General features: G+C 46.1%; 2 protein-coding genes and 1 pseudogene across 2 annotated transcripts; 1 reads left to right on the forward strand and 2 right to left on the reverse strand.

Annotated features, from left to right (window-relative positions):
• Positions 1-10,225: 10,225 nt before the first annotated feature.
• LOC142920767 (uncharacterized) lies at positions 10,226-37,241 on the reverse strand (annotated as a pseudogene).
• A 1,398-nt stretch (positions 37,242-38,639) lies between these two features.
• On the reverse strand, positions 38,640-49,920 carry LOC142905349 (protein Wnt-5b-like). Its single transcript, XM_076062840.1, has 7 exons — positions 49,617-49,920; positions 46,060-46,168; positions 44,393-44,631; positions 43,298-43,860; positions 42,246-42,362; positions 40,676-40,985; positions 38,640-39,272 (listed from the first exon to the last, which is right to left on the reverse strand). Exons 2-7 carry the CDS (start codon positions 46,143-46,145, stop codon positions 39,178-39,180), a joined length of 1,410 nt encoding a protein of 469 aa, XP_075918955.1. The 5' UTR covers positions 46,146-46,168; positions 49,617-49,920; the 3' UTR covers positions 38,640-39,177.
• A 4,887-nt stretch (positions 49,921-54,807) lies between these two features.
• Positions 54,808-59,151, forward strand: LOC142920768 (uncharacterized). Its single transcript, XM_076062841.1, has 2 exons — positions 54,808-55,465; positions 56,539-59,151. The coding sequence occupies exon 2, from the start codon at positions 56,549-56,551 to the stop codon at positions 57,842-57,844; it is 1,296 nt and encodes a 431-aa protein (XP_075918956.1). The 5' UTR covers positions 54,808-55,465; positions 56,539-56,548; the 3' UTR covers positions 57,845-59,151.
• Positions 59,152-72,089: the final 12,938 nt, after the last annotated feature.

A 72,089-nucleotide genomic window follows, 5' to 3' on the forward strand; every position in this document is an offset into this window, starting at 1 on the left:
CAAATTCATCACACAGGCTGTTATGGCACACAATGAGAGGGCAAATGGTTATAAACATGTCTGGAAGCCCTCGTATCTTCAAAATGAATGTTCACCCAAAACACCGAGCACACAATTTCGGCTGACTGGCTACAAAAGGAATATTTATGAGAGCTAAATTCAGCTGACATAGCAAAGGGTGTTGAAAACAATACTATTTGTGTTATGCAGAAATTCATAAATTAATGTTCAATCGCAACTTAGAGGTGTGAATCCAGGCTCACATGTCCTTAAATGCTGGGATGAACAGTTCCGACTTCAGCTGAATGTGTGTGCTGTGTTCACCTCCTGTTTCCATTCTTATAAAGAGTTCCAGAGGAAAACAAAAATAAAATATTGTTACGCTATAACCTCCGTGTTCAACAGAGTTAATAGACGTTACTGCAAACACAAACTGTACACTGCCACTGGGTAAACAGGCGGTGGCGTGTCTAGAATCACGCCTGGCCACCTTCATCTGCTTGGCATGAATGCTTCCTCACTCCACCAAGTAATTAATTGAGGATCAACGAACATAGCCGAGGCTAACTGGAGTTTGCGTGTCTCTCTCTGTGGTGAGATGTTAACTACCTCACCTGGTATACAGGAAGTCGTGGGTTCGATCCCGACCCTGACGCCTGCTGTATATGTTTGCGCGTATCTCCGTTTAGCGTCTTTGACCGATAGACATTGACACACGTATTCTTGTTTCTTTCAGTAAAGTTACGTAGATAGAAAATAACAATAACAGATAATACAATTACATTAAATAAATACCACTTGTGTTGCGATCAAAACGCGGGGGGTTTTTTTGCTTTATTTAATATTTTTTGTTTATTATGTTATTGTTATTTTATTTTCTATCTACGTGACTTTACCGAAAGAACCAAGAATATTAATTCCTGCAGTCACCAAAGTTTTAAGTCAAAACATTCACACACGTTGACAAAGCCTCACCTTGTGTTGTTGTGGGCAGGTCGCTTCTGATAACAAGAGCGGTATAGCAGCTCAAGCGGGCTTGGCCTGCTAACAAAAGAAAATAAAAACTGCGTGAATGTTGACAATAAAACAAAGTTACAAAGTGGCGAGCCGGGTGAAGAAAAATTAAACTTAAGCGAGATTATTAAAGTAAACGCAATCAGGCGAGGGCAGGAGGCAAGGCCCCGCGTGGCTAGGCCCAGCGTTGTAAAGTTCCAACCTGGACATCGATTCCCATGCTCGCTGCTACTCAACTGACATCCCTACGAGAGAGAGCGAGGCTCTACCTTGGTAAACAACAACAACAACCACCACCACCACAACAACCACAATTGCAATGAGAATTTCTCACCTCGGATTTCAGTGCAGGAAGCGATAGCTTCCTGTTACCTCGTGACGTCACGCAGCAGCAGGTGACATGACGTCAAATCCGGGGTACGAGACACGCTCCTCCCACAATGAGCGGCTCCGTAGGTAAATAAATTAGAGAGTGAATAAATTATGTTAATGTAACTTGTCTCATATGTCGTGAGTGCTGAACCCGTCGCAATAAACTCGCGACGGCTTTAACGAATAAATTATGTTATCGAGTTGCCGTCACTGGGCGTAGCTTTGCCCAAATAAGGATTGCCACTGGACCGATATCGGCAGTGACCCAAGCGGAGGTGACGTCACGCTCAAGAGCGCGGTGGACGGGGGAGGGGTGAATACCTTGGTGACATGACGTCACTAGCGAGGTACACCTCCCCCTGGCGTTTCATGCCGATGAAGTAATGCTGAGAGTTGACGTCACAGAGCGGGATTGGAGTTTAAGTTGATTTAGATTCATTTTCATTGCTCCCTCCCTTGGGTGTGTGGGCTCAGCTGCAACAACGTGGACATTATTGTGTATACACTGTGTGTGTACACTGTGTGTGTGTATACACTGTGTGTGCACACTGTGTGTGTGTACACTGTGTGTGTATACACTGTGTGTGTGTACACTGTGTGTGTACACTGTGTGTACACTGTGTGTGTACACTGTGTGTGTGTGTACACTGTGTGTGTATACACTGTGTGTGTGTACACTGTGTGTGTGTGTACGCTGTGTCTGTGTGTACACTGTGTGTGTGTGCACTCTGTGTGTGTGTACACAGTGTGTGTAGTGGGGGGCACAGGTGGTGCATTCGCGAGTCATCTCAGTCAGTCGACCCATGGCATCTTTTCATCAATTTATTTTCAATTTATTATTTTAATTTGTTATTATTTTATTATTAAAATGTTTACTTATTATTTTTATCTTTTATTGTTCTATCTACGTGACTTTACCGAAAGAACCAGGAATATGGTAGCGCATTCTCTATTTATTGCAGAGGTTCAAGGTTCAAATCCGACAGGGATATCTGGCTACCCCAGTAACATTCACCACAACATGCGCAGTCTGCTTAACAGCGGATGTCAAACAAGCCACTGTGTCACTCACAACGCACATTGCATGTTGGTGTCACGGTCAAAATTGTGGCAATTCCAGTAACACTATCCAGAAACTCCACAGGGAGATGACGCGTCAATGATCGCCCCCTACCGACACTCATGTCCACGTGCAGGCCAGTGCAGGGCCACCTTGTGCCACACAGGGGCAGCTGCCACTAGGGGGCGACCTTCGATTGTTTGAGATGAGGTTCGATACGAAACACCGAGTTGCTGAGGCAATTAGGCAAGCGACTTATGAGTGCAAATATGTTGTTTATAACGTAGTGAATGCTTGGGAGCTTAATTGTCTCTCGCTCCTGCTCACAGATATACCCAGTCCACAGCTCCACAGATACCAGCCGCTCCTCCTGGGCAGGTTCGGTTACGTACGGTGCGAAATAAGTTCCAGATACACACAGAGACTCACACAGATACACACACAGAGACTCACACAGATACACACACAGAGACTCACAGATACACACACAGAGACTCACACAGATACACACACAGAGACTAACACAGATACACACACACAGAGACTCACACAGAGACCCATAGATTATCACGGTTGGCTACGTACGGCGCGAAATAAATTACAGATAAACACTCCTTTGAGCAAGTTTGAGTCACGGGCCGTGCAAGTTGACCGGGCGCATGTTGCTACTGGCAGTTGTTGAAGACGGTTGGATAGACGCTGATAGAGAGACACACACACAGACAAGACAGGCGGACAGACACAGGTAAGAGGAACACAGAGACGACAGAGAGACACAGGCAGAGAGAAACACAGAGGCAAACAGATGACACAGACGGACAGAGACAGAGAGATGTTGAATCGAACACACTGAACTCGCTCCATTGAAAGAGATTCCTCGATCTTCGCAATGCCCGGAAGTCGTTCTTATTTTATTGATTTAATTGCGTGTGGTGTGTACGTGCAAGCAATGTGGGATATCGATGTACACAGATATGAACAAGATCAGCAGACAAGACGTCTTTAATTTAGTCGGTCTCTCCACTAAACAAAGGAATGTTGAACACGAAATATAAATCCCACGGCCTTCGTGCGAGTCCATAATTACTGCAGCATTGATTCAGTGCAAGCCAACTGTGGACCGGTTTTGGTGGACACTGTGTGTGTACACTATGTGTGTATGTATACACAATGTGTGTGTACACTATGTGTGTGTGTACACTGTGTGTGTGTATACACTGTGTGTGTACACTGTGTGTGTACACTGTGTGTGCAAGCCAACTGTGGACTTGTTTTGGTGGACAATGTATCAACAGCAGTGGGGCTTGCTTCAAGCCATGGTTGTGAACATCCAGACGTTAATCAGCAAGGAGCATTTCTAGTCCAAGTTCGACAAAATCTACGTCAACACGTAAGACAAAATTATAATTCGTGTTGTAGAGAATGTATCTCCTCTACGTGTAACTTTAAGGTGGTATGCCTTGTAACTGATGACTGATCCGAGTGTGCTTCCTATTTCAAAGACAATGAGTTGCTCCAGATGCTTCCTGAAACACAAAAGTACCCTTTGACCTGTATCACAAGAACAACGGGTCTCACCTGAGTTATCTGTACAGGTTACTTCCAAAAACACACGCACTTTGTCCTAACATCACTTATTCAATGTTTGACCATTATAAAAAATAAAGTGATGCATGTACACACAAAATCAGACAAGTGTTCATTCTAAATTTCGATTTAAAGCTTCCGTGACTGCAAGGATTCATCTTAAGTCACGTAGAATGAGAATAAATTAATAAATTAATAAAATAACACAATAAAGCAATTTATATGACCAGTCTATTTATATGACCAGTCACAAGCTAATCACTCAGCTATTTCAATGCTAAATTCTCCTGTTTTATATGTAAACCCCTTTGTCAAGGTGCCTCACTTCTCTAAACCAGCTTAAAAGACGCTACGAATCTTAACAACGTTCATTGTAGCTCTGTCGTCCCGACAGGTTTGTTCCTTTCACCTGAAGGCCACTTGTGTTGTGGCCGAAACGTCGTGAGAATTTGATTGTTATTTTATTTTATTAATTTATTCTTTTATTCTCATTCTACGTGGTGACTTTACCGAAAGAACCAAAGAAGATGTTCATTCTAAATTATTGACAGGAATTTTAACAAAAAATAATTACTGCAGTGAAATCTACTGCAACAGATAACATCTGATTAAAAAGCTATTTTAAAAAATATGCACCGTCTGCTTAACAGTGGATGTAAAACATACTATTGTGTCATTCAAAACGAGTAAGCCATTGCATGCTGGCGAATTCTAAACATTAGCGACAAATTACACAACTGAGATGAAACATCAATCATCGCCCCCTACTGACAGCCTCTTGTTCACATACTCTTTGATTCTTTCAGTAAAGTCACGTAGGTAGAAAAAATAATAATATATCACGACGTTTCGATCGTAACACAAGCGGTCATCCTCAGGCGAAAAACAAAATAAATGAAGGCCGGTGCAGGGCCACCACCCTGTGCCACACAGGGGCAGCTGCTACTTGGGGATGCTCTTCGAGTGTTTCAGACAAGATACAAAACTCCGAGTTGCCGAGGCGATTAAAGTAAATGCACTGAGTAAATGCAATTATAACATAGTGAATGCTTGGAGGCTTCTTGGCTCTCGCTCCTGGTCAGAGATCTGTCCAATCCACAGGTCCACAAAGACTGGCCGCTCGCTCTTACTCTGCAGGTTGAACCTAGGAATTGAGTGTTCAACTTCGCATTCCTGTCATTAAAGGCCTGTGACAAAGGTACATCTATTGTAGCGACATCGTCTCTGGCTTACACATCTACCGGGTCTCCACTTGACTTTGTATTGTCTAGGAGCAAGTCCACCCACACCTCCAGTTCCACAAACTGCTGGGAGTTGCCTCGCTCTGCCTCACAGTCAGAATTCTCCTCCTGCTTCACGTTGTGAAGGTCCCATTTTGGAGTTGAATCTTCATCTTCATATTTTACCTTCACCTCTTCGCATTTCACCATCACTTCTTCATATTTCACCATCACCTCTTCATATTTCACCTCGATACCTTTAAAAGTGTCCAAGCTGGGATTTTCTTCCGGTTCGTGTTTCATGAGGGATGGGCTCATTGCGGCACTTTGACTTTCACAAGCTGATTTCAGACTCCACTCCTTGTGGATTTTCTGATGCTTCTGTGTTCTCTGGTGTACTTGAAGATTTGATGAATCTGCAAACGGCTTCCCACACAGAGTACACTTGAAGGGTTTCTCTCCTGTGTGTGTTCTCTGGTGTTTTACAAGAGCAGATGACTGTGCAAACGCCTTCACGCACACACTGCACTTGAAGGGTTTCTCTCCCGTGTGTGTTCTCTGGTGTTCTACAAGAGTAGATGAATGTGGAAACGCCTTCCCACACACACTGCACTTGAAGGGTTTCTCTCCCGTGTGTGTTCTCTGGTGTATTACAAGAGTAGATGAACGTGCAAACGCCTTCCCACACACAGTGCACTTGAAGGGTTTCTCTCCCGTGTGTGTTCTCTGGTGTGTTTTAAGAGAAAATGACCGTGCAAATGCCTTGTTACACACACTGCACTTGAAGAGTTTCTCTCCTGTGTGTGTTCTCTGGTGCTGTGTCAAATTTCCAGTCCGATACGTGATGTATGCACGCTGGTCGCATTGTTGACTTGTCGTACCGAGCTGCGCTGACTGCCTTTGCTCCATCAGACCAATTCTGCAGAGGAAGCGTCAGAGGAAGCGTCAGCTGCAGACAGAAAAAAATATCCACACCATCTACACGTCAGTATCGATGCACAGAGGAAAGCAAATATACACAGTAACACGTGACTTACACGTCTATACTTATTCATATATTCATGATGTAGTGGAAAAGTTTCCCAAATTCATCACAGGGCTGTTATGGCACACAATGAGAGGGCAAATGGTCATAAACATGCCAGGAAGCCCTCGTATCTTCAAAATGAATGTTCACCCAAAACTCCGAGCACACAATTTCGGCTGTCTGGCTACAAAAGGAATATTTATGAGAGCTAAATTCAGCTGACATAGCAAAGGGTGTTGAAAACAATACTATTTGTGTTAGGCAGAAATGCATAAATTAATGTTCAATCGCAACTTAGAGGTGTGAATCCAGGCTCAGATGTCCTTAAATGCTGGGATGAACAGTTCCGACTTCAGCTGAATGTGTGTGCTGTGTTCACCTCCTGTTTCCATTCTTACAAAGAGTTCCAGAGGAAAACAAAAGTAAACCACTGTTATGATATAACCTCCGTGTTCAACAGAGTTAATAGACTTTACTGCAAACACAAACTGTACACTGTCACTGGGTAAACAGGCGGTGGCGTGTCTAGAATCACGCCTGGCCACCTTCATCTGCTTGGCATGAATGCTTCCTCACTCCACCAAGTAATTGAGGATCAACGAACATAGCCGAGGCTAACTTGAGTTTGCGTGTCTCTCTCCGTGGTGAGATGTTAACTACCTCACCTGGTATACAGGAAGTCGTGGGTTCGATCCCGACGCTGACGCCTGCTGTATATTTGGAGTTTGCGCGTCACTCCGTTTAGCGTCTTTGACCGACAGACATTGACACACGTATTCTTGGTTCTTTCTGTAAAGTAACGTAGACAGAAAATAACATTAACAGATAATACAATTACATTAAATAAAGACCACTTGTGTTGCAATCAAAACGTGGGTTTTTTTGCTTTATTTACTATTTTTATGTTTATTATGTTATTTCTATTTTATTTTCTATCTACGTAACTTTACCGAAAGAACCAAGAATATTAATTCCTGCAGTCACCAAAGTTTTAAGTCAAAACATTCACACACGTTGACAAAGCCTCACCTTGTGTTGTTGTGGGCAGGTCGCTTCTGATAACAAGAGCGGTATAGCAGCTCAAGCGGGCTTGGCCTGCTAACAAAAGAAAATAAAAACTGCGTGAATATTGACAATAAAACAAAGTTACAAAGTGGCGAGCCGGGTGAAGACAAATTAAACTTAAGCGAGATAATTAAAGTAAACGCAATCAGGTGAGGGCAGGAGGCAAGGCCCCGCGTGGCTAGGCCCCGCGTTGTAAAGTTCCAACCTGGACATCGATTCCCATGCTCGCTGCTACTCAACTGACATCCCTACGAGAGAGAGAGCGAGGCTCTACCTTGGCAAACAACAACAACCACCACCACAACCACCACCACAACAACCACAATCGCAATGAGAATTTCTCACCTCGGATTTCAGTGCAGGAAGCGATAGCTTCCTGTTACCTCGTGACGTCACGCAGCAGCAGGTGACATGACATCACTTCCGGAGTACGAGACACGCTCCTCCCACAATGAGCGGCTCCGTAACTAAATAAATTAGAGAATAAATAAATTATGTTAATGTAACTCGTCCCATATGTCGTGGGCAATGAACTCGTCGCAATAAACTCGCGGCTTTAACGATACATTATGTTAATGAGCCGCCAGTCACTGGGCGTAGCTTTGCCCAAATAAGGATTGGCACTGGAACGCAATCGGCAGTGACCCAAGCGGAGGTGACGTCACGCTCAAGAGCGCGGTGGAATACCTTGGTGACATGACGTCACTAGCGAGGTACACCTCCCCCTGGCGTTTCACGCCGATGAAGTAATGCTGAGTGGTGACGTCACAGAGCGGGATTGGAGTTTAAGTTGATTTAGATTCATTTTCCATTGCTCCCTCCCTTGGGTGCGTGGGCTCAGCTACAACAACGTGGACATTATTGTGTATACACTGTGTGTGTGTGTACACTGTGTGTGTGTGTACACGGTGTGTGTGTACACTGTGTGTGTACACTATGTGTATACACTGTGTGTGTGTACACTGTGTGTACACAATGTGTGTGTGTACACTGTGTCTGTGTGTGTACGCTGTGTGTGTGTGTACAATGTGTGTGCACACTATGTGTATACACTGTGCATGTGTGTACACTGTGTGAGTGTGTACACTGTGTGTGTGTGCACTGTGTGTGTGTACACAATGTGTGTGTGTACACTGTGTGTGTACACTATGTGTATACACTGTGTCACTGTCACTGTGTGTCGCTGTGTCACTGTGTGTGTGTGCACTGTGTGTATACACCTTGTGTGTGTGTACACTGTGTGTATACACATAGTGTATACACACTGTGTCACTGTGTGTCACTGTGTGTGTGTGTACACTGTGTGTGTGTATATATACACTGTGTATACCCCGTGTCCACTGTTTGTACACTGTACACTATGTGTACACTGTGTGTGTACACTGTGTGTGTACATTGTGTGTGTACACTGTGTCTACACTGTATGTGTGTACACTGTGTGTGTGTACACTGTGTGTGTACAGTGTGTATGTACACTGTGTGTGTACATTGTGTGTGTGCACACTGTGTGTACACTGTGTGTACACTGTGTGTGTGTACACTGTGTGTGTGTACACTATGTGTATACACTGTGTGTGTACACTGTGTGTGTACACTGTGTATAAACTGCGTGTATACAGTGTGTGTGTACATTGTGTGTACACTGTGTCGCTGTGTGTCACTGTGTGTGTCACTGTGTGCACACTGTGTGTTACTGTGTGTCACTGTGTGTGTGTACACTGTGTGTATACACTGTATGTACACTTGTGTGTGTGTACACTATGTGTACACTGTGTGTGTGTCACTGTGTGTCGCTGTGTGTCACTGTGTCACTGTGTGTCACTGTGCCTGGCACAAGCGTCGTGGTGACGTCACCGCCACTTAGTGGCGAATGACGGTTGTTGTTGTCACTGTGTATACTATGTGTGTCACTGTGTGTGTGTCAGTGTGTGTACACTGTGTGTGTACACTATGTGTATACACTGTGTCACTGTGTGTCGCTGTGTCACTGTGTGTGTGTACACTGTGTGTGTATATATAGTGTGTGTACACCGTGTGTGTACACTGTGTGTATATATACACTGTGTGTGTACCCTGTGTGTGTGTACACTGTGTATATACTGTATGTACACTGTGTGTACACTGTGTACTGTTTGTGTACACTGTGTATACACTGTGTACAGTGTGTATAAACCGTGTGTGTACACTGTATGTGTGTACACTATGTGTGTACAATGTGTGTGTACACTGTGTATATACACTGTGTGTGTACACTGTGTGTATACTGTGTGTGTACACTGTGAGTGTGTACACTGTGTGTACACAATGTGTGTACACTGTGTGTACACTGTGTAGTGTGTACACTGTGTGTACAGTGTGTGTACATTGTGTGTACACTGTGTGTGTACACTGTTTGTGTCTGCATTGAACCGAACCCCCGGCAAGGCCATCTACTTAACGACGAGAAAAAAATCACACGAAATGTCCTTTTCAATGAAGTCTTCCAGATGTAAATTGATACAAGCTTTTAATGAGGAAATAAAATCATCTCATTCAAAACACAACACAATTCAAAGATGTTTCCTTTTAAAACTTCAAAACGGAGCATGGGGTACTTGCGTGAATGCGTCCTTCGTGTGCAAATGTTGTGACTTTCCTGGCCTGAAGGCCGTCACTGTGTTGGACCCTTATTGGTGCACAGCATCTCAACAACAGCAGTGGGGTTTGCTTCAACCGATGGTTACGAACATCCAGACGTGAATCAGCAAGGAGCATTTCTAGTCCCAGTTAGACAAAATCTACGTCAACACGTAAGACAAAACTACAATTCGTGTTGTAGAGAATGTACCTCCTCCTATACGTGTAACTTTCAAGTGGTATGCCTTGTAACTGATGAATGATCTAAGCGTGCTCCCTATGTCAAAGACAATGAGTTGCTCCAGATGCTTCGTGAAACACAAAAGTACCCTTTCACCTGTATCACAAGAACAACGGGTCTCACCTGAGTTCTCTGTACAGGTTACTTTCAAACAGACACACTTTGTCCTAACATCACTTATTCAATGTTTGACCCTTATAGATCAAATGTTACAAGTATGCACAAAACCAGACAAGTATACATTCTAAATTATTGACAGGCATATTAACAAAATTGGATTACTGCAGTGAAATATACTGCATCACGTTACATCGTATTAACAAGCTTTTTAAAAAAGTTGCAGTCTGCTTCACCGTGTATGTAAAACATACTATTGTGTCATTCAAAACGAGTAGGCCATTGCATGCTGGCATCTGAGTGAAAATGTAGCAAATTCTAAACATTACCTACAAACTACACAACTGAGATGACACATCAATCATCGCCTCCTACTGACAGGCTCTTGTCCACATGCAGGCTGGTGCAGGGCCACCATCTTGTGCCACACAGGGGCAGCTGCTACTTGGGGATGCTCTTTGAGTGTTTCAGGCGAGTTACGACACAAAACTCCAAGTTGCTGAGGCGATTAAGCAAGCACCGTGTAAAAGCAATTATTATAACATAGTGAATGCTTGGGAGCTTATTGGCTCTTGCTCCTGGTTAGAGATCTACCCAACCCACGGGCCCACAAAGTGTTCAACTTCACATTCTTGTGATTAAAGGCCTGTGACAAAGGTGCATCTATTGTAGTGACACCGTCTCTGGCTTACACATCTACCGGGTCTCCACCTGACTTTGGATTGTCTCGGAGGAAGTCCACTCAAATCTACACTTCCACAAACTGCTGGGAGTTGCCTCGCTCTGCATCACAGTCAGAATTCTCCTCCTGCTTCACGTTGCCTCCATCGATGTGAAGGTCCCATTTTGGAGTTGAATCTTCATCTTCACATTTCACCTTCACTTCTTCCCTCTTCACCATCACTTCTTCCCTCTTCACCATCACCTCTTCATATTTCACCTCGATACCTTTAAAAGTGTCCAAGCTGGGATTTTCGTCCGGTTCTTGTTTCATAAGGGATGGGCTTATTGTGGCACTTTGACTTTCACAAGCTGATTTCAGATTCCACTCCTTGCAGATCTTCTGATGCTTCCGTGTTCTCTGGTGTACTTGAAGATTTTATGAATGTGCAAATGCCTTCCCGCAGAGTGCACCTGAAGGGTTTCTCTCCCGTGTGTGTTCTCTGGTGTACTTTAAGATGTGATGACTGTGCAAACATCATCCCACACAGAGTGTACCTCAAGGGTTTATCTCCTGTGTCTTTTCTGGTGTACTTGAAGATTTGATTAATGTGCAAATGCCTTCCCGCACACACTGCACTTGAAGGGTTTCTCTCCCGTGTGTTCTCTGGTGTTTTTTAAGAGCAGATGACCGTGAAAATGTCTTCCCACAAACACTGCACTTGAAGGGTTTCTCTACCGTGTGTGTTCTCTGGTGATTTTTAAGAATAGATGAATCTGAAAATGTCTTCCCACACACACTGCACCTGAAGGGTTTCTCTCCCGTGTGTGTTCTCTGGTGTTTTTTAAGAGCAGATGAATCAGAAAATGTCTTCCCACACACACTGCACAAGAAGGGGTTCTCTCCCGTGTGTGTTCTCTGGTGTGTTTTAAGAGCAGATGACCGTGAAAATGTCTTCCCACAAACACTGCACTTGAAGGGTTTCTCTCCCGTGTGTGTTCTCTGGTGTTTTTTAAGAGTAGATGAATCTGAAAATGTCTTCCCACACACACTGCACCTGGAGGGTTTCTCTCCCGTGTGTGTTCTCTGGTGTTTTTTAAGAGCAGATGAATCAGAAAATGTTTTCCCACACACACTGCACTTGAAGGGGTTCTCTCCCGTGTGTGTTCTCTGGTGTCTTTTAAGAGTAGATGAATCAGAAAATGTCTTCACACACACTGCACTTGAAGGGTTTCTCTCCCGTGTGTGTTCTCTGGTGTGTTTTAAGAGCAGATGACCATGAAAATGTCTTCCCACACACACTGCACCTGAAGGGTTTCTCTCCCGTGTGTGTTCTCTGGTGTTTTTTAAGATTAGATGAATATGAAAATGTCCTCCCACACACACTGCACTTGAAGGGTTTCTCTCCCGTGTGTGTTCTCTGGTGTTTTTTAAGAGTAGATGAATCTGAAAATGCCGTCCCACACACACTGCACTTGAAGGGTTTCTCTCCCGTGTGTGTTCTCTGGTGTGTTTTAAGAGCAAACGAATCTGAAAATGCCTTCCCACACACACTGCACTTGAAGGGTTTCTCTCCCGTGTGTGTTCTCTGGTGTTTTTTAAGAGTAGATGAATCTGAAAATGCCATCCCACAAACACTGCACTTGAAGGGTTTCTCTCCCGTGTGTGTTCTCTGGTGATTTTTAAGAATAGATGAATCTGAAAATGTCTTCCCACACACACTGCACCTGAAGGGTTTCTCTCCCGTGTGTGTTCTCTGGTGTTTTTTAAGAGCAGATGAATCAGAAAATGTCTTCCCACACACACTGCACAAGAAGGGTTTCTCTCCCGTGTGTGTTCTCTGGTGTGTTTTAAGAGCAGATGACCGTGAAAATGTCTTCCCACAAACACTGCACTTGAAGGGTTTCTCTCCCGTGTGTGTTCTCTGGTGTTTTTTAAGAGTAGATGAATCTGAAAATGTCTTCCCACACACACTGCACCTGGAGGGTTTCTCTCCCGTGTGTGTTCTCTGGTGTTTTTTAAGAGCAGATGAATCAGAAAATGTTTTCCCACACACACTGCACTTGAAGGGGTTCTCTCCCGTGTGTGTTCTCTGGTGTCTTTTAAGAGTAGATGAATCAGAAAATGTCTTCACACACACTGCACTTGAAGGGTTTCTCTCCCGTGTGTGTTCTCTGGTGTGTTTTAAGAGCAGATGACCATGAAAATGTCTTCCCACACACACTGCACCTGAAGGGTTTCTCTCCCGTGTGTGTTCTCTGGTGTTTTTTAAGATTAGATGAATATGAAAATGTCCTCCCACACACACTGCACTTGAAGGGTTTCTCTCCCGTGTGTGTTCTCTGGTGTTTTTTAAGAGTAGATGAATCTGAAAATGCCGTCCCACACACACTGCACTTGAAGGGTTTCTCTCCCGTGTGTGTTCTCTGGTGTGTTTTAAGAGCAAACGAATCTGAAAATGCCTTCCCACACACACTGCACTTGAAGGGTTTCTCTCCCGTGTGTGTTCTCTGGTGTTTTTTAAGAGTAGATGAATCTGAAAATGCCGTCCCACAAACACTGCACTTAAAGGGTTTCTCTCCCGTGTGTGTTCTCTGGTGTTTTAAATTTTAAGAGTAGATGAATCTGAAAATGTCTTCCCACACACACTGCACCTGGAGGGTTTCTCTCCCGTGTGTGTTCTCAGGTGTTTTTTAAGAGCAGATGAATCAGAAAATGTTTTCCCACACACACTGCACTTGAAGGGGTTCTCTCCCGTGTGTGTTCTCTGGTGTCTTTTAAGAGTAGATGAATCAGAAAATGTCTTCACACACACTGCACTTGAAGGGTTTCTCTCCCGTGTGTGTTCTCTGGTGTGTTTTAAGAGCAGATGACCATGAAAATGTCTTCCCACACACACTGCACCTGAAGGGTTTCTCTCCCGTGTGTGTTCTCTGGTGTTTTTTAAGATTAGATGAATATGAAAATGTCCTCCCACACACACTGCACTTGAAGGGTTTCTCTCCCGTGTGTGTTCTCTGGTGTTTTTTAAGAGTAGATGAATCTGAAAATGCCGTCCCACACACACTGCACTTGAAGGGTTTCTCTCCCGTGTGTGTTCTCTGGTGTGTTTTAAGAGCAAACGAATCTGAAAATGCCTTCCCACACACACTGCACTTGAAGGGTTTCTCTCCCGTGTGTGTTCTCTGGTGTTTTTTAAGAGTAGATGAATCTGAAAATGCCGTCCCACAAACACTGCACTTAAAGGGTTTCTCTCCCGTGTGTGTTCTCTGGTGTTTTAAATTTTAAGAGTAGATGAATCTGAAAATGTCTTCCCACACACACTGCACCTGGAGGGTTTCTCTCCCGTGTGTGTTCTCAGGTGTTTTTTAAGAGCAGATGAATCAGAAAATGTTTTCCCACACACACTGCACAAGAAGGGTTTCTCTCCCGTGTGTGTTCTCTGGTGTGTTTTAAGAGCAGATGACCGTGAAAATGCCTTCACACACACACTGCACTTGAAGGGTTTCTCTCCCGTGTGTGTTCTCTGGTGTGCTTTAAGAGCAAATGAATCTGAAAATGTCTTCACACACACACTGCACTTGAAGGGTTTCTCTTCCGTGTGTGTTCTCTGGTGTGTTTTAAGAGCAGATGACCATGAAAATGTCTTCCCACACACACTGCACCTGAAGGGTTTCTCTCCCGTGTGTGTTCTCTGGTGTTTTTTAAGAGTAGATGAATCTGAAAATGTCCTCCCACACACACTGCACTTGAAAGGTTTCTCTCCCGTGTGTGTTCTCTGGTGTTTTTTAAGAGTAGATGAATCTGAAAATGTCTTCCCACACACACTGCACTTGAAGGGTTTCTCTCTCGTGTGTGTTCTCTGGTGTGTTTTAAGAGCAAACGAATCTGAAAATGCCTTCCCACACACTGCACTTGAAGGGTTTCTCTCCCGTGTGTGTTCTCTGGTGTTTTTTAAGAGTAGATGAATCTGAAAATGCCGTCCCACACACACTGCACTTGAAGGGTTTCTCTCCCGTGTGTGTTCTCTGGTGTTTTTTAAGAGCAGATGAATCAGAAAATGTCTTCCCACACACACTGCACTTGAAGGGTTTCTCTCCCGTGTGTGTTCTCTGGTGTTTTTTAAGAGCAGATGAATCAGAAAATGTCTTCCCACACACACTGCACTTGAAGGGTTTCTCTCCCGTGTGTGTTCTCTGGTGAATTTTAAGAGCAGATGACTGTGAAAATGCCTTCCCACACACAGTGCACTTGAAGGGTTTCTCTCCCGTGCGTGTTCTCTGGTGTTTTTTAAGAGTCGATGAATCTGAAAATGCCTTCCCACACACAGTGCACTTGAAGGGTTTCTCTTCCGTGTGTGTTCTCTGGTGTGTTTTAAGAGCAGATGACCATGAAAATGTCTTCCCACACACACTGCACTTGAAGGGTTTCTCTCCCGTGTGTGTTCTCTGGTGTTTTTTAAGAGTAGATGAATCTGAAAATGCTGTCCCACACACACTGCACTTGAAGGGTTTCTCTCCCGTGTGTGTTCTCTGGTGTTTTTTAAGAGCAGATGAATCAGAAAATGTCTTCCCACACACACTGCACTTGAAGGGTTTCTCTCCCGTGTGTGTTCTCTGGTGTTTTTTAAGAGCAGATGAATCAGAAAATGTCTTCCCACACACACTGCACTTGAAGGGTTTCTCTCCCGTGTGTGTTCTCTGGTGAATTTTAAGAGCAGATGACTGTGAAAATGCCTTCCCACACACAGTGCACTTGAAGGGTTTCTCTCCCGTGTGTGTTCTCTGGTGTTTTTTAAGAGTCGATGAATCTGAAAATGCCTTCCCACACACAGTGCACTTGAAGGGTTTCTCTTCCGTGTGTGTTCTCTGGTGTGTTTTAAGAGCAGATGACCATGAAAATGTCTTCCCACACACACTGCACCTGAAGGGTTTCTCTCCCGTGTGTGTTCTCTGGTGTTTTTTAAGATTAGATGAATATGAAAATGTCCTCCCACACACACTGCACTTGAAGGGTTTCTCTCCCGTGTGTGTTCTCTGGTGTTTTTTAAGAGTAGATGAATCTGAAAATGTCTTCCCACACACACTGCACTTGAAGGGTTTCTCTCCCGTGTGTGTTCTCTGGTGTTTTTTAAGAGTAGATGAATCTGAAAATGCCGTCCCACACGCAGTGCACTTGAAGGGTTTCTCTCCCGTGTGTGTTCTCTGGTGTGTTTTAAGAGCAAACGAATCTGAAAATGCCTTCCCACACACACTGCACTTGAAGGGTTTCTCTCCCGTGTGTGTTCTCTGGTGTTTTTTAAGAGTAGATGAATCTGAAAATGCCGTCCCACACACACTGCACTTGAAGGGTTTCTCTCCCGTGTGTGTTCTCTGGTGTGTTTTAAGAGCAAATGAATCTGAAAATGCCTTCCCACACACACTGCACTTGAAGGGTTTCTCTCCTGTGTGTGTTCTCTGGTGTATTTTAAGAGCAGATGAATCAGAAAATGTCTTCCCACACACACTGCACAAGAAGGGTTTCTCTTCCGTGTGTGTTCTCTGGTGTGTTTTAAGAGCAGATGACCGTGAAAATGTCTTCCCACAAACACTGCACTTGAAGGGTTTCTCTCCCGTGTGTGTTCTCTGGTGTTTTTTAAGAGTAGATGAATCTGAAAATGTCTTCCCACACACACTGCACTTGAAGGGTTTCTCTCCCGTGTGTGTTCTCTGGTGTTTTTTAAGAGCAGATGAATCAGAAAATGTCTTCCCACACACACTGCACTTGAAGGGTTTCTCTCCCGTGTGTGTTCTCTGGTGAATTTTAAGAGCAGATGACTGTGAAAATGCCTTCCCACACACAGTGCACTTGAAGGGTTTCTCTCCCGTGTGTGTTCTCTGGTGTTTTTTAAGAGTCGATGAATCTGAAAATGCCTTCCCACACACAGTGCACTTGAAGGGTTTCTCTCCCGTGTGTGTTCTCTGGTGTTTTGTAAGAGTCGATGAATCTGAAAATGCCTTGTCACACACAGTGCACTTGAAGGGTTTCTCTCCTGTGTGAGTTCTCTGGTGCTGTGTCAAATTTCCAGTCCGATCCGTGCCGTATGCACGCTGGTCGCATTGTTGACTTGTCGTACCGAGTTGCTGTGCTGAGTGCATTTGCTCCATCAGACCAGCGTCAGCTGCAGACAGAAAATAAGAATATCCACACCATCTACACGTCAGTATCGAGCCATGGAGGAATTAATATATACAGTCACACGTGACTTACACGTCTATATTCATTCATGTATTCATGACTAGCTGTACTACCCGGCTTCGCCCGGGACTTGGATCCACCACGTCCGGCCGCCTTTGTCTCCCCAGTGGCGATGTTCACACCACCACAGCAGTTACTCGTTTGAGGCTGAGTCGACCTAGGGGAGGTCCAGAAGCGGTTCAAATAATCATTACCGGTGGTGGCCGTGAGCGGGAATCGAACTCGGGTCGCCGGGTTCGTTGCGCAGCGTAGCGCTAACCGCTACACTACAATGAGTTACTCTTCCACACACACACACAGATACACAGACACACAGACACACACACACAGACACACATACACACACACAGATACAGACACACACAGATACACACACAGACACACACAGACAGATACACACAGACACACACACACACAGACACACACACATACACACACACATACACACACACACAGACACACAAACACACAGACAATGCTAACCGCTACACTACAATGCGTTCCTCTTCCACATGCGAGGGTCACGTGACAGATTTGACGTCACAGCTCACTTGCCGTGCAAAAAATCTATACATTATTGAGCTCCCCCCCCCCCAACAAAAACACAAAAGTGTATTTGTATAATGTCTGCACGGTGTACAGTCTGTAAAGTACCCACATGGCAAATTTCCAGTTTGTTGCATGTCGAGAAGTACGCTAAACATTTTGAACAGACACACACAATCACAACTTTGCCTTTTATATATTTGGAGATGCAGTGAAAAACTTTCCCAAATTCATCACGCGGTTTCAGTATTTTTGATTTTCAGTTTGATTTATTTTGGTTATAGTCCCGTGAGCCATTCGGCTCTTGAATCGGGTGCAACCACAACAAGCAACAAAACAAAAACACGACCAAGAAAATAATCTTACAGTGACTATGTGTGACTGTGCAAACAGCACTGTCATGGCACGCAATGAGAGGGCAAATGTCATAAATATTCCTGTAAGCCCTCGCATCTTCAACATTAATGTTGCCATAGAAACGTTGTGGGGTTTTTTGCTTCATTTAAAAAAAAGAAAAATTATTATCTGTTATTTTTATTTTATTTTCTATCTACGTGACTTTACCGAAAGAACCAAGAAAATGAATTCCTGCAGTCACCAAAGTTTTAAGTCAAAACATTCACACACGTTGACAAAGCCTCACCTTGTGTTGTTGTGGGCAGGTGGCTTCTGATAACAAGAGCGGTATAGCAGCTCAAGCGGGCTTGGCCTGGTAACAAAAGAAAATAAAAACTGCGTGAATATTTACAATAAAACAAAGTTACAAAGTGGCGAGCCGGGTGAAGACAAATTAAACTTAAGCGAGATAATTAAAGTGAACGCAATCAGGCGAGGGCAGGAGGCAAGGCCACGCGTGGCTAGGCCCCGCGTTGTAAAGTTCCAACCGGGACATCGATTCCCATGCTCGCTGCTACTCAACTGACATCCCTACGAGAGAGGCTCTACCTTGGTAAACAACAACAACCACCACCACCACAACCACCACCACGAGAATTTCTCACCTCGGATTTCAGTGCAAGCGCGCACACGGCAGCTTCCTGTTGCCTCGCGACAGCAGGAAGTAGTATGACGTCACTTCCCCCCCACGAGCGGCTCTCTAACTGAATAAATTATATTCTTAGTTTTTTCGGTAAAGTCACGTTGAAGAGAAACAACAAAATAACAAAATATATATAAAACAATAAAAAATTCTCACGACGTTTCGACCATAACTCAAACGGTCATCATGAACACCTGATGATGACCGTTTGAGTTATGGTCGAAACGTCGTGAGAATTTTTTATTGTTTTATATATATTTTGTTATTTTGTTGTTTCTCTTCAACGTGACTTTACCGAAAAAACTAAGAATAAGAATTACTGCAGTCACGAAAGCTTTAAATCAAAATTGAATAAATTATGTTAATAAGGTAGGCCCATATGTCGAGGGATAGGGTCGTAGGCGCTGAACCCGTCGCAATAAACTCGCGACGGCTTTAACGGACACATTATGTTAATGAGCCACCAGTCACTGGGCGTAGCTTTGCCCAAATAAGGATTGCCACTGGAAAGACGTCGGCAGCGACCCAAGCGGAGGTGACGTCACGTTCAAGAGCACGGTGGACGGGTGAATACCTTGGTGACATGACGTCACTATCGAGGTACACGTCCCCATGGCGTTTCACGCCGATGAGGTAATGCAGAGTGGTGACATCACAGAGCGGGGTTGGAGTTTAAGTTGATTTAGATTCATTTTCCATTGCTCCCTCCCTTGGGTGTGTGAGCTCAGCAACAACGTGGACTGTGTGTGTGTACACTGTGTCTGTGTGCACTGTGTGTATACACTGTGTCACTGTGTGTGTACACTGTGTGTGTGTACACTAAGTGTATACACTGTGTGTGTGTACACTGTGTGTGTACACTGTGTGTACACTGTGTGTACACTGTGTGTGTGTGTACACTGTGTGTACACTATGTGTGTGTACACTGTGTGTGTGTACACTGTTTGTGTCCGCATTGAACCAAACCCCCGGCAAGGCCATCTACTTAATGACGAGAGAAAATTCACACGAAATGTCCTTTTCAATGAAGTCTCCAAGATGTAAATTGATACAAGCTTTCAATGAAGAAATAAAATCATCTAATTCAAAACACAACACAATTCAAAGATGTTTCATTTTAAAACTTCAAAACGGAGCATGGGGTACTTGCGTGAATGCGTCCTTCGTGTGCAAATGTTGTGACTTTCCTGGCCTGAAGGCCGTCAATGTGTTGGACCATTAAATGGTGCACAGCATTTCTAGATTTAAAGCTTTCGTGACTGCTAGGATCCATACTCTTTGGTTCTATTGGGTAAAGTCACGTAGGTGAAAATAAAATAACAAAAAATCACGATGTTTCGGCCACAACACAAGCGGCCTTCATCAGGTGAAGGGACGAGCTTGTCTGGAGGACAGCACTGGAGTGGAAGAAGCCACGCTTAGATCACGACATTTAAGCTGTGTGAGAAGAAGACCACGGGCTTTGACAAAGGAATTAGCATATAATTTAGCATTGAAATGGCTCATTGAAATAGCTAAGTTAAAGTATACACATCCGCAGAGGTGCCCCTTGACAAGCTTAAATGTCGTGATCTAAGCGTGGCTTCTTCCACTCCAGCGCTGTCCTCCAGACAGGCTCGTCCCTTCACCTGATGAAGGCCGCTTGTGTTGTGGCCGAAACGTCGTGATTTTTTGTTATTTTATTTTCACCTACGTGACTTTACCCAATAGAACCAAAGGTGCACAGCATCTCAACAACAGCAGTGGGGTTTGCTTCAACCGATAGGTAACGAACATCCAGACGTCAATCAACAAGGCGCATTTCTAGTCCCAGTAGACAAAATCTACGTCAACACGTAAGACAAAACTACAATTTGTGTTGTAGAGAATGTACCTCCTCCTATACGTGTAACTTTCAAGTGGTATGCCTTGTAACTCATGAATGATCCGAGCGTGCTCCCTATTTCAAAGACGATGAGTTGCTCCAGAGGCAGACGCTTCGTGAAACACAAAAGTACCCTTTGACCTGTATCACAAGAACAACGGGTCTCACCCGAGTTATCTGTACAGGTTACTTCCAAAACACACACACTTTGTCCTAACATCACTTATTCAATGTGTGACCCTCAGACAAAATGTTACATGCACGCACACAATCAGACAAGTATTCATTCTAAATTATTGACGGGCATATTAACAAAATTGAATTACTGCAGCGAAATTGACTGCATCACGTTACATCTTATTAACAAGAAAAATACGCACCGTCTGCTTAACAGTGTATGTACAACGTACTATTGTTGCGTCATTCAAAACGAGTAGGCCGTTGCATGCTGGCGTCTGGGTCAAATGTAGCAAATTCTAAATACGCTACAAATAATAGATCACGGCGCTTCGATGGCAACACAAGCAATCGTCATCAGGTGGGACAAGCACAGCAAGAAGAAGAAACTGCTGGAGTAGGCGCCTACTACTTCAGCAGTTTCTCTTGCTGTGGTTGTCCCACCTGACGATTGCTTGTGTTGTGATCTAAACGCCATGATCTGTTATGTTTATACCCACGTGGTGACTTTACCGAAATAACTCAAGAGTGTGGATTCCTGCAGTCACAACAGCTTCGAATCAAGATTACCTACAAACTACACAACTGAGATGACGCATCAATCATCGCCCCCTACTGACAGGCTCTTGTCCACATGCAGGCCGGTGCAGGGCCACCACCCTGTGCCACACAGGGGCAGCTGCTACTTGGGGATGCTCTTCGAGTGATTCAGACGAGGTACGACACGAAACTCCGAGTTGCTGAGGCGGTTAAGCAAGCACCGTGTAAATGCAATTATCATGAGAACATCGTGAATGCTTGGGAGCTTATTAGCTCTCGCTCCTGGTTAGAGATCTACCCAAACCACGGGCCCACAAAGACTGGCTGCTCTTACTCTGCAGGTTGAACTAGGAAGTGAGTGTCCAATTTCACATTATTGTCATTAAAGGCCTGTGACAAAGGTGCATCTATTGGAGCAACATTATATCAAGCTTACACATCTACCGGGTCTCCACTTGACTTTGTATTGTCTCAGAGGAAGTCCACCCACACCTCCACTTCCACAAACTGCTGGGAGTTGCCTCACTCTGCCTCAGTCATAATTCTCCTCCTGCTTCACGATGTGAAGGTCCCATTTTGGAGTTGAATCTTCACCTTCACATTTTACCTTCACTTCTTCGCTCTTCACCATCACCTCTTCACATTTCACCATCACCTCTTCCCTCTTCACCATCACCTCTTCAAATTTCACCTCGATACCTTTAAAAGTGTCCAAGCTGGGATTTTCTTCTGGTTCGTGTTTCATGAGGGATGGGCTCATTGCAGCACTTTGACTTTCACAAGCTGATTTCAGACTCCACTCCTTGTGGATCTTCTGATGCTTCTGTGTTCTCCGGTGTACTTGAAGATTTGATGAGTGTGCAAATGCCTTCCCGCAAACACTGCACTTGAAAGGTTTCTCTCCCGTGTGTACTCTGGTGTTTTTTAAGAGCAGATGACTGTGAAAATGCCTACCCACACACACTACACTTGAAGGGTTTCTCTCCCGTGTGTGTTCTCTGGTGTGATTTAAGACCAGATGACTGTGAAAATGCCTTCCCACACACACTGCACTTGAAGGGTTTCTCTCCCGTGTGTGTTCTCTGGTGTGTTTTAAGAGCAGATGACCGTGAAAATGCCTTCACACAAACACTGCACTTGAAGGGTTTCTCTCCCGTGTGTGTTCTCTGGTGTGTTTTAAGAGTAGATGAATCTGAAAATGTCTTCCCACACACACTGCACCTGAAGGGTTTCTCTCCCGTGTGTGTTCTCTGGTGTTTTTTAAGAGCAGAATCAGAAAATGTCTTCCCACACACACTGCACAAGGATTTCTCTCCCGTGTGTGTTCTCTGGTGTGTTTTAAGAGCAGATGACCGTGAAAATGCCTTCACACACACACTGCACTTGAAGGGTTTCTCTCCCGTGTGTGTTCTCTGGTGTGTTTTAAGAGCAGATGAATCAGAAAATGTCTTCCCACACACACTGCACAAGAAGGATTTCTCTCCCATGTGTGTTCTGTGGTGTTTTTTAAGAGTAGATGAATCTGAAAATGTCTTCCCACACACACTGCACCTGAAGGGTTTCTCTCCCGTGTGTGTTCTCTGGTGTGTTTTAAGAGCAGATGACCGCGAAAATGCCTTCACACACACACTGCACTTGAAGGGTTTCTCTCCCGTGTGTGTTCTCTGGTGTGTTTTAAGAGTAGATGAATCTGAAAATGTCTTCCCACACACACTGCACCTGAAGGGTTTCTCTCCCGTGTGTGTTCTCTGGTGTTTTTTAAGAGCAGAATCAGAAAATGCCTTCCCACACACACTGCACAAGGATTTCTCTCCCGTGTGTGTTTTCTCGTGTGTTTTAAGAGCAGATGAATCAGAAAATGTCTTCCCACACACACTGCACAAGAAGGATTTCTCTCCCATGTGTGTTATGTGGTGTTTTTTAAGAGTAGATGAATCTGAAAATGTCTTCCCACACACACTGCACCTGAAGGGTTTCTCTCCCGTGTGTGTTCTCTGGTGTGTTTTAAGAGCAGATGACCGCGAAAATGCCTTCCCACACACACTGCACTTGAAGGGTTTCTCTCCCGTGTGTGTTCTCTGGTGTTTTTTAATATTAGATGAATCTGGAAATGCCTTCCCACACACACTGCACATGAAGGGTTTCTCTCCCGTGTGTGTTCTCTGGTGTGTTTTAAGAGTAGATGAATCTGAAAATGTCTTCCCACACACACTGCACCTGAAGGGTTTCTCTCCCGTGTGTGTTCTCTGGTGTTTTTTAAGAGCAGAATCAGAAAATGTCTTCCCACACACACTGCACAAGGATTTCTCTCCCGTGTGTGTTCTCTGATGTGTTTTAAGAGCAGATGACCGTGAAAATGCCTTCACACACACACTGCACTTGAAGGGTTTCTCTCCCGTGTGTGTTCTCTGGTGTGTTTTAAGATTAGATGAATCTGGAAATGCCTTCCCACACACACTGCACATGAAGGGTTTCTCTCCCGTGTGTGTTCTCTGGTGTGTTTTAAGAGCAAATGAATCTGAAAATGTCTTCCCACACACACTGCACTTGAAGGGTTTCTCTCCCGTGTGTGTTCTCTGGTGTGTTTTAAGAGCAGATGACCGTGAAAATGCCTTCACACACAGTGCACTTGAAGGGTTTCTCTCCTGTGTGAGTTCTCTGGTGGGTCTGAAGAACTGATGGCCATGCAAATGCCTTGTCACACACAGTGCACTTGAAGGGTTTCTCTCCTGTGCGAGTTCTCTGGTGCTGTGTCAAATTTCCAGTCCGATCCGTGCTGTATGCACGCTGGTCGCATTGTTGACTTGTCGTACCGAGATGCTGTGCTGAGGGCCTTTGCTCCATCAGACCAGCGTCAGCTGCAGACAGAAAATAAGAATATCCACACCATCTACACGTCAGTAACGAGCCATGGAGGAATGAATATATACAGTCACACATGACTTACACGTCTATATTCATTCATGGATTCACGACTAGCTGTACTACCCGGCTTCGCCCGGGACTTGGATCCACCACATCCGGCCGCCTTTGTCTCCCCAGTGGCGATGTTCACACCACAACAGTTACTCGTTTAAGGCTGAGTCGACCTAGGGGAGGCCCAGAAGCGGTTGAATTAATAATCACCGGTGGTGGCCGTGAACGGGAATCAAACTCGGGTCGCCGGGTTCGTAGCGCGGCGTAGCGCTAACCGATACACTACAATGCGTTACGCTTCCACACACAGACAGACACAGACACACACACACAGACACACACACACAGACACACACACACAGATACACACACAGATACACACACACACAGACACACACACAGACACACACAGATACATACACACAGACACAGACAGACACACACACAGATACACACACAGACACACACACAGACACACACACACAGACACACACACACAGACACACAAACACACACAGACACACACACAGACACACACACAGACACACAGACACACACACACAGGCACACACACACAGACACACACACACAGACAACGCTAACCACTACACTACAATGCGTGATGCTTCCACATGCGAGGGTCACGTGACAGATTTGACGTCACAGCTCACTTGCCGTGCAAAAAATCTATGCATTATTGAGCTCCCCCCCCCCCAACAAAAACACAAAAGTGTATTTGTATAATGTTTGTACGGTGTACAGTCTGTAAAGCACCCACATGGCAAATTTACAGTTTGTTGCATGTCGGGAAGTACGCTAAACATTTTGAACAGACAACACACACAATCACAACTTTGCCTTTTATATTTGGAGATGCAGTGAAAAACTTTCCCAAAATTCATCACGCGGTTTCAGTTTTTTGATTTTCAGTTTGATTTATTTTGGTTATAGTCCCGTGAGCCATTCGGCTCTTGAATCGGGTGCAACCACAACAAGCGACAAAACAAAAACACGACCAAGAAAATCATCTTACAGTGACTCTGTGTGACTGTGCAAACAGCACTGTCATGGCACGCAATGAGGGCAAATGTCAAATATTCCTGTAAGCTCTAGCATCTTCAACATTAATGTTGCCATAGAAACGTTGTGGGGTTTTTTGCTTCATTTAAAAAAGAAAAATGATAATCTGTTTTTATTTTATTTTCTATCTACGTGACTTTACCGAAAGAACCAAGAATATTAATTCCTGCAGTCACCAAAGTTTTAAGTCAAAACATTCACACACGTTGACAAAGCCTCACCTTGTGTTGTTGTGGGCAGGTCGCTTCTGATAACAAGAGCGGTATAGCAGCTCAAGCGGGCTTGGCCTGCTAACAAAAGAAAATACAAACTGCGTGAATATTTGCAATAAAACAAAGTTACAAAGTGGCGAGCCGGGTGAAGACAAATTAAGCTTAAGCGAGATAATTAAAGTGAACGCAATCAGGCGAGGGCAGGAGGCAAGGCCCCGCGTGGCTAGGCCCCGCGTTGTAAAGTTCCAACCTGGACATCGATTCCTATGCTCGCTGCTACTCAATTGACATCCCTACGAGAGAGAGAGGCTCTACCTTGGTAAACAACAACAACCACAACCACCACCACAACCACAACAATCGCAATGAGAATTTCTCACCTCGGATTTCAGTGCAGGAAGCGATAGCTTCCTGTTACCTCGTGACGTCACGCAGCAGCAGGTGCCACGACGTCACATCCGGGGTACGAGACACGCTCCTCCCACAATGAGCGGCTCCGTAACTGAATAAATTAGAGAATAAATAAATTATGTTAATGTCACTCGTCCCATTTGTCGTGGGCAATGAACTCGTCGCAATAAACTCGCGACGGCTTTAACGAACACATTATGTTAATGAGTTGCCGTCACTGGGCGTAGCTTTGCCCAAATAAGGCTTGGCACTGGAACGCAATCGGCAGTGACCCAAGCGGAGGTGACGTCACGCTCAAGATCGCGGTGGAATACCTTGGTGACATGACGTCACTAGCGAGGTACACCTCCCCCTGGCGTTTCACGCCGATGAAGTAATGCTGAGTGGTGACGTCACAGAGCGGGATTGGAGTTTAAGTTGATTTATATTCATTTTCCATTGCTCCCTCCCTTGGGTGTGTGGGCTCAGCTACAACAACAACGTGGACATTATTTGTATACACTGTGTGTGTACACTGTGTGTGTATACACTGTGTGTGTTTACACTGTGTGTGTGTACACTGTGTGTGTGTGTACACTGTGTGTGTGTACACTGTGTGTGTAGTGGGGGGCACAGGTGGTGCATTGGCCAGTCATCTCAGTCAGTCGACCCATGGCATCTTTTCATCAATTTTTTTTCAATTTATTATTTTTATTTATTATTTTTTTATTATTAAAATGTTAATTTATTATTTTTATCTTTTATTTTTCTATCTACGTGACTTTACCTAAAGAACCAGGAATATGGTAGTGCATTCTCTATTTATTGCTGAGGTTCAAAGTTCAAATCCGACAGGCACATCTGGCTACTCCAGTAACATTCACAACAACATGCGCAGTCTGCTTAACAGCGGATGTCAAACAAACCACTGTGTCACTCACAACGCACATTGCATGTTGGTGTCACGGTCAAAATTGTGGCAATTCCAGTAATGATCGCCCCCTACCGACAGACTCATGCCACGTGCAGGTCGGTGCAGGGTCACCTTGTGCCACACAGGGGCAGCTGCCGCTAGGGGGCGCCCTTCCATTGTTTGAGATGAGGTTCGATACGAAACATCGAGTTGCTGAGTGCAATTAGGCAAGCGACTTATGAGTGCAAATATGTTGTTTATAACGTAGTGAATGCTTGGGATCTTAATTGTCTCTCGCTCCTGCTCACAGATTTACCCAGCCCACAGCTCCACAGATGCCAGCCGCTCCTCCTGGGCAGGTTCGGTTACGTACGGTGAGAAATAAGTTCCAGATACACAGAGACTCACACAGAGACTCACACAGAGACTCACACAGATACACACACAGAGACTCACACAGAGACACACACAGAGACTCACACAGAGACACACACAGATACACACACACAGACTCACACAGAGACACACACAGAGACTCACACAGATACACACACAGAGACACACACAGATACACACACAGATACACACACAGATACACACACAGAGACTCACACAGAGACACACAAATACACACACAGAGACTCACACAGATACACACACACAGACTCACACAGAGACCCATAGATTATCACGGTTGCCTACATACGGTGCGAAATAAGTTCCAGATACACACACAGAGACTCACACAGACCCATAGATTATCACGGTTGGCTAGGTATGGTGCGAAAGAAGTTATATACACACACAGAGACCCATGGGTTAACACAGTTTGCTACGTACGGTGCGAAAGTTACAGATAAACGAGTTTGAGTCGCGGGCCGTGGAAGTTGAACAGGCGCGTGTTGCTACTGACAGTCGTTGAATACGGTTGGATAGACGCTGATAGACACACACACAGACAAGACAGGTGGACAGACACAGACAAGAGGAACACAGAGACGACAGAGAGACACAGGCAGAGAGAAACACAGAGGCAAACAGACGACACAGACGGACAGAGACAGAGAGATGTTGAATCGAACACACTGAACTCGCTCCATTGAAAGAGATTCCTCGATCTTCGCAATGCCTGGAAGTCGTTCTTATTTTTATTGATTTAATTGCGTGTGGTGTGTACGTGCAAGCAATGTGGGATATCGATGTACACAGATATGAACAAGATCAGCAGACAAGACGTCTTTAATTTAATCGGTCTCTCCACGAAACAAAGGAATGTTTAACACGAAATATAAATCCCACGGCCTTCGTGCGAGTCCATAATTACTGCAGCATTGCTTCAGTGCAAGCCAACTGTGGACCGGTTTTGGTGGACACTGTGTGTGTACACTGTGTGTGTACACTGTGTGTGTACACTATGTGTGTACACTGTGTGTGTACACTATGTGTGTGTGTGTACACTGTGTATATACACTGTGTGTACACTGTGTGTGTGTACACTGTGTGTGTGTACACTGTGTGTGTACACTATGTCTGTGTACACTGTGTATATACACTGTGTGTACACTGTGTGTGTGTACACTGTGTGTGTACACTATGTGTGTGTACACTATGTATATACACTGTGTGTACACTGTGTGTGTGTACACTGTGTGTGTGTACACTGTGTGTACACTGTGTGTGTACACTGTGTGTACACTGTGTGTGTGTACACTATGTGTGTGTACACTGTGTGTGTGTGTACACTGTGTGTGTGTACACTGTGTGTGCAAGCCAACTGTGGACCGGTTTTGGTGGACAATGTCTCAACAGCAGCGGGGCTTGCTTCAAGCCATGGTTGTGAACATCCAGACCTTAATCAGCAAGGAGCATTTCTAGTCCAAGTTCGACAAAATCTACTTCAACACGTAAGACAAAATTACAATTCGTGTTGTAGAGAATGTACCTCCTCCTATACGTGTAACTTTCAAGTGGTATGCCTTGTAACTGATGAATGATCCGAGCGTGCTCCCTATTTCAAAGACAATGAGTTGCTCCAGATGCTTCATGGAACACAAAACACCGTTTGACCTGTATCACAAGAACAACGGGTCTCACCTGAGTTCTCTGTACAGGTTACTTTCAAACACACACACACACACTTTGTCCTAACATCACTTATTCAATGTTTGACCCTCAGACAAAATGTTACATGCACGCGCACAATCAGACAAGTATTCACTTTAAATTATTGACGGGCATATTAACAACATTGAATTACTGCAGTGAAATATCCTGCAACAGGTTACATCGTAACAACAAGAAGTTATTTTACAAATACGCACCGTCTGCTTAACAGTGTATGTACACCGTACTATTGTTGCGTCATTCAAAACGAGTAGGCCGTTGCATGCTGGCGTCTGGGTCAAAATGTAGCAAATTCTAAATATTACGCTACAAATAATAGATCACGGCGTTTAGATCGCAACACAAGCAATCGTCATCAGGTGGGACAAGCACAGCAGCAAGAAGAAGAAACTGAACTAGGCGCCTACTTCAGTGACGTCACGCTCAAGGGCGCGGTGGACGGGGGTGGGGTGAATGCCTTGGTGGCATGACGTCACTAACAAGGCACACCTCCCCCTGGCGTTTCACGCCGATGAGGTCATGCTGAGTGGTGACGTCACAGAGCGGGGATGGAGTTTTATGTTGATTTAGATTAATTTTCCATTGCTCCCTCCCTTGGGTGCGTGGGCTCAGCTACAACAACGTGGACATTATTGTGTATACACTGTGTGTGTGTGTACACTGTGTGTGTATACACTATGTGTATACACTGTGTGTGTGTGTACACTGTGTGTATACACTGTGTCTCTGTGTGTGTGTGCCTGTGTCTCTGTGTGTGTGTGCCTGTGTCTGTGTGTGTGAGGGTGGCGTTTGTGCACAGACTGCCCTATATGACATCATAACAACAATCTGGACCACTGGACGGGTTCCGCAGGATTGGAAGGATGCCCTGGTGGTCCCCCTCTTTAAGAAGGGGACCGCACAGACTGTAACAACTACAGGGGCATCTCACTCCTCAGTGTGCCAGGAAAGGTCCTGGCAAGGATTATTCAACATCGCCTTGCCAGGCACGCTGAGGAGAGGCTTGCGGAGCCCCAATGCGGTTTCAGGAAAGGGCGGTCCTGCACAGATGTCATATTTTCTGTCCGTCTGCTACAGCAGAGATGTAGGGAATTCCAACAAGACCTACATCTCTGCTTTATTGACCTGGTCAAGGTCTATGATACCATCAGTAGGCCTGGGCTCTGGGTTGTTCTTCGTGCTTTTGGAGTCCCTGACCCTCTGCTCACGATCATTAAGGACCTTCATGATGGTGAGCGGGCCCGGGTAAAAAAACTACATAGCCGGGAGTCAGAGCCATTCCCTGTACACCTTGGGGTGCGACAGGGATGTCCTCTGGCTCCCACATTATTTAACATCTATTTTGACCACGTAGTTCATGAAGCCTTCAATAGCTGTACCGGGGAATCTCCATTTGGTACAGATATAATGGAGGCTGATTGATGCCCGGGTGCGGTCAAGTGATGGCTCCCTATTGCTCAACCACGTTATGTATGCTGATGATTTGGTAATAGCTGCTCATTCAGAGGAGGAGTTGGAGACGCTGCTGCTGAGACTTTACCATCAGCCCCACCAAAACTAAGCACCTGCCTGGATATTTTGTACCATCGGACACTCCACCCCCACAACTCCCATTCGGTGATGGGGCAGTTGTGGAGAGAGTGGAGAGTTTCCCATACCTGGGCAGTGTGCTAATGACAGGCTCCAGTTTAACAGCAGAGGTCTCACTCCGAATCAGTCGAGCGGCAATCTCTTTTCATCGGTTGCGTAACACTGTGTGGAATCTACCTGGTCTGTCACTCCGCACTAAGCTTCAGGTCTTCTCGGCCACGGTCATTCCCTCCCTTCTCTACGCTTGCGAAACGTGGATCCCCTTAATGGAGCATCTTCGCTGGATGGAAACATTTAGGCTGGCCTGCCTACGATCCATCCTGGGTTTAACCAGGCTGGATTGTGTGAGGAGCTCAAAAATCCTTGAAAGATCTGGGCAAGGTCCCATCGGTGAGCTCCTCTGGCAGGCAAGGCAACGTTGGCTGGGTAATGTAGCCCGCATGCCCAGCCACCGCATGCCGAAACAGCTTTTGTTCGGCTAAACGGGCGCGGCACGGGCTAGAGAAGAGATGGAGTGATGTGGTACAGGAGGACGTGGAGTTGAGTGGACTTGCCGATGACTGGTACGAGCGGTGTCAAGATCGGCCTCTGTGGAGGAGGCTCGTGAAGGACGCTATTGGGCAGTTGGAGGCAGTCCCCCTCCAACAACAACGGAGGGCGGAGGAGCGATGCTCACAACAACGAGCGGAGCGCCGGGTGGCTGAAGCACAGCAGGTTGGCACAGTAGGGGGCACAGGTGGTGCACCAGCCATTCATCTCAGTCAGTCGACCCGTGGCACCTGGGTCTGCCCCGTGACCTCCTGCCCGCGGGCGTACGACACTTCACGTGGCCTCAAGGTGCACATAGTCTGGCACAAGCGTCGTGCTGACGTCACCGCCACTTAGTGGCGAATGGCGGTTGTTGTTGTTGTGTCTGTGTGTGTGTCTGTATCTGTGTGTGTATCTGTGTGTCTGTGTGTGGGGTGTTTGTGGCGTGTCTGTGTGTGTGTGGTGTGTCTGTGTGTGGTGTGTGTAGTGCATGTGGCGTGTCTGTGTGTGTGTAGTGTCTCTGTGTGTAGTGTGTGGCGTGTCTGTGTGTGGTGTGTGTGGCTTGTCTGTGTGTGTGTGGTGTGTAGTGTCTCTGTGTGTGTGGTGTGTGTATCTGTGTGTCTGTGTGTATCTGTGTGTGGTCCGGCAAAACAACCCCCTACCTCCTCGCGGTGCCGGACGGGCAACTCTGTCGTGGACAGCGCTGTGGGGGGAGATCCAATTTTGATTGGCTCCTCCCCTCATGGCATATGTGTCCACCACAGGGGCTAAACGGGGGCTCTAGACGGGTGCGAGGGGCTGGTAACCCCTCCACCTTCAATTAATTACCACGAAACCACGAATTAAACTGAAATATGTAACAACTAAGCTTGTGCCGGAGGCCCCGGGGGGCCAGGCGTCTATGACGTCTCCTGGCCAAACCCCAATTGGCGGAGCCAGGAGATTGAATACCTACCCTCGGGGCTACTCCAGAAACAACGAAAAGCCACTACGGGTGGCCACGTGGAATGTTCGAACGCTCACTGCAGAGGAGAGGCTGCCACTCCTCTGTCGGGAGCTGGACCGGTATCGCCTGGATCTATGCGGCATTCAGGAGGTCCGGTGGACCGGCTCTGGCTCCTGCCACCATGAGGGGTGGACAGTCCTCTACTCGGGGCAGCAGACTGCCAAACAACAGGGTGTGGGTCTTCTTTTGAACAAAAGAATGAAGGGGGCGTGGGAGCGTGGCGGTGAGGTGTGGGAAGCTGTAAGCCCCAGGCTACTTTGGGCTCGCCTTCCCATCAACCGGAGGCGAGGAATGGTGGTCGTGGTTACTTATGCCCCCACCGAAGATGAACATCCGTGGAGGGATGCAGGCAAAGCCGATGAGTCAGATGCCTTCTATGACCTCCTGTCACAGGTGCTGGCTAAAGTGGCCCCTCGGGATAGAGTCATCATGTTGGGTGACTTCAATGCCCGAGTTGGTCATGATACTGGCACCTGGTCTGGAGTGATTGGAGGGCATGGGCCAGATCAGCTCAATAACAACGGTAGGAGGCTGCTAGATTTTTGTGCAGCCCATGGGCTTGTAATTACCAACACGCTGTTCCGGCATCGGCGCATCCACACAACATCATGGATGCATGCCGGGTCCAAGCAAGAACATCTGCTGGACTACATAGTGACGGACCAGCGAATGCGAGCCCATGTCCTTGACACCAGGACCTACCGTGGAGCTGATCTGCCCTCTGACCATCGACTAGTCATCTGTAAGATGCGCCTGCCATTCTTCCACTCCGGTGGTGGGTGTACACCCAGGACCCCATTCCAACCTAAAGTGGCCTGGTCTCAGTTATCTGATGAAAGTTGCAAGCGAGAATTTCATCATCGCTTGCGGCTGGGATTGGCATCGTCCCCGACTCCTCCTGATGTCGAGGGTAAATGGGCGAGGTTTAGGACTGTGACTCATGCAGCTGCAATGGCTGCTTTGGGTACGCGGTCCAGACCTCCCCAGACACCCTGGATGACAGAGGAGTTGTTCAGGATGGTTGAGAAAAAGCGACAGGCCCACTGTCATCGGCTACAGAATCCCACGTCAGAGAATGAGGAGGCTTACCGCAGCCTTCGCTCGGAGGTTCGGAGAGCCGTGAGGCGCTGCAAGGATGGGTGGTGGTCGCGGGTTGCTGAGGAGATGGAGTCTGCCTCAGTGGCCCGTGATCACAAATCTCTATTTAACTCCATCAAAAAAGTAACCTGCAGCACCACACCTGTTACCATCAATAGGGGAAAAAACGGTGATCCAATTTCCGACCCCCAGGAACAGGTTCGCAGATTTGCTGAGCATTTCTGTGAGGTCCTGGGGAAGGGAATATCCCTCAGCCAGGAAAACATTGTGGCACAAAGTGAGGATGACCCTGCTGAGGCTGCGGTGCCTCAAATATTGGATGAAGTCACCCCCTGTGAGTGGCTGGCTGAGGTGCCATCTGCTGAGGAAGTATTGAAGGCGATCCAGAGTCTGAGACCAGGAAAGGCAGCGGGCAGAGATGATCTCCCAAGCGAAATGCTGAGGGAGGGTGGCGTTTGTGCACAGACTGCCCTATATGACATCATAACAACAGTCTGGACCGCTGGACGGGTTCCGCAGGATTGGAAGGATGCCCTGGTGGTCCCCCTTTTTAAGAAGGGGGACCGCACAGACTGTAACAACTACAGGGGCATCTCACTCCTCAGTATGCCGGGAAAGATCCTGGCAAGGATTATTCAGCATCGCCTTGCCAGGCACGCTGAGGAGAGGCTTGCGGAGCCCCAATGCGGTTTCAGGAAAGGGCGGTCCTGCACAGATGCCATATTTTCTGTCCGTCTGCTACAGCAGAGGTGTAGCGAATTCCAACAAGACCTACATCTCTGCTTTATTGACCTGGTCAAGGCCTATGATACCATCAGTAGGCCTGGGCTCTGGGTCGTTCTTCGTGCTTTTGGAGTCCCTGACCCTCTGCTCACGATCATTAAGGACCTTCATGATGGTGAGCGGGCCCGGGTAAAACTACGTGGCCGGGAGTCAGAGCCATTCCCTGTACACCTTGGGGTGCGACAGGGATGTCCTCTGGCTCCCACATTATTTAACATCTATTTTGACCACGTAGTTCGTGAAGCCTTCAATAGCTGTACCGGGGGAATCTCCATATGGTACAGATATAATGGGAGGCTAATCGATGCCCGGGTGCGGTCAAGGGATGGCTCCCGATTGCTCAACCACGTTATGTATGCTGATGACTTGGTAATAGCTGCTCAGTCAGAGGAGGAGTTGGAGACGCTGCTGCTGAGACTGGAGCGTGCCACTAAGAGGTGGGGCCTTACCATCAGCCCCACCAAAACTAAGCACCTGCCTGGGTATTTTGTACCATCGGACACTCCACCCCCACAACTCCCAATCGGTGATGGGGCAGTTGTGGAGAGAGTGGAGAGTTTCCCATACCTGGGCAGTGTGCTTATGACTGGCTCCAGTTTAACAGCAGAGGTCTCACTCCGAATCAGTCGAGCGGCAATATCTTTTCATCGGTTGCGTAACGCTGTGTGGAAGCTACCTGGTCTGTCGCTCCGCACTAAGCTTCAGGTCTTCTCGGCCACGGTCATTCCCTCCCTTCTCTACGCTTGCGAAACGTGGACCCCCTAATGGAACATCTTCGCCGGTTAGAAACATTTAGGCTGGCCTGCCTACGATCCATCCTGGGTTTAACCAGACTGGATTGTGTGAGGAGCTCACAAATCCTTGAAAGATCTGGGCAGGGTCCCATCGGTGAGCTCCTCCGGCAGGCAAGGCTGCGATGGCTGGGTCATGTAGCCCGCATGCCCAGCCACCGCATGCCGAAACAGTTTTTGTTTGGCCGGATTGAGGGGGCTAAGCGGGCGCGGCACGGGCTAGAGAAGAGATGGAGTGATGTGGTACAGGAGGACGTGGAGCTGAGTGGACTTGCCGATGACTGGTACCAGCGGTGTCAAGATCGGCCTCTGTGGAGGAGGCTCGTGAAGGATGCTACTGGGCAGTTGGAGGCAGTCGCCCTCCAACAACAACGGAGGGCGGAGGAGCGACGCTCACAACAACGAGCGGAGCGCCGGGTGGCTAAAGCACAGCAGGTTGGCACAGTAGGGGGTACAGGTGGTGCATCAGCCAGTCATCTCAGTCAGTCGACCCGTGGCACCTGGGTCTGCCCCGTGACCTCCTGCCAGCGGGCGTTCGACACTTCACGTGGCCTCAGGGTGCACATAGCCTGGCACAAGCGTCGTGGTGACGTCACCGCCACTTAGTGGCGAATGGCGGTTGTTGTTGTTGTTGTATCTGTGTGTGGTGTGTGTGGTGTGTGTGGCGTGTCTGTGTGTGTGTAGTGTGTGTGGCGTGTCTGTGTGTGTGTAGTGTCTGTGTAGTGCGTGTGGTGTGTGTGGCGTGTCTGTGTGTGTGTGGTGTGTGTGTAGTGTCTCTGTGTGGTGTGTGTCTCTGTCTGTGTGTGTAGTGTCTCTGTGTGTCTCTGTGTTTCTGTGTAACCGGTCCTGGGACTCACCGAGGTCTTCTCTGCAGGCTCCACCGCCACTATTTGGTGCTCGCAAAGTGGCAGTGGTCCCCCCACCACGGGGGGGGGGACAGTGGGGGGGGGGGCTCTGGGAGTTTGTTGCCAATTTTCGCGTTCCATCTCCCCGAGGACGCGAGGCTTGCGGAGCCCCCGGGGGTGGAAATCCCGCGGCGTTTTTCTCTCTCCACTGGGCAGCCCCCTTGCCAGGAAGGTCGACTGGACGGTAATGCATGCAGGGTCCCTCCCCCCCTACCGCACTGGCAAATAACATAAACCCATAACACAACATCGCTTAATAGCTTATTGTTACATCTCTCGTCATCAGAGGACAAGGCGCGTGATGTTGAATTGTGTTTATTTAAATGTTGTGTATGTAACCTTGAAATGGATTTGATGTTGCCTGCGGGCAGAGTCGCAGCACCCTTAAAAACAAATTAGCTCAATGACTCTTCAGATTTGAAGCTGTCGTGACTGAAAGGATTCATACTCTTTGGTTTTGTCGGTAAAGTCACGTAGGTGAAAAAATAAATAAAATAAATGAAAACTAAATTTAGTTTTAATTTCAAAATAAATAAAATAAAAGAAAACTAAATGTAGTTTTCATTTATTTTATTTTATTTATTTGAAAACTAAATGTAGTTTTCATTTATTTTATTTATTTTGTACGTACGTGACTTTACCGAAAAAACCAAAGAGTATAGCTCAATGACCTTTACTCGGGAACCAATTTATTATTCTGACTTCAGAACTGTCCATGGCAGGAAAATCAAGGGAGGCAGGGAGGGTAGGAGGGGGAGTGGGAGGGAGGAGGAGAGTCCTACTAAATCCGAATTTTCCATCTCCCGTGGTGGCACGCAAGCCAGAGAGATTAGGAACCGTGTCGTATTTGGATCAATTAAAATGGACAGGAGTCAACAAGATACACCGCTCACTCTCACCGGGGCTAGGGCCTCAACTTGGCCGTTTGAGCTGCGTGTCTCCGAATCAATCAATCATTCGTGAGTTCACATTCCAGCCATGGGCAACTCGACCTCATCATTGTGGGCATAATTTTACACGACATCATTGGTAGCTTTGATTGCCCGTGTGTCTGCGAGTCAGTGTTGGTCGTCATGTTGGTCGTACAGAGCCGAGTAAGGGCACATTCTGACCGGTACTATTGATGGGCTATATCTGACCTACGACCTACGACCCAAGTCAAAACAAGTGAGCACAATCGGTGTCCGTGATAACGATGGGCATTGAGAGTTAAAGTTGCCGTTTCTGCTGCTGCTGCCGACGACGACGATGATGAGTTAACGATGATGATGCATAATCGATGTTTGGGCGAGGTCACTTCATGACGATGAACCCTTCAAAATTGCCATCGTAAAAACCCCCCCACCCACAGCCACACAGACGCAGGTGTCACGTGTGCGAGCGCTTTCACGATCGTTCGGCGGCGACCGATGTGCACGTGACCCGCGATGCGGGCCACGTGCGGGCGGCAGCGATGGGGAGGTGGATCACCGCACGAACGCTGCGAAACTCCCTCGCCCGTGAGCGCCGAGGAGGCGCCCATAACCCCTGGCTCGCCAGCAGAAGGCGGTGCAGCAATCGTGGATTAACCGCCATGCCTTTTGGCTGCTGTCCGTTCGTATAAAAATGCTGCGCGCGTTGAGCTTTTGATCGCACCGTACGTAGCCAACCGTGCAAAATCAGAGGCGTGGGTGGAGTGTTTCCCCCCTCGCGCAAGGAGCGGCTTTTCTCCGGGTGCTCAGGTTTCCTCCTACGCTTGTTCACACGACTCATTCATTGGCTGACAATATCCTGCGATTAAAAATAAATGAAAAACCCAAATGTCGAAGGTGCCCTACTAAGTGGAGAGTCCCCGTGACACTGCGTAACTTCCTGGATAATGAAATTATCATCATTTACACTCCGCACCCAGTTGGGTTTTTTTTGCTGTCGTCTGACGTACCGATTTGGGGAGGCATCACGCGCGTGCAGGGGCAGAGCCACAGGGGCGGGGCTGGGAGGGCCTAGCCCCCCCTGAAAGTTTGGGAAAGTCGGTCATCGGGGTAACCGGATATGCGGCTGCTGCAAAATGCTGCAGGCTGCCACCTTGTGCTGCCCTGCAGGCTGCCACCTTGTGTGCTGCCCTGCAGGCTGCCACCTTGTGTGCTGCCCTGCAGGCTGCCACCTTGTGTGCTGCCCTGCAGGCTGCTTGAGCAGCAGCCTTTCGAACTTATCGAACTTATCGGCCACGTCAGCGGCTCCGGCCTATTAATAAACTCCGCGTTCAAATCCAATAAAATTTGTTTCATACATGTGTGGCGCCCATTGGAAAACATAAACTGGATATCTCAGAATGTTGAAGTCAACAACCCCCCAAGCTCAAAATCCTGGCTCCGCCCCTGCACGTGTGCACAGACGGAGGGGAAACTCGCGAATGTTGCGCGATTCTAGTTTATCGATAATGAAACTGTTCCAGTGGGATAAGGCGTTGCTGGAGAGCGTTACGGGATCCATGAGTACGCCCACTCCCTACCCCCCCCGTTTGGTTATCATTTGCAATCGATGCAGAACTAGTGCACCACTATACGCCATCATGAACACTACAGCCGACTTAATCGAGACCCAAAACGCACAGAAATTACCGTGATACTCTGATTTAACGTCGCTTCGCAAATTAGGTGGTCACTTTATTAACATCGCCACCCGATTTGCGTCGCCTCAACCCCCACACTCACGTCGCTGACAGCATAACCGTTCGTCCTCTCTCGTTATCCATCGCCTCTCAGCCCCTTCGCCTCCACCACCACCACCTACTACCACCATCACCACTTATTACTACCACCACTACCACCACCACCTACTACTACCACTACCACCACCACCATCACACTATCAATCGCTTCGGTATAACGCCGTTTCGATACTCAGGAACGCATCCACGACGTCCACACACACACACAGATAGACACACAGAAAATTACTTTTATAGGCAAGGTTGTCTACAAGTGTAGCGTGAAGTGTATACAGTGCAACGCGGCTCAGTGAAGGGTATGACGGATGCTGCAGGGGCGGCTCCCTAAACAACTTTGTAGGGGTCACCGAACCACACTGTGAATCCTCAGTGTGCCGAGTGAATGTTTCTAACATTTGGCAAAACGCGGCGTTAACAAGAACGGAGTTAAAAGGAACAACAAGGCCACTTAGTCACTAACCCCATTAAAGTGGTGATGGTCAAAAACAACGGTGCTTCTGCATTGTGGAAATTCACCACGTGCGGATGTTGGCAAGTGTATAGCAGGGTAGTGAAGTGTAGCGTATCAAAGTGTAGCGTTTGTAGTAGTGTAATGTATAGTGTAACGTGGCTCGTAGCGATGGGCATGCTGGATGCCGTGGTGCCCCAAACAAACTTCGTGGGGGTCACCAAACACCCGCAGGACCCAGGGCTGAAACCAGATGGAGTCCGATTTCAGCCGAGGCCACCCCTTGACTGCGGCTTGAGGCTACTTGCACAAGAATTGATCGGTCCATGGGCACAGCTTGCAATCGACGTTCCAGTGGAGTTGTTCCTTGCATCCGCATTGCTTCTCCACCGTGACTGGGGGGGGGGGGGACGGCACGGGGCGAGAGTGCGAAACGAACGCGAGAACCGTCGTCGTTTTGACCTCGAGATTTTTTTCATCGCAATTTTGCGATCGCCGTTGACGTCGCCGTCTCCGTGCCGGCGTTGCTTGGGTCGCTGTCCTAGCCCAAGTTTTTGATTCTATCCTAGCCCAAGTTTTTGTTTCTATCCTAGCCCAAGTTTTTGTTTCTCTCCTAGCCCAAGTTTTTGTTTCTATCCTAGCCCATGTTTTTGTTTCTATCCTAGCCCAAGTTTTTGTTTCTATCCTAGCCCAAGCGCTGTATATGCTGGTCATTGCGAAGTACCGTAGGATATGAAAGTATGTTATCTGCACGATGCGCCCTAATCAAAAAAAGAACGAAGGCAAGTTTTCCGAGGGACATTACAGTAGTGTAGAATAGTGTAGAGTGGTGTATAGTTGTATAGTGTAGCATGCAGCATAGTGTATAGTGTGTGATGTATAGTGTAGTCGTGCATTGCAGTGTATAGTGTGCGTGCTGAACTTCTTCACACGGTACATAGCTAACCATGCTCAGGAGGTGCGGGGGAAGGACAAACACTAAAAGTGCTTCTAAAGAAGAGCTTTAAATCTAAGCGCCTTCTAATATCGGAAGAGCATTCCAGACGGCCGCAGAAGCACATCCGAGAGCGCTGCACAATGATGCGGTGACCACCGTCTTTGTTCGATGGCCGAGCCAAAAAGCCGCTGCTACCAAGATGACCGGAGTTTGTTCCAACGGTTCACACTCCTGGACGAGATCATTTTTTTTACCATGGTTTATTTGTGGAAAGCCGAGTGGCTGACTCTGTTTCAGATCGCGGGCTCCCAATTCTGTGTTTCGGCCGTCCGTAATTTCAACAATAAAGCTGCTATGTTTGAGTTGTACATTTTTGCTCGATACCAGATTAGAAAAATTCACAAAATGTCCTTTCACTGAAATGTGACACACATGTAGAGAGAGAGACAGCAGAGGTTGTGGGTTCGATGCCGGCCCCTGCTGCTGCATATTTGGAGTCTGCGTCTCATCATCATCACGGTGGCTAGTAGATGTTAACTATCTCGCCTGATATGCAGGGGTCGTGGGTTCAATCCCAACTCTGACAATGACTGCTGCTGTATGTTTGGAGCGTTTCAGATCGGCCTTGTGCTCGCGGATCTGGTCAGAGACGTGACGTTTCGTTTACCCAACGTAACAATCACCACATGTGCAACTTCGTTTGTAGACTCCAGGGTATTGCAGGTCAGGAATGACATCCTTCACAGATGGGATTAGATCACGGATTTTGTGTAATATGAAATAGTTGCCGCTTATTAATGAATAGTTTTAGTTTATTTTCGGGGAGGGGAGGGGGGGGGGTGGGTGGGGTGAGGTGCGCACCTTGAGAGGTGTCGTATCCTCTGTCACAGCACGTGACACAGCGTCCCTCGGTGGCCCCCTCCGAGGTGACGCTGCACTGCGGCCCCACCGTGGCGGGGACGCCGTGAGTCTCGTTGCGCTCGCAATACTCCGGGCTGGCGTTCACGTGAACCAGGTCGCTCGCCGTGGGCGCCGTCAACCGCTCGTTCACTGCCTCCAGACGCCGGCGGGGCCAGCGGGCGGCGCCGCCCCTGCCGCCGTTGGCGCCTCCGGCACCGCCCCCACCGTTGTGGCTCACCAGCTGCACGGCGGAACTTCTGTCGTACTTTTCCTGCGGCAACCATCATCGTCGTCATCAGGGGATGTGGTGGTTGTTGAGTGAATGCGGGGAGCTCCCTTAGCTGTGAGGGTCCCCCCCCTCCCCCACCCCCCACCCCCGTCTGTAACCCTCCTATGGATTCATCCTCACTCTTGGTTCTTTCGGTAAAGTCACGTAGGTAAAGAAAATAAAAGATCAAAAAATGTAATCACGACGTTTCGATTGCAACACAAACAATCATCATCAGGTGTGACAACCACAGCAAGAACATTTTACTGAAGTGGGAGAGAAACCGGAGTCAAGGGGTTTATACTGGCCATGGTAGGGGGGGGGAGTGGGCGGGGCTGTAGGTGCGGGAGGAGGGGCCAGTGGAGAGAGAGCCACGCATCTACAACGATTGCTGCCAACACGGATGGTGGCACTCGCAACAAAATAGCCGCACTGCCAAGCGCTGACGATGTAATTAACTCTGTAAAATAAACTAGTATCCAGTAAATAAGAGGGAACAACTATGGACTGTTAAATTTTACTTGGTTAATAACACATTTTAATGATTGCTCAGTTTGTATCTGTCCTCTGGGTTGAAGTTATGTCTGTGTTTGTATATCTGGATGGCTTCATGAACAAATCTTTGATGGTAGCCAGACGGCTTGCAGAGCACTTTGGTCTCGGAGAAAACAATATCATGGGAGCCCACGGCGTTGTAGCAGTGATCAGCCACGGCGGAAAAGTTAGTCCTGCCGTGTTTCAAATCTCGCGGATACGGTCTGAGACATGACATTTCGTTTCCCCAATGTAATAATCGAAACAAATGCAACTCAGTTTGTAAACTCCAGGGTATTGCATGTCAGGAATGACATCCTTCACAGATGGGATTAGATCAGGGATTGTGTACTGTACTGAATCGGACCTGGATCTTGTGCTTGTTTTTAAGATTTTGGAAATCTTTTTGGTAACGCCTGCTATGTATGGTGACGTGATGGCTCCCCCACCCCCACCATGCCCAGTATAAACCCCTTGACTCCGGCTTCTTTCCCACTTCAGTAAAATTTCTTGCTGTGGTTGTCACACCTGATGATGATTGCTTGTGTTGCAATCGAAACGTCGTGATTTTTAAAATATTTTTATTTTTTATTTTCTTTACCTCCGTGACTTTACCGAAAGATCCTTGCGGTCATGAAACTTCAAATCTAGAAGGCTTCATCCTCATCACTCCCACCCCACACTCACCTCCTCTGGGTGCAGTCTCATCACCTGCAGCCGTGAGCTCACCTTCAGAAAGTTCCCAACGCTGCGAAAGTCGGCGAGCTGCTGCCAGCAGATTTTCAGCATGCAGGTGCCAAATAACACGTGGCACTTGCAGTCCATGTACGCCAGATTGTACACCGCCTGCAGCACCACCACCACCACCGTCATCATCGTCACCACCACCACCACACTCACCGCCACCATCATAATCGCCACTACCAACCGCCGTTCGCTAACAAGTGGCGGTGACGTCACGACGGCACCTGTGCCTGCGTCCGGGGATGGAATTCCTTTCCAGCTCAGACCCAGCGTGCCCTTCGCCACAAACATCACCTCTTGCTGTGTGTAACGGCTCTCTCGCTGCTCCAGCAGTTCAACTGCTGGGTTATGTTTTTTCGCCCTAAAGACGACCGCTTTGTGGTGTTGCGATCAAAACGGCATGGACGTTTTATTTTTTCTCCCTCCGTGACGACTTTACCGAAAGAACCCAAAGGGGTGTGGATTCCTGCAGTCGCGAAAGCTTCAAATCAAGATTCATGCATAACAATAATCTTAAATGTAAGAACTGTATCCTGCGACCAGACGTTATTGTACTTGAAACATAAACCGGTAAAATTTTGATTTAAAGCTTTCGTGATTGCAGGGATTCATATTCTTGGTTCTTTCGGTAAAGTCACGTAGAAGGGAAACAATAAAAAAATATATATAAACCTATAAAATTTTCACGACGTTTTGACTGCAACACAAGCAATCATCAGGTGTGGTTTTTTTTTCTTCAAATTTTGATGATGATTGTTTGTGTTGCAGTCGAAACGTCATGAGAATTTTAATGTTCATATTATTTTTTTTTATTATTTTATTGTTTCCCTTCTACGTGACTTCACCGAAAGAACCAAGAATATAACCGGTGAAAGTTAAAGCGAGAATCATTGCATCAATCAAGATTGGTAATACAACCCGAGCCGACAAAGCCGAACCTAATTTGCATTGATCGCATAAAATAACTTTTTTCCATTACATTTGTTTTTTTAATGACAATACACACACATGCACAACCCACCCGTTCACCCACTCACCAGCCGGCCGGCCTCGTTGTTGTGCAAATTCAACGCCAAAGACTCCCCTCCTTGCCCGCTGCCACGATTGCGATCGCCCGCATCCACGAACCACTTGGCGAATTGGTATCCGTATTCGACGTCGTCTCCGGAGCCGCCCCGCCGAGCACCCGGCGGTAGCTTCATGGCGTGGGGAACGACCCAGGAGCAACCGCCCTGCAGGGCCCCCTGGCGGCAGGCGCGCGCCACTGCGTGGGCCACTCCGGCGGCGGTGACGGCGGAGACGAACGCGGCCTCGCGCGAGCCTGAGGAGACTCCCGGGGGGGCGTCGTGCGTGAAGCCCGCCCCGTCAGCTGGAGACGGTGCGGCCAGACTGGTGTGGGAAGGGGTTTTGGGGGAGAACACGCCAAGCAGGTGGTAGGGAAAACGTCGCCTATTTAGAGACAGACCCCTCTCACGGGATTTGCCCGGGGACCGAACAATGGGCTCCGCGGCCCTGCGAAAGGAGAGCCCCCGAATCGGCGGCGTGGGGGCGCGCAGCTCAGAAGCGGCAGCAGCACGAGCGGCTGGGGAGAGCTCCCACCCTCAAGGACCGACACAAGTGGGGACCAGGGGGATCGTCGCCGCGGGTAGGAGCCGAGCGCCGTCTCCAACTCCGCGGAATAGATCTCGGGACAGGGAAACGATCAGGTGACGGGTATTACGATTGCTGCGTTTATAGCGGCCGACCTGGGGAGCGAACCAGGGCCGGTGGGACGTTTGGGACCCCCAAGAGGCGTGCCAGGAGCGTCAAGAGCAGTGAAGCGAGCGAGCCGCAGCCTGGCACTGGCCCAGAGCGAAGGCGGTTGTCATCGGGTTAACGGGGCGGCCGCTTGGGCCGCCCGCGGACATCTCCCGCTGCCCGAGGACGGGAACTCTGTGAAGCAGAGTCGCGTAGGGGAGGGGGAAACCCCTGGAGGAGGAACGCGGGAACTCCGAAGCAGAGTCGCGTAGGGGAGGGAGGTGGGCGACCCCCCCCTTTCCCCCCCCCAAAGAAGCTTCTGTGTGCGTGTCTCGGGGAACCGGTCGGGGACCTTAAGTGCGAGTGGATGTGGCGGGCTCGCTCTGACCCCTTACCCGACTTGGCCACGGGGTCCAGCGCGTCCTCCGCGCCAGGCACGGTGCAGTTCCACCGTTTGCCCTGGAACTGGTGCCGGCACTCGGACAGCGCCAGGTGGACGCCCTCGGCCACGTGCGCCATGTGGTCCCGGTGCCGCAGGCATATTCTGCGCTGTGCGGGGGACAGCCCCGGCACCCAAATGCACAGCGGCCGATACTCGGAGGGGTCAAAGTTGGGGGCCCACAGTGCGAGCGACCTGCAGAGGGATGGGGGCGGAAGTCACGGTGGACGGGGGATGTTGACTACCTCGCCTGGTACGCAGGCAGTTGTGGGTTCGATCCCAACCCCTTAAAAAATGCCTACTGCTGCATGTACGTTTGGAGTTTGCATGTCTCTCCCCGTGGTTGCGTGGATTTATCTCCAGGTCCCTCTGGTTTTAGAATCAACGTCTCTACGCGTTTGGAGTGATTTGGCTGCTGCTATAAATCACCACGTGATGATGATATCGGCCACTTGCTTGAGCTATAAAGTGCGATAGCCAGGCCTCTCCTGAAAAAGTGCTACATGATAAAAAGTTAAATAGAGCAAATATCTGTGGAATTTCTACAGGTTTGTAAATTTGAATATTACGCGATGTACACACACACACGAGTTATTCTTCTCTGAAGTTGTGTAGTGACACAGCGCCGACCGCTGTCCAGCGGCGGCAACTGCTGTGGACAGCGAGTGCACTCACGCCGTCGAGAGTCTACACACGGCCGCTGCGTGCCGGCAGGGCGGAGGAACCGGGGCAAGGGTCATGGAAGACCTCACAGGGAGGGAGGCCCCTGGAACCCTCTGGTTGGTTTGAGAAGGGAGGTGAGGCCAGGGACGGGGCCAGGGCGGGGCAAGGGGCAATATAAAAGCAGCGGTGAGAGCGCTCCGGGCTGCCGGTACTGGGAATGGACTCTTCTTCTCATTGTCGCCTTCACCGGTAATTGTGCGGCCGGACAGCGGTTGGTCGTCTCGGTCGACGCAACGCGGTTCAGGGTCGTGTCTGGGCCGCGGCTGTACGGCAGCGTGGTCGAGAGAGAGAGAGAGGCCGGAGTTGGTGTAACGGAAATAAGAGACGGTGCCTCCTGCGACTGCATCGTCTCCGACTGTGCGTGTGCGTGCCGCACGCCGGAGGAGGATGCTACATGGGCGCAGGATGGGAAACAAGCGATTGTCTTTTAGCGCGCAAGACCCCGGCCGAGCCAAGTGGCTCTTTCCTCAGCGGCGACCTGGCGATCATCACGCTGACACTTACAGCAGTAGGCAAACACTCTCAACGCGTGCTTCTAAATGTGGAGGGAATAATCGGAGGACCCCGGAATAAAAATTCTTAAGACGACCACGGGGAAAACATAGCAACTCCAAATATACGGCATGTGTCAAGGTCGCGATTGAACCCACGACCTCCTGCATAACAGCCGAGGTCGTCAACATCTCCTAGCCGCCATGGTGCACCAATATACCGCGCTAGATACTGTATATGTGATGTATATACACGCACACGATAAAAAAAAATCCCGTACAACAACCGTATGGGGTGTGCAAAATAGAGGCAAGGTAAGAAGGTTGCTCAAATCGACGTCGAAACTTGTGAGCTCTCATCGCAGCAGTGAGGACGAAGACAGCGGCGGTGGCGGCGGCTTGCGGTCACCACAAAGAGGCGCTGGCGACTGCCCACAGCTGTGCCAAGGCGCAGAGCCCCAGCGGGAACCAGCCCACACGTCGCAGGGGACCCATCGCAATCCTCGTGGTCAGCGGCGCTGCGCAGAAGAGAAGCGGCCCGGTGGTGACGATGTTAACTCCCTCGCCTGGTACGCAAGAGGTCGTGGGTTAGACCCTGACAATGCCCGCTGCCGTATGTTTTGAGTTTTCACGTCTCGCTCATCATCATCATCACCACGGTGGCTGGGAGATGATCGAACCCACGACCGCTTGCGTACCAGGCGAGGGAGTTAACATCTCCTAGCCACCGTGATCGTGACCAACTCGACTGCCGTCACTCTGGTGGGCTCTGCAGCCGACCAACCTCATAACCACGTCGTGCAGTGAATGTATCCAGTCGGGTAGAGACCCCTCCTGCCTGCAACACCGGCAATGTGTTACACACACAGACAAAGTGTTATACACACACAAAGTGTTATACCCAATGTTACACACACAAAGTGTTACACACAATGTTACACACACAAAGTGTTATACACACACAAAGTGTTATACACACACAGACAAAGTGTTATACACACACACAAAGTGTTATATATACACACACACAAAGTGTTATACACACACAAAGTGTTATATACACACACACACAAAGTGTTATATATACACACACAGAAAGTGTTATACACACATTGACAATGTGTTATATACCAGGTGGGGGGCTTAAAAAAAAAACCTCAGTTCTCAAACAATCCGTCTTAACCCTGCAAATCCCAAACGGTCTGCATGGCTGTGCTGCTGCTGCCGTTTTATCTGCTTGTGGGATTTGCGAGAGAGTCTGAGATGGGGTTTGGGAGGGGTTGGTGTCAGAAGGCATGCGGAGGAATGAACGGAAGAGGGAGGAGGAGGAGGAGGAAGAGGAGTGACCCGTTTAAAGGTCACAGAGGTAAGGGTCAACGAGAGGGCTGCGTGCAGTCAGTCGGTAAATCCCCTGCGGTGTCTCAATCTTTGCGAGGTAAAATGGAAAAGTAACATTTATTTTTTGTATCCATGACATTCCAAAACGCTAAAACGCTCGCTCAGATTGCGACGGCAGGGCTGAGGACGCATTTTGCAAGTGACCCATCACTGCAATTCTGCAGCATATGAGTGTGCAACATGAGTGTTGTTGTTTTTTAAAATCTGTAATTGTGGAATGCTGTGATGTCTGCTGCCCAAGTCATTGAACATCCTTTTTCTTAGCTCTGGGGATCTTTTCCTGGGTGGTAAACATTTTTGGACTCCTCCGATTACATTTGTGGGATTTTATTCAAATGTCTTGCCCGTTTCATACTGGATGATGTTTTTTTGTGTCCAAACTGCTCATCCAGAGGCGTCTCATTCTCAGCCAGGGGTGAGGGTGGGAAAGATGATTTCCTTTATTGGTGGCCAATTAACTCTCAAACCCCGTAAGTGGCGGGCGAGCACACACGAGCACACGCCTTGCAAGCCTCGACAGTGCATGAAGGAGCCCTTGGTGCAAAGCAATTGCACTTTACTCAGATTGGAAGCAGTGTTTCCAGGTCCATTACATTGAATATATCCCCCCCCCCCCCCCCCCCGATTAGTGTTGCCAAGATGCTTGTAGGTAAATGACCACGTGATCGTAATTTAAATTGTTTCATCAAACACAACGATGGCGATCAAGTACGTTCAACGCATTCGTATATCAAGGAGTTTTTATAAAATGCAATGTAGTCATCGTTGGGGCTGCGCTTTAGTCTATTACGGCATGATAATGTGTTTATATATAATGTAATAACTCTGTGCAGCATATTGTTAAATCATTGTTAATAGAGTGAAACATCCGATTGCCAAATATAACCTTGTAAGATGATACCCCACACACACATCTTTGTCGCATTTATTTTATTAAAATTACATTTTCTCGATAGCATTGGATTTTCATAGAACAGAACGACTTTTGAAGAAATTCTATGTCAAGTCAAATTAGTATTTCAAAAGGCAGGCACATGCAAAATACGTTAACATGAATATTTTTTACATTTTTAAAATTAAATATCTCAATGTTTCAGCACATGTCTTGCCGACACTAATACATGGTTACATTTCACCGCGTTCACATTTGTAAATGTATAACCAGATGCCATCCAGCACCGTTCGTGAGCGTTGTTAATAATAAACAAAATGCGATTAGGTTAATACACAGTACAGTTAATGTCTTTTTTAAAGAGGGCGCTTTGTAAGAACATCGACTTGCAGAGTGAGCAGCACACACAACGGATGAAGGCCTCCCTCCCCCATGTTGCGTCAGTCAGAGGTTGTTTGACCATACTTCACCACGCTGGTCAGTGCTTGTTCATAAACGTGGGGAGGTGAAACAGGCGTGCTTCAGATATCACCCTCTAAAGATAAAAACTTTATAGTTTGATTTCAAGCTTTCGTGACTGCAGGGATTCACATTCTTGGTGATGATTGCTTCTTGTGTTGCAGTCGAAATGTCGTGAGAATTTTGTTTTATATTTTTATTATTTAATTGTTTCCCTTCTACGTGGTGACTTTACCGAAAGAACCAAGAATATAAACTTTAGAGTTTTTACCAGGCAAGGCCCACAGAGCTAGAGATGTTTTTGTTCACAAGCGACGTGGCTATCACAAATAACTGTACTTGCTTATCTACCAGTTATGTGTTACTTATTTATTGGATATTTACTTTTGTTACTTGTTTACCGTTTAAAGTTCACTCGTTTGCGGTTAGTTTGTCGTCTTTGTGCACGTTACGATTTTAATGTTAACAATTGACAGTGGAATGTATTACAAATGTAAACTTCCTATTCGTACGATGGAATTAAGCTGCGGTAACGACGTTAAATCTATGAATGCATGCGGGGTATATGGAGGTGCGGGCTATCTGAATTTCTGCGGGTTACATGCTTGAAACTACGGTAGTCTCAATGGAGCGTGGCTGCTGGTGGAGGGGGGTGAGGGCATGTGAGGATGATGAGTCTCCCCGGTATCGTCTGAAGAGCGCGATGGGCCGGGGAGTTTCATGCTCCCCACCGTGAAACACTTGCACACACACACACAAAGACAAAGGTCCCCCGTGCAAGCCTTAGACCGTCGAGGCAAGTGCCGTTAGTGAGTAGCGGCGCCACGCTCGGCCGCCTTTGTCTCCCCTGTGGCGAGGTCTACCCATCGCACCAGGTGTGCTCATTTGAGGCCGAGTATACCTAGGGGAGGCCCAGGACCGGTTCAGATAATCGTCACTGGCGTTGGCCGTGAGCGAGGGAACTGAAATCGGGTCAAGAATTGACCCCACCTACGTTCGTCAGATTTATATTTTTAAGGTCGGAAGTTTGACCACTCGCTCGCTCCCTTCGGGGCGAAGCGACTAAGGAGCGAAATCCTTTCGCGTGAAGACGAAAAAAAACTCGCCCGCAATGTGGCGCCATTCCGAATTAAATAGACGCCGATTGCAAACGGTGCGACACTTTGGGACGTGCTCCACGGGCCGTGGACGAGTTTCCCCGTCGTCGGCAGTCTCACCTGGCAGGTGCACAGGCAGGTACACAGCCTGGCAGGCAGGTAGGTAGGCTGGCAGGCAGGCAGGAAGGCAGGGCAGGCAGGTGGGGCAGGCAGGCAGGCGGGTAGGCAGGCAGGCAGGCAGGTGGGGCAGGCAGGCAGGCGGGTAGGCAGGCAGGCAGGCGGGCGGGCAGGTAGGCAGGCGGGCAGGCAGGCAGTGGAATCCACACCCCCGCAGTGTCAGCGGAGGGCCCTTTTATAGATCTTGTTGTTTGTCAAATTACTCATCACGGCGTGCTCATCACGAGTCCACGTGCTCCCGAGATGATCTCATCCCACACACAGATTAAAATTAATTAGCATACCAAAATTAGCATAGGATAACCGTTGACCAATCGCTGCGCACCATCGCCGGAGACGCGCCCAGGTTTGCCTCTCGACCAATCGGATCGCTGGCCCTGCCCCCCTCCCCACTTTGGCACGCGGCGACCAATCAGATCGCGGGAGGTCGCTACCATTTTTAATGCCCTACACGCTGAACGCCGCGCGCCCATGTGCGTGTGAGTGTTTAGTTTTGTTTTAATTATTTTAATCATTAAAGTTCGCGAGTGTCAAGGTAAGCTACGTTGACTTTTTTAAAGCATTTTCTCAAGAGAACCGTTGTTGCTGTTGCTGCGGCTGTTGTTGTGAAAGGCCCGGTACACCCTGAGGCCTTGCCTAGACTAGGACAGCCTTGATGTCACGTGGGTCCACACTCTTTGCGTCTTTCGGTAAAGTCACGGAGGTAGAAAATAAAATGTATTTATTATTTAATTTAATTACATTTTATTTTATACCTACGTTAAATTTAATTTAAAATGTTTATTTAAATGAAATGTATTTTATACCTACGTAATTGTTTTTATAAATGAATATTTTTTTATAATTTAAATTCATTTTATTTTATACCTACGTTAAATTTAATTTAAATGTGTAATAAATTACATTTGATTTCATACATACGTTAAATTAAATTGAATTTTTGTATAAATTAAATTTCTTTTATACCTACGTTTAATTTAAATTTTTAATAAATTACATTTATTTAAATTACATTTCTTTTATACCTACGTTAAATTAAATTTTTAATAAATTACATTTATTTAAATTACATTTCTTTTATACCTACGTTAAATATTTTTTTAATTACATTTATTTACATTTATTTTATACCTATGTTAAATTACATTTTTTAGTACATTTATTTAATTTAAATTTATTTTATATCTACGTTAAATTAAATGTTTTAATAACTAAAATGTATTTTATTTAAATTAAATTTATTTTATTTAATACCTACACATGTACAGTCATTTTAACTGCTCTGACTGCTACAAGCTAAGTGCGGCCTGGAATCGTATTATTAAGTAATACATTCTACAATTACAATTCCTTATAGAGGAACCCCATACTAATGAACTGACTACGTATCTATATAATTAAAAGACCGCACACAGACGTCGCAAAAGTGGACCCCGTTGTCATTGCTGTACGTACATCATTAAAATTACACCGATTGCAATACGTCACCAAAGACGACACAATTTTAATTTGACCCCCGGGCCTGATCGCGTTAACTGTGCAGGTGGCGGGTCGAGAGGTGACTTGCACGTGTGTGCAGTTTGTTGAATATTGACGTGCGATGACTTGTGGAGAGGAAGAACGATGATGATGGCAATGCAAGTCTTGAAGTCTGACGCTGTTCTCTGAGTCGTGTAGCCTACCGCGTGCCACTTTGGGGATTGCGTAATGTCATTTTAGTTTCCTCTGTGGAACTTTTTATTTTGTTGATCCTAACGATGTAACTAACGTAGGGCGGGCTTGGGAGCGGCGTTGACGATGTGTTTTGGCGTTACACCAACCAGCACCTTTGCATTCAGAAGTTGGAGGTGCTTTGATTGTCAAGTGGGCACGGAGCCCGTCAAGGGAATGGGTAGGTAGAGTAATGGGGTTGGAGAGTATACACAACTTGCATTTCTAGTCATTTCAACAATTTATGGGCATGCGCATCATTAACAGTGTCCTGATTGATGAGCAAAACAAAATCGCAATTCAATCGTGAATCTATTGTCATAAATGAGTCCAAAATATCAATAGTCATGCTCAAAACCGCATTCCTATTGTTATAAAAATAATTGTACCCCCCATTCATGATGACAATTCCAATGTGGTCATTATGATGCTCAGAATTACACTTATATTCTCAGAATCATGAACATTTATTAAAACAGCAGTGTGCTCAAAATGCTCATTTAACAATTGCAACATGTACACAATCAATTCCAAGATTCTAATCAAAGTAAGTCCTATGTATCGTGGTGTTTTCATGCTTATCCATTATTGCGCGCCCCCCCCAAAAAAATATACAAAAGTGTATTTTTATGTTTGCATGGTGTACAGTCTGGAAATTACTCACATGGCAAATTTCAAGCTTGGTGCGTGTCGGGAAGTACGCTAAATATTTTGAACAGACATACATTCACAACTTTGCCTTTGATATATGGAGATTAGTAATAAATTGTTAATTTAACTACTTTCATGTTGACGGATTGGAAATAGGAATAGCACTGGCTCACCACGGGGCGTATCGCGTGGTATCTGGGCACTTTATTTGAAACGTAAACCCCACAGTTTGTGGGTACAATTCCTCGCAAGTTGCGTCCACAGAGACAGACAGACAGACAATGACGTTTCTAGGTAAGAGTAAGAAATGAATCTATGTGTCGAGGAGAGACGAGAGAGCCAAGAGGTCACCTCGGGAGACGGGGCGGCGCGTCAACCTTAGTCACGTGACTGAAGGAGTGTGGGCGTGCCGTGCGTACGTGTGTGAACTGTGTGTGTGTCTACTGTGTGTGTGTACTGTGTGAGTGTACCGTGTGTGTGTACTGTGCGTGTACTGTGCGCTGTCCTCCAGACAGTCTCGTCCCTTCACCTGATGAAGGCCGCTTGTGTTGTGGCCGAAACGTCGTGATTTTTGTTAATTTTGATTTTTTACCTACGTGACTTTACCCAATAGAACCAAAGAGTATAATTTATTCAGTTACAGAGCCGCTTATTATGGGAGGGGCGTGTCTCTTACCCTGGAAGTGACGTCATGTTACCTGCTTTCCCGCGTGACGTCGCGAGGTAACAGGAGGCTGCCGATCCGCGCTTGCACTGATATCCGAGGTGAGAAATTCTCATGGTGGTGGTTGTTGTTGTTGTTTACCAAGGTAGAGCCTCTCTCTCTCTCATAGGGATGTCAGTTGAGTAGCAGCGAGCATGGGAATCGATGTCCAGGTTGGAACTTTACAAGGTGGGGCCTAGCCACGCGGGGCCTTGCCTCCTGCCCTCGCCTGATTGCATTCACTTTAATTATCTCGCTTAAGTTTAATTTGTCTTCACCCGGCTCGCCACTTTGTAACTTTGTTTTATTGTAATTATTCACGCAGTTTTTATTTTCTTTTGTTAGCAGGCCAAGCCCGCTTGAGCTGCTATACCGCTCTTGTTATCAGAAGCGACCTGCCCACAACAACACAAGGTGAGGCTTTGTCAACGTGTGTGAATGTTTTGACTTAAAACTTTGGTGACTGCAGGAATTAATATTCATGGTTTATTCGGTAAAGTCACGTAGATAGAAAATAAAATGACAATAAAATAAAAAAAAATTGAAAATGAAGCAAAAAACCCACGACGTTTCCATCGCAACACAAGTGGTCTTTATCTTATTAAATTTAATCAGTTATTTTTATTTTCTATCTACGTGACTTTACTGAAAGAACCAACAATACGTGCGTCAATGTATCTATCGGTCAAAGACGCTAAGCGCGTGCCGCTGTTGACTCTGAATGTGTGGAGGGGAACACCTTCACCACAGGGAGAGAGAGACAGAGACACGGATAGCCTCAGCTATGTTGATGATCCTCGATTAATTACTTGGTGGAGTGAGGAAGAATTAATGCTGAGCAGATGAAGGTGGCAAGGCATGGTTCTGGTCACACTGCCACCTGTTTACTCATGGCAGTGTGTGACAGTGTCAAGTTTGTATTTGCAGTAAAGTCTATTAACTCTGTTGAACACGAGGATATATAAAAACAATAGTTTATTTTTGTTTTCCTCTGGAACTCTTTATACAAATGGAAACAGGAAGTTAACACAGCACACACATTCAGCTGAAGTCGGAACTGTTCATCCCCAGCATTCAAGGACATAGCCTGCATTCACACCTGAGTTGCGATTGAACGTTAATTAATGCATAACACAAATAGTATTGTTTTCAACACCCTTTGCTATGTCAGCTGAATTTAGCTTTCATAAATATTCCATTTGTAGTCAGACAGCCGACATTGTGTGCTTAGAGTTTTGAGTTAACATTCATCTTGAACATATGAAGGCTTCCAGGTATATTCATGACATTTGCCCTCTCACTGTGTGCCATAACAGCCTGTGGAGAGAAACCCTTCAGGTGCACTCTGTGCGGGAAGGCGTTTGCACGTTCATCAAATCTGATGAATTTGAGAAACTTTTCATTACATCATGAATATATTAATATATTAATATATGTAAGTCACGTGTGCATTCCTCTGTGCCTGACGTGTAGATGGTGTCGATATTCTTTTTTTCTGTCTGCAGCTGACGCTTCCTCTGCAGAATTGGTCTGATGGAACAAAGGCACTCAGCGCAGCTCGGAACGATAAGTCAACAATGCGACCAGCGTGCATACAGCACGGATCCGACTGGAAATTTGACACGGCACCAGAGAACACACACAGAGAAACCCTTCAAGTGTACTCTGTGCGGGAAGGCGTTTTCAGATTCATCAAATCTTAAAGTACACCAGAGAACACACACGGGAGAGAAACCCTTCAGGTGCACTCTATGTGGGAAGGCGTTTGCACATTCATCAAATCTTAAAGTACACCAGAGAACACACACGGGAGAGAAACCCTTCAAGTGCAGTGTTTGTGGGAAGGCATTTTCATGGTCATCTGCTCTTAAAACACACCAGAGAACACACACGGGAGAGAAACCCTTCAAGTGCAGTGTTTGTGGAAAGACATTTTCAGGTTCATTTGCTCATAAAACACACCAGAGAACACACATGGGAGAGAAACCCTTCAAGTGCAGTGTTTGTGGGAAGGCATTTTCATGGTCATCTGCTCTTAAAAAACACCAGAGAACACACACGGGAGAGAAACCCTTCAAGTGTACTCTGTGCGGCAAGGCGTTTTCAGATTCATGTCATCTTGTAATACACCAGAGAACACACACGGGAGAGAAACCCTTCAAGTGCAGTGTTTGTAGGAAGGCATTTTCATCGTCATCTGCTCTTAAAAAACACCAGAGAACACACACGGGAGAGAAACTCTTCAAGTGTACTCTGTACCGGAAGGCGTTGTCAGATTCATGTCATCTTGTAACACACCAGAGAACACACACGGGAGAGAAACCCTTCAAGTGCAGTGTGTGCGTGAAGGCATTTGCACATTCATCTGATCTTGGAAAACACCAGAGAACACACACAGGAGAGAAACCCTTCAAGTGCAGTGTGTGCGTGAAGGCATTTGCACAGTCATCTGATCTTGTAAAACACTAGAGAACACACACAGGAGAGAAACCCTTCAAGTGTGCTCTGTGCGGGAAGCCTTTTGCAGATTCATCAAATCTTCGAAGACACCAGAGAACACAAAAGCATCACAAGGAGCCGAGTCGGAGTCTGAAATCAGCTTGTGAAAGTCAAAGTGCCGCAATGAGCCCATCCCTCATGAAACAAGAACCGGACGAAAATCCCAGCTTGGACACTTTTAAAGGTATCAAGGTGAAATATGAAGAGGTGAAGGTGAAATGTGAAGAAGGTGAGGCTTTGTCAACGTGTGTGAATGTTTTGACTTAAAACTTTGGTGACTGCAGGAATTAATATTCATGGTTTATTCGGTAAAGTCACATAGATAGAAAATAAAATGACAATAAAATAAAAAAAAATTGAAAATGAAGCAAAAAACCCACGACGTTTCGATCGCAACACAAGTGGTCTTTATCTTATTAAATTTAATCAGTTATTTTTATTTTCTATCTACGTGACTTTACTGAAAGAACCAACAATACGTGCGTCAATGTATCTATCGGTCAAAGACGCTAAGCGCGTGCCGCTGTTGACTCTGAATGTGTGGAGGGGAACACCTTCACCACAGGGAGAGAGAGACAGAGACACGGATAGCCTCAGCTATGTTGATGATCCTCGATTAATTACTTGGTGGAGTGAGGAAGAATTAATGCTGAGCAGATGAAGGTGGCAAGGCATGGTTCTGGTCACACCACCACCTGTTTACTCATGGCAGTGTGTGACAGTGTCAAGTTTGTGTTTGCAGTAAAGTCTATTAACTCTGTTGAACACGGAGGTTGTATCAAAACAATAGTTCATTTTTGTTTTCCTCTGGAACTCTTTGTAAGAATGGAAACATGAGGTGAACACAGCACACACATGCAGCTGAATTCGGATCTGTTCATCCCAGCGTCCAAGGACATCTGAGCCTGGATTCACACCTCTAATTTGTGATTGAACATTGATTTATGCATTTCTGCATAACACAAATAGTATTGTTTTCAACACCCTTTGCTATGTCAGCCGAATTTAGCTTTCATAAATATTCCTTTGTAGTCAGACAGCCGAAATTGTGTGCTCGGAGTATTGGGTTAACATTCATTTTGCAGATATTGAGGGCTTCCAGGCATATTTATGACATTTCCCTTCTCATTGTGATGAATTTGGGAAACGTTTTCACTACATAATGAATATAGTAATAAGTATAGATGTGTAAGTCACTGTGTATATATGCATTCCTCTGTGCCTCGAAACTGACTTGTAAATAGCGTGGATATTCTTATTTTTTGTCTGCAGCTGACGCTTCCTCTGACGCTTCCTCTGCAGAATTGGTTTCATGGAGCAAAGGCAGCAGCTCGGTACGACAAGTCAACAATGCGACCAGCGTGCATACAGCACGGACCGGACTGGAAACTTGACACAGCACCAGAGAACTCACACAGGAGAGAAACCCTTTAAGTGCACTGTGTGTGACAAGGCATTTGCATGGCCATCAGTTCTTGAGACCCACCAGAGAACACACACAGGAGAGAAACCCTTCAAGTGTACTCTGTGCGCCAAGGTGTTTTCAGATTCATGTCATCTTGTAATACACCAGAGAACACACACGGGAGAGAAACCCTTCACGTGCACGATGTGCGGGATGGCGTTTACACAGTCATATAATCTCGTAATACACCAGAGAACACACACGGGAGAGAAACCCTTCAAGTGCAGTGTTTGTGGGAAGGCATTTTCATGGTCATCTGCTCTTAAACAACACCAGAGAACACACACAGGAGAGAAACCCTTCAAGTGTACTCTGTGCGGGAAGGCGTTTTCAGATTCATGTCATCTTGTAACACACCAGAGAACACACACGGGAGAGAAACCCTTCAGGTGCACTCTGTGCGGGAAGGCGTTTGCACATTCATCAAATCTTAAAGTACACAACAGAACACACACGGGAGAGAAACCCTTCAAGTGCAGTGTGTGCGTGAAGGCGTTTGCAAAGTCATCTGATCTTGTAAAACACCAGAGAACACACACAGGAGAGAAACCCTTCAAGTGTACTCTGTGCAGCAAGGCGTTTTCAGATTCATGGCATCTTGTAACACACCAGAGAACACACACGGGAGAGAAACCGTATAAGTGCACTGTGTGCGGGATGGCGTTTGCACAGTCATCACATCTTAAAGTACACCAGAGAACACACACGGGAGAGAAACCCTTCAAGTGCAGTGTTTGTGGGAAGAAGTTTGCACATTCATCTGATCTTGTAAAACACCAGAGAACACACACGGGAGAGAAACCCTTCAAGTGTACTCTGTGCGGGAAGCCGTTTGCAGATTCATCAGCTCTTCGAAGACACCAGAGAACACAAAAGCATCAGAAGATCCACAAGGAGCGGAGTCGGAGTCTGAAATCAGCTTGTGAAAGTCAAAGTGCCGCAATGAGCCCATCCCTCATGAAACAAGAACCGGACGAAAATCCCAGCTTGGACACTTTTAAAGGTATCGAGGTGAAATATGAAGAGGTGATGGTGAAATGTGAAGAAGTGATGAGCGAAGAAGTGAAGGTGAACTGTGAAGATGAAGATTCAACTCCAAAATGGGAGCTTCACATCGTAAAGCAGGAGGAGAATTCTGACTGAGGCAGAGTGAGGCAACTCCCAGCAGTTTGTGGAAGTGGAGGTGTGGGTGGACTTGCTCCTAGGCAATAGAAAGTCAAGTAGAGACCCGGTAGATGTGTAAGCCAGAGACGATGTCGCTACAATAGATGCACTTTTGTGACAGGCCTTTAATGACTAGAATGTGAAGTTGAACACTCAGTTTCTAGGTTCATCCTGCAGAGTAAGGGCGGCCAGTCTTTGTGGGCCCGTGGGTTGGGTAGATCTCTATCCAGGAGCAAGAGCCAATAAGCTCCCAAGCATTCACTATGTTATAATAATTGCATTTACACGGTGCTTGCTTAACCGCCTCAGCAACTCGGAGTTTTGTGTCGTACCTCGTCTGAAACACTCGAAGAGCATCCCCAAGTAGCAGCTGCCCCAGTGTGGCACAAGGTGGTGGCCCTGCACCGGCCTGCATGTGGACAAGAGCCTGTCAGTAGGGGGCAATGATTGATGTGTCATCTCAGTTGTGTAGTTTGTAGGTAATGTTTAGAATTTGCTACATTTTCACTCAGACGCCAGCATGCAATGGCCTACTCGTTTTGAATGACACAATAGTATGTTTTACATACACTAGGAAGCAGACTGTGCAACTTTTTTTAAAAGCTTCTTGTTAATACGATGTAACGTGATGCAGTATATTTCACTGCAGTAATCCAATTTTGTTAATATGCCTGTCAATCATTTAGAATGAATACTTGTCTGATTTTGTGCATACTTGTAACATTTGATCTGTAAGGGTCAAACATTGAATAAGTGATGTTAGGACAAAGTGTGTCTGTTTGGAAGTAACCTGTACAGAGAACTCAGGTGAGACCCGTTGTTCTTGTGATACAGGTCAAACGGTGTTTTTGTGTTCCACGAAGCATCTGGAGCAACTCATTGTCTTTGAAATAGGTAGCACACTCGGATCATTCATCAGTTACAAGGCATACCACTTGAAAATTACACGTATAGTAGGAGGTACATTCTCTACAACACGAATTGTAGTTTTGTCTTACGTGTTGACGTAGATTTTGTCTAACTAGGACTAGAAATGCTCCTTGCTGATTCACGTCTGGATGTTCGAAGGAAACCCCACTGCTGTTGTTGAGACGCTGTGCACCAATTAATGGTCCAACACATTGACGGCCTTCAGGCCAGGAAAGTCACAACATTTGCACACAAAGGACGCATTCACGCAAGCACCCCATGCTCCGTTTTGAAGTTATAAAATGAAACATCTTTGAATTGTGTTGTGTTTTGAATTAGATTATTTTATTTCTTCATTAAAAGCTTGTATCAATTTACATCTGGAAGACTTCATTGAAAAGGACATTCCGAGTGAATTTTCTCTCAACGTTAAGTAGACGGCCTTGCCGGGGGTTCGGTTCGATGCGGCCCTTCACCTGTTTGGGATTGCGGGATCGAGATAAGGCGACACGGAGCTGGCCGTGCGAGAAGACCGCCGTCTGCAGATCGATTCCAACGTAATCGAACGTCTGTCCCTGCGCCTCCGTTGTCCATGCAGGGGGTGCGTAGGTTTGCAGCGCCCCCTGCATGAAAACAATGGAAAGTGCAGCGCTCATCACAGATAAAGTTGCACGCTTATTTCTAGATTTGAAGCTTTCGTGACTGCAAGGATCCATACTCTTTGGTTCTATTCGGTAAAGTCACGTAGGTAAAGTCAAGTAGGTAAAAAATAAAACAACATATTTAAAATGTTATTCTTTTATAAGGTGATGTTGAAATCGAAAAGTGTTTGGCCAGTTGATGATTTCAATCAGATTGATTCATTTATTATGAACCACATATCTGAGCTTTTGTGTTCCTGTTGAGCTAAAGTTGGAAAAAGTCCGTGACTATAACTTCGCTCAATATTGTAAAAGTGTTTCTTTTATTTAGTTATTGTTTAATACAAAGTACTTCAGATAATGTTTCAAGATGTACTTGAATGGCACGTTCGTTGTTCCGGTGTTTAATGGCTTGGACGTCATGGCAAATGGCTTCCATCGATGTGGAAATCAATGGTGGATGATAATTTGACATTTCGGTGTTGATTTGGAGTAGATTGTTTAACTGTTGCATACCGGGTGGTGAAATGCTTTGCCGAGTACCTGAACTGTTTGACCAAGTGAATTCATGAAGAGTTCGATACGAGTTTGAGCGTTAATATTCTTGCGGAACAACAAAGGTCTGATATTTTAAACATTCCTGATCGTACGTTTATTGCGACAACGTTCAAGGGGAACACGTGTGGAGGCGAGTTCCGGGTGAAGTCTCCGCTTACCTGGCAACCATGGTGGCTGTCCGCTGATCACTCTCGCTCCGTCACAGCTACGAGCTGTAGGGACGGGACGCTCCACCCTGGCGCTGTTTTAATTCACGGCACCAAGAGCGGAGAGCCTCATCCCTGCAGTTCCCTCCTGTTGTGCCGCATCATTTACCGCGTAACGAGGCAACGTTTTCATGAGCAGTGCGTTCCACTACACACCCACACGAGCGAACCATGTGCAACAGTGTGCGTACATACAGACACGAACAAACACGCGGGTGCACATACACACACGAGCGCTTACTTGTAAACACGGATGAGTGGAGATGCACGCACGAGTGTGGTCACCACCTGGCTAGCTACACTAGTCACGTGATAACTAGTATACTAAACTATACACTACACTATACACTCCACTATACACTACACTACTATACACTACACCAGGGGTGTCCAAAGTTTTTTTAGTGAGGGCCAAATACAGAAAAATAAACAAAAGGCCGGGCCACACACTAGAGGTGACATATTGACACATGAATACTGTGTGTATTTCTAACTCACCCATAATGTGAAGAACATTGCACTCAGTGGGAGCAGTGATGGTGTCCGTTGGATTGAAGGATGGCTGACATGTCAGGAGAAAGTTTGGTGGTTGAGACACGAAGGACTTCACAGAGATGGCTATCAGTCATTCTGGTTCTCAGTCTGCTTTGTTCTGATTTAACAGAGAAAATGTTTGTTCACATATGTATGTTGAGCCGAACAGGCTCATTCTTTTTGCATGGGGTCTCATCAGAGGAAACTTGGCATTATCCAAACTCTCATAGAAGTCAGGGAGGGAGAGAAGCTGATGTTGACTCTTCAGAGAATCATCACATTGCATTTCAATCAGTTCTAACTGCAGACTCTCTTCCACTTCTGCATCCACCAGGAAGGGGGTCGAGAACAGCTTGATTTGTTTTTCAATGACAGAAAAATATTGGAAACGCTGGTTGAATTCTGTCACGAGAGGTACAATCACAGACACATTTCTCCTTTTTAGCAGAAAGGTCGGCCTTTGGAAAAGCAGACTTGATTTCAGACAGCGCAGGGAAGTGTGCAGCATTAAAGCTTCGTAGTTGTGTCTCAAACAGGCGTAGCTTTACACAGAAGGCTTTCATGTGCGCATGCAGGTGTGGCACCAGCTGTTCTTTGCCTTGTAGGTTCTTGTTCAGTGTATTCAGATGATGAGTAAGATCAACTAAAAATGCCAGGTCTGCCAGCCACAGAGGGTCACTCAGTTCATGAAGAGGTCGGCCCTTCTCTTTCAAAAACTGGTCGATTTTTGATCTCAGCGAATAAAACCGCTGCAGCAGAGAGCCGCGGCTGAGCCAGCGCACATCAGAGTGGTAGAGTCCATCCCCGTATTCAGCATCCACATCAGATAGGAAAGCTTGAAATTCTCTGTGGTACAGTCCTCTAGCTCGAATTATGTTGACAGTTTTTACAACAGTGTTCATCACATCGCCCAGCTGGACAGTCTTGGCACACAGTGCTTCTTGGTGGATTATACAGTGCATCCTAACAGCCTCACCTCCGCTCTCTTTTACCTTGGCGCACACCATCGATGCCATTCCTTTGCGCTCGGCCGTCATGGCCGGAGCTCCATCCGTTGTTACTCCACAGAGCTTGTCCCATTTAAGCCCCATCTTTTCAACTGCCTCTGACACAGCTTTAAAAATATCTCTACCCGTCGTTGTGCCTTTTAGGCTCATCATATCAAGCAGTTCCTCTGTACAGCAAAAATTATCATCTACTCCCCGCAAAACAATTAACAGCTGCGCGGTGTCTGTGGCATCTGTGCTCTCGTCGCATGCTATCGAATAAAAATCAAAAGCACAAGCTTTGTCTCTCAGCTGAAGTTTCAAGTTAGCTGACAAGTCCTCGATTCTCCGCACCACTGTATTTCTGGATAAGCTCACGCTGTTGAAATCCTGCACTTTTTCCGGGCACATTATTTCTGTGACTTTGATGAGGCACTGCTTTATGAAATCCCCGTCTGAGAACGGTTTGCCGTGCTGGGCAATAAGTTTAGTGACTTCATAGCTTGCTGTTGTGGCATTTTCCTGTATTTTGTTAGCACGAAAAAAATTGTTGTTGAGCTTGCAGGCTAGCCGCCATTTGCTTGACTTTCTGTGTTCGTTCGGCACCGGTGTACGATGTGTAGCTCTGATGTTTGGTCTCATAGTGCCGACGGACATTATACTCTTTCATCACAGCAACATCTTCATTGCAAATCAAACAGACACACTTTCCGTTGATTTCTTTGAAAAAATATTCATTTTCCCACCGTGTTTGAAATCTTCTACTCTCACTTGCTATTTTGCGTTTCTTCGGTGCTGCCATTTCTGGTGACTCGCGGTAAAAGTTTTTCTTTGCTTAATTTTGTTTAGTAGAGAAGCACGGTTTTCCGTGGCTGGCTCCATCTAGTGTTGAAACTGAGAAGTGCAACAGAGTTGAGCTCAAGCTTCTTGTGCGGGCCATATTCTATTATATTTTCAGAATTTGCTGGGGGCCAATAAAAACTGGACCACGGGCCACAGTTGGCCCGCGGTCCGTAGTTTGGAAACCCCTGGTTTAGATGGACGAGTCCATGTATGTTCGGAAAAGAGAAGGGGGGAGACGAAAAATTAATGCATGCTGTCTGAAAGCCACCGTTAAATTAGCGCTCGTTTACCATTGATTTACTTATTGTTACTGAGACTATCCTTGCCAAATTACTTGTTTAAGAGATAGCAACTCGCCAGGTGTTTAAGAGGAAAAACCAAAGAGGCAAATTGCTGGGAGATGCGGCCACAGGCCGAAGAGTGACGCACCTTGAATGTTGTCATTCAAGGTGCGTCACTCTACGTATGAATGTACTCGTCGTCGCTATTAAATCATTGTTTAGTGTCGAGCAAGGGCGGGCACGTCAAAGTTGTTTCCCACGGAAGCAAGTGAGTGGTGGGTGTTCATTGGTTACTCGCGATGAGCACCTGCCCCAAGTCTGTTACGGCTACACGGGGGGGGGGTTTCTGTCCTTGCCTTTGGTCAGAATCAGAATCTCGACCAATATTCACACTGGAGGAATACGATGAACTATAAAGCTCGTTCTCACAGATGTTCAGTACCCTTGGTTCGCCTCGTAGACCGCGACCGCTTCGGCCCAAGCGGCTGTGGATGAGGACCTCGCAGGCTTCTCAGAATCCGGAGTCAAAAGGGAGGGAACCGGGGGCGGAGGAAAAAAATTGTGAAACGTGCCGCTAAGCACGCTCCTCACGTACAGCTGCAGAGACGAAGATCCCCCCCTGGTAGCCTTGGGCCGGAGCCGTGCTGAAGACCAGCACGGCACACCACGCCTGGCCACCTTTGTCTCCCCTATGCTGATGCCTTCAAGGGGAGGTCTCCACATTGGTAATGTTTTAACACGTTGAATCAGATGCTGTCATCGTTTCGAGTCTGAGTGGATGTAGAGGAGGCCCATGACTTAAAAAAAAAGAACTCAACAACTGGAATATAAATTCGCGCTATTCTTCTAGCGACGCAACAGCTCTGCCTACTCCCCACACGGGAATCTACACACACACAGCCACACTCGCTCCACTCGCCATGTCAATGTCTTTCTGTGCAATCTTCTCGTACGAGGTCATTCTTTGGGAATCTTGAGCACCGCAAGAACGCGGCTATTTGACTGACGGCACGGCACGTCACGTGCTCCGTGGCGCACGAATCGGAGAGGAGCCCAGCACACGAAGCACTAGCACGCGCCTCGCGCACCCTTATGAACAGACTGTTGGTAGAAGGTGCGCACACACACACCCCAACAAATACACTTCATACATGACACGCATGAATATGCAGGTAAATACACGTTCTGCCGTCAAAATATTGAATTCAGATACCAAGTTGCAAATTCATCAGAATATTTATTTATACCAATCAATCACAAAACCACCTACCCACCCTCTCAAGTTCTCACACACAATAACTCATTCACCAAGCCGTGCTGACCACAGGTGCTCGCTAACAGCACTTGCCCCAACAGTCTGTTAAGGTGCTCGGGGCAGGTGCTCGCTAACAGCACCTGCCCCAACAGTCTGTTAAGGTGCTCGGGGCAGGTGCCCGCTAACAGCACCTGCCCCAACAGTCTGTTAAGGTGCTCGGGGCAGGTGCTGCGGGATATTTGTCTTTGCGTGAGTGTGTAAATGTGGGAAGCGGTAGTGTCGTGATGAACATGCTTCGCCACGAAGTCGGCCAACCAGTTGGATTCCCCGCTCACGGCAAAGACCGGTGACGATTGTCTGAATCGGTTATGGCCTCGCCTATGTCGATCACTGTTACATTGTGTTTTGTAGCTTTGTTTTGGTGATTTTGAAAACGTTTATTGTAGTACAGAGTTATCCTGATAACTTTAATCTCAATTGTCTTATGGTTATTGTTTGACTTGCATCCCACTGGGATTTCTGCACACAGCGTTGAAATACGGTTGGTTTTTTTGGAAGACTCTGCTGTTTTTTTCCTGGATTTTTCTGTTTGCGCGTAGTCACTTTAAGATGTTTCTTGTTCACGTTTTTGTTTTGTTGCGGTTGCACCCGAGTCAAGAGCCACACGGCTCACAGGGCGCCACACCTAACACATGAAACTTAAATTAAACTGAAGACGACATCTCGCCAGCATGCGTCTATCCTCCACGCGTGGCCTCTGTCACGCGACTTCCACGATTTCGCCTGAGAGTCTCCCGCCGCGTGCCCCCATAGGTCTTCTCCATCGGTCGCTTGACTCGCATAGACCATTCATCCCCATGGTCCACGTGGTCAAAGAAGAAGTTGGTACCAGCCGAGGCAGCACAACGCCAGTAACACAGACTTATGTAAATGGTCGATAAGAGTGAAGTACAGTACGTCATAACCCACTCATTTCAAATGCTTGCCACAATTCGTTGCTATTGGTCACATAAAGAACTTGGAATTGCTAATGCTGTGCCACCTCAGGTTCGAAGGCAAAGTTAAATGTCTGCTCTGGGCCGGTCAAGGACATCATTTCTGGGATGAAACTATCACATTCACGACACATGATAAAGCATTTAAACAGTATGCACTGCTGTAACCTTAGCAGGTACCACCACAGTCAGTATGTACTGCTGTAGTGAAAGCAGGTACCACCACAGTATGCACTGATGTAATTATAGCAGGTACCACTAGTCAGTATGCCTGCTGTTATCATAGCAGGTACCACCACAGCAGTATGCACTGCTGTGGTGGAAGTAGGTAACCACCACAATATGCACTGCTGTAACCTTAGCAGGTCCCACTACAGTCAGTATGTACTGCTGTAATTATAGCAGGTACCATTACGGTCAGTATGCCTGCTGTAATTATAGCATAAAAATATTACGATACTATCATAGAATGTTAACTAAACGAGCATACATTTTTAACTAATTTAGGATAAACATTCAACTTAATGAGTATGGATAAATATACTGCATTAGCATACAGATTAAAATTAATTAGCATACCAAAATTAGCATAGGGCAACCGTTGACCAATCGCAGCGCACCATCGCCGGAGACGCGCCCAGATTTGCCTCTCGACCAATCGGATCGCTGGCCCTCCCCCCTCCCCACTTTGGCACGCGGCGACCAATCAGATCGCGGGAGGACGCTACCATTTTTAATTCCCTACACGCCGAACGCCGCGCGCCCATGTGCGTGTGAGTGTTTAGTTTTGTTTTAATTATTTTAATCATTAAAGTTCGCGAGTGTCAAGGTAAGCTACGTTGACTTTATTTTTTTAAGCATTTTTTCAAGAGAACCGTTATTGTTGCTGCTGCTGTTGTGAAAGGCCCGGTACACCCTGAGGCCTTGCCTAGACTAGGACAGCCTTGATGTCACGTGGGTCCACACTCTTTGATTCTTTCGGTAAAGTCACGGAGGTAGAAAATACAATTTATTTAATTTATGTTTTTATTTAATTTTATACCTACATTTCATTAATGTTTTTAATTAATTTAATAAAAAATAATTTTATACCTACGTATTTTTTTTCTAAGTGAATGAGGATTTTTTGTATAATTTAAATGTTATTTAAATTAATTTTATTTCATACCTACGTTAAATTAAATTGAATTTTTTTATAAATTTATTTTAATTACATTTATTTTATTTAATACCTACGTTTAATTTTTTTTTAATTAATGACATTTATTTAAATTAATTTTATTTTATACCTACGTTAAATTAAATGTTTTAATAACTAAAATGTATTTCATTTAAATTAAATTTATTTTATTTCATACCTACACATGTACAGTCATTTTAACTGCTCTGACTGCTACAAGCTAAGTGCGGCCTGGAAGCGTATTATTAAGTAATACATTTTACAATTACAATTCCTTATAGAGGAACCCCATACTAATGAACTGACTACGTATCTATATAATTAAAATACCGCATGCAGACATCGCAAAAGCGGACCCCGTTGTCAATGATATAATTCGATGTACGTACAGCAATTGCTGTACAGCAGTTGCTGTACGTACATCATTAAAATTACACCGATTGTAATACGTCACCAAAGACGACACAATTTTAATTTGACCCCCGGGTCTGATCGCGTTAACCGTGAAGGTGGTGGGGGTCGAGAGGTGACTTGCACGTGTGTGCAGCTTGTTGAATATTGACGTGCGATGACTTGTGGAGAGGAAGAATGATGATGATGGCGATGCAAGTCTTGAAGTCTGACGTTGTTCTCCGAGTCGTGTAGCCTACCGCGTGCGACTTTGGGGATTGCGTAATGTCATTTTAGTTTCCTCTGGAACTTTTTATTTTGTTGATCCTAACGATGTAACTAACGTAGGGCGGGCTTGGGAGCGGCGTTGACGATGTGTTTTGGCGTTACACCAAGCAGCACCTTTGCATTCAGAAGTTGGAGGTGCTTTGATTGTTACAGCGAGAGGTGGAATCGTCACCGCCATCGTCATGGGGTTTAAGTGGGCACGGAGCCCGTCAAGGGAATGGGTAGGTAGAGGAATGGGGTTGGAGAGTATACACAACTTGCATTTCTAGTAATTTCAACAATTTATGTGCATGCGCATCATTAACAGTATCCTGATGAGCAAAACAAAATCGCAATTTAATCGTGAATCTATCGTCATAAATGAGTACGAAATATGAATAGTCATGCTCAAAACTGCATTCCTATTGTTATAAAAAAATCATTGTACCGCCATTCATGATGACAATTCCAATATGGTCATTATGATGCTCAGAATTACACTTATATTCTCAGAATCATGAACATTTAGTAAAACAGCAGTGTGCTCAAAATGCTCATTTAACAATTTCAACATGTACACAATCAATTCCAAGATTCTAATCAAAGTAAGTCCTATGTATCGTGGTGTTTTCATGCATATACATTATTGCGCGCCCCCCCAAAAAATATACAAAAGTCTATTTTTATAATGTTTGCACGGTGTACAGTCTGGAAATTTCCCACATGGCAAATTTCAAGTTTTGTGCGTGTCAAGAAGTACGCTAAACATTTTGAACAGACGCACACATTCACAACTTTGCCTTTGGTATATATGGAGATTAGTAATAAATTGTTAATTTAACTACTTTCAAGTTGACTGATTTGAAATAGGAATAGCACTGTCTCACCACGGGGCTTATCGCGTGGTATCTGGGCACTTTATTTGAAACGCAAACCCCACAGTTTGTGAGTACAATTCCTCGCAAGTTGCGTCCACAGACACAGACAGACAGACAATGACGTTTCTAGGTAAGAGTAAGAAATGAATCTACGTGTCGAGGAGAGACGAGAGAACCAAGAGGTCACCTCGGGAGACGGGGCGGCGCATCAACCTTAGTCACGTGACTGAAGGAGTGTGGGCGTGCCGTGCGTACGTGTGTGTACCATGTGTGTACCTTGTGTGTGTGTGTACTGTGTGTCTGTGTACCGTGTGTGTGTACTGTGCGTGTGTGTGTACCGTGCGTGTGTGTGTGTACCGTGCGTACGTGTGTACCGTGCGTGTGTGTGTGTACCGTGCGTGTGTGTGTGTGCCGTGCATGTGTGTGTACTGTGAGTATGTGTGTGTGTGTACTGTGCGTGTGTGTGTACTGTGCGTGTGTGTATACTGTGCGTGTGTGTGTACTGTGCGTGTGTGTGTGTACCGTGCGTGTGTGTCGTGCGTGTGTGTGTGTACTGTGCGTGTGTGTGTACTGTGCGTGTGTGTGTGCGTGCCGTGCGTGTGTACTGTGCGTGTATGTGTGTACTGTGCGCGTGTGTCGTGCGTGTGTGTGCACCATGTGTGTGTACTGTGTGTGTGTGTACTGTGTGTGTGTGTACTGTGTGTGTGTACTGTGCGTGTGTGTCGTGCGCGTGTGTGCACCGTGTGTGTGTACTGTGTGTGTGCTGTGTGTGTGTACTGTGTGTGTGTGTACTGTGTGTGTGTGTACTGTGCGTGTGTGTGTGCACCGTGTGTGTGTACTGTGTGTGTGTGTACTGTGTGTGTGTGTGCTGTGTGTGTGTGTACTGTTACATACAGACACTTACATACAGACACTTACATACAGACACTTACATACAGGCACTTACATACATACACTTACATAGACACTTACATACAGACACTTACATACAAACACTTACATAGACATTTACATACAGACACATACAGACACTTACATACAGACACTTACATACAGACACTTACATACAGCCACTTACATACAACCACTTACATACAGACACTTACATATAGACACTTACATACAGACACATACAGACGCTGAGACACTTACATACAGACACTTACATACAGACACTTACATACAGACACTAAGACACTTACATACAGACACTTACATACAGACACTTACATACAGATACTTACATACAGACACTTACATTCAGACACTTACATACAGACACTTACATACAGACACTTACATACAGACACTGAGATATTCACATACAGACACTTACATACAAACACTTAACATACAGACACTTACATACAGACACTTATATACAGAAACTTACATACAGACACTTAGATACAGACACTTACTTAGACACTTACTTACAGACACTGAGACACTTAAATACAGACACTTACATACAGACACTTACATACAGACACTTACAAACACACACTGACATAGAGACACTGAGACTTACATACAGACACTTACATACAGACACTTACATACAGACACTTACATACAGATACTGAGACACTTACATACAGACACTTACATACAGGCACTTACATACACACACTTACATACAGTCACTTACATACAGACACTTACATACAGACACTTACATACAGACACTTACATACAGGCACTTACATACAGACACTTACATAGACACTTACATACAGACACTTACATACTGACACTTACAAACAGACACTGAGACACTTACATACAGACACTTACATACAAACACTTACATACAGACACTTACATACAGACACTTATATACATACACTTACATACAGACACTTACATACAGACACTTACATACAGACCCTTACATACAGACACTTAGACACTTACATACAGACACTTACATACAGACTCTTACATAGAGACACTTACATACAGACACTTAGACACTTACATACAGACACTTACATACAGACTCTTACATAAAGACAGTTACATACAGACAATTACATACAGACACTTACATACAGACACTGAGACACTTACATACAGACACTTACATACAGACACTTACATACAGACACTGAGACACTTACATAGACACTTACATACAGACGCTTACATACACTTACATACAGACACTGAGACACTTACATACAGACACTTACACACAGACACTTACATACACTTACATACAGACACTGAGACACTTACATACATACACTTACATACAGACACTTAAATACAGACACTGAGACACTTACATAGACACATACAGACGCTTACATACAGACACTTACATACAGACACTGAGACACTTACATACAGACACTTACATACAGACACTGTGACACTGACATACAGACACTTACATACAGACACTTACATTGAGACACTTACATACAGACACTTACATACAGACACTGAGACACTTACATAGAGACACTACTTACAGACACTTACATACAGAAGCTTACATACAGACACTTAAATACAGACACTGAGACACTTACATAGACACATACAGACGCTTACATACAGACACTGAGACACTTACATACAGACACTTACCTTCAGACACTGTGACACTGACATACAGACACTTACATACAGACACTTATATTGAGACACTTACATACAGACACTTACATACAGGCACTGAGACACTTAGATAAAGACACTACTTACAGACACTTACATACAGAAGCTTACATACAGACACTTACATACAGACACTGAGACACTTACATACAGACATTTACATACAGACACTGAGACACTTACATACAGACACTTACATACAGGCACTTATATACAGACACTTACATACAGACACTTACAAACAGACACTTACATGCAGAAACTTACACACAGACACTTACATACAGATACTTAGATACAGACACTTACAGACACTTACATACAGCCACTTACATACAGAGACTTACATACAGACACTTACATACATACACGTACATACAGACAAATACAGACACTTACATACAGACACTTACATACAGACACTGAGACACTTACATACAGACACTTACATACAGACACTTACATACAGACACTGAGATATTTACATACAGACACTTACATACAAACACTTAACATACAGACACTTACATACAGACACTTACATACAGACACTTACAAACACACACTGACATACAGACACTGAGACTTACATACAGACACTTACATACAGACACTTACATACAGACACTTACATAAAGACATTTACATACAGATACTGAGACACTTACATACAGACACTTACATACAGACACTTACATACACACACTTACATACAGACACTTACATACAGACACTTACATACACACACTTAGACACTTTCATACAGACACTTACATACACACACTTAGACACTTTCATACAGACACTTACATACAGACTCTTACATAAAGACACTTACATACAGACACTTAGACACTTACATACAGACACTTACATACAGACTCTTACATAAAGACACTTACATACAGACAGTTACCTACAGACACTTACATACAGACACTAAGACACTTACATACAGACACTTACATACAGACACTTACATACAGACACTGAGACACTTACATAGACACTTACATACAGACGCTTACATACACTTACATACAGACACTGAGACATTTACATACAGACACTTACATACAGACACTTACATACAGACACTTACATACAGACACTGAGACACTAACATACAGACACTTACATACAGACACTGAGACACTTACATACAGACACTTACATACAGACACTTACATACAGACACTTACATACAGACACTGATACACTTACATACAGACATTTACATACAGACACTGAGACACTTACATACAGACACTGAGACACTTACATACAGACACTTACATAAAGACACTGAGACACTTACATAGACACTTACATACAGATGCTTACATACGGACACTTACATACAGACACTGAGACACTTACATACAGACACTTACATACAGACACTTACATACAGACACTGAGACACTTACATACAGATTCTTACATACAGACACTTATATACAGACACTGAGACACTTACATACAGACACTTACATACAGGCACCTACATACAGACACTTACTTAGACACTTACTTACAGACACTGAGACACTTAAATACAGACACTTACATACAGATACTTACATACAGACACTTACAAACACACACTGACATACAGACACTGAGACTTACATAGAGACACTTACGCACAGACACTTACATACAGACACTTA

Source organism: Petromyzon marinus, unplaced genomic scaffold, assembly GCF_048934315.1.
Source record: "Petromyzon marinus isolate PM22_M1 ecotype Great Lakes invasive population unplaced genomic scaffold, UKy_Petmar_22M1.pri1.0 PM_G_Scaffold_75, whole genome shotgun sequence".
Lineage (NCBI taxonomy): Eukaryota > Metazoa > Chordata > Hyperoartia > Petromyzontiformes > Petromyzontidae > Petromyzon > Petromyzon marinus.

What these genes read in the sequence shown, in the direction of transcription:
- LOC142905349 (XM_076062840.1), bottom strand. Translation starts at nt 46,145, where the DNA reads ATGGGTCCCCTGCGACGTGTGGGCTGGTTCCCGCTGGGGCTCTGCGCC. An exon ending in GTCGCCAGCGCCTCTTTGTG is followed by an intron (nt 44,632 to 46,059) that starts GTGACCGCAAGC and finishes ATCCCTCTGCAG; the next exon opens with GTCGCTCGCACTGTGGGCCC. An exon ending in GCGTTGGGAACTTTCTGAAG is followed by an intron (nt 40,986 to 42,245) that starts GTGAGCTCACGG and finishes TGGTTGCCGCAG; the next exon opens with GAAAAGTACGACAGAAGTTC.
- LOC142920768 (XM_076062841.1), top strand. Translation starts at nt 56,549, where the DNA reads ATGGAGCAAAGGCAGCAGCTCGGTACGACAAGTCAACAATGCGACCAG.